This window comes from Molothrus ater, chromosome 14 (genome assembly GCF_012460135.2).
Source record: "Molothrus ater isolate BHLD 08-10-18 breed brown headed cowbird chromosome 14, BPBGC_Mater_1.1, whole genome shotgun sequence".
In the NCBI taxonomy this organism is placed as follows: domain Eukaryota; kingdom Metazoa; phylum Chordata; class Aves; order Passeriformes; family Icteridae; genus Molothrus; species Molothrus ater.
Window position 1 is genome coordinate 6,054,157 of NC_050491.2, and position 72,089 is coordinate 6,126,245.

The following is a 72,089-nucleotide window of genomic DNA, read 5'->3' on the forward strand; positions in this document are numbered from 1 at the left end:
TGGTAGTGAAAGGAAGCTCTGCTACCAGAGCTGCCCAGTATTTCTGTGGTAGGGTTTCAAATTTGCATGACATCCTCTGTCAATCTGTCAGCATTAATAGTGATGTGTGTTTGTTTTCCCAAATATGCATGTATATATTATAACCCACAAAACTGTATTGCAAAACCAGATAATTTTATATTCTAATCTGGTCTTTAAAATCTGTGAGTAGCTCACTGCACAGATCTGGTGCTTCATTTAGCCCCAAAGTATCTTTAAGTGGGAAAAGTTTTATGGAGCATTGGCAAATGCCTTAGTTCAGACATTGGACTCTGGTAGCTCTTAAAATATAATGCTGTTAGATACCATTTATATGTTTTGTAACACATATTACTAATGTTCCTCCTGGACTCACAAAATTATCTCTACCTTCTAAATCTGTCAATAACAGAACTGTAAATGGTAAATCATATTTGGTAATATAATTAGTAAGTTTTAAGGGTTTGACATTTTCCATCTTCTGCTATTTAAATTGATTTTTATATAAAGCAATTAAGGACATCCTTTTTCCATTAAGGAAATTATATTTAACTTCTGTTGTGGTAATGTATGTTATATATAGAAGAGAGAAGGTAGTTGATTTCACTTTTTTCCCTGCAAGGTCATTTTCATTGCTGCTGGTGGTGTAATTTTTCAGAATAAATATATTAATAGGTGGTGCTCTTAGCACAAAATCAATCAAGAGTTCAAATATAAATATTTCTTCTGACATAATTACTGTCATGAATGAGAAATCGTTTTAATTCACTAAACAACTTTAGGCTTTTGACAGATTAATAAGCAGTATGGAAAGTGTCACCTGAATACTATAACATGAGCACTTTACTTTCTTGTCTGAGATTATTGCTTATTGCTGGAGTTTTCCATGACACTTCATTAGGATGGTGGCAGACATAAATAAATATACACAGTTATGATGAAGAGCTTTTGAATGTGCTTTACACATTGAGCTGTTTGGAGCAGAGTTATTACGCTGGGCAAAAAGATGAAAATAACCCTGCTTGAGATTATTTTGTTTCCTGAAAAAGTTCTTCAGGAACAAGAATTTCTTATTTAGTTGTTGCTAATCTCATTATTCCTTTTTACAAACCAGTGTTTAGTTTGTTTGTGTGTGCACATCACTCTAAGGCAAAGCACTGACTGATTCCATAATGATTGCAGTTAATTGCATAAATTGCTCAGTGTAACCTCCAACTAGGTTTTGTGCAAAAGTCCAAAGGAGATATTTTTGTCCTACAGCTTCATCAGAAATGTAAGTGAGAACATAATTTCTTAAGATTTCTGCTCTGTGATTTGCTTCAGGAGAAAAATGGTGAGGAACAGATTAAAATTATACTTTTATGAGTTTGCTAAATTTTAGATAACTCCATAGGCACTAACAGTGTCTAGCTGACTCTGACTGACACATACACAGAAATGTTTTTCCCTGTCTCATTCTGGATTAAAACATTCCAGACAATTCCTTAACACACATGGGAGAAAGTCCTAAACTGTATCATCTGAACTGGGCATAGAGCAGGAGGGGCTGGCTAGGTGATCTCCAGAGATACATTTAAACTTGAATTGTTCCAGAATTCTGCAATACATTATGATTTTTGAAAGAAAAATATCTATATTTCTAACAGAGATTGCCCAATTCTTTCCCAGCATGTTCTTATGGAGTAGTCAGCAAAGATACAGTGAACATAACTATTGCAGAGCTGAGGCCAATGTGAATATCCCTAGACCTGATCTGTGCACTGCAGTTGTGAGCACCCAAGAGCATTAGAAGCTCTGTTCAGGGACTGGAAGTGTGTTTTAGGTTTTTTTTTTTCCCCTGTCTTATAGGTTTTTAATTTTCTTACCTCTTTGATTTTCTATTTTGCTCTTGCTATCTCAGAATTCACAAAATAACAGTTTCAATCAGACTGGAGTAGCTGTAGAGACTTGCTCTCAATTCAGTGGTGTCTTTTCTACAGTAAAAATTATTTTCAAGGGAGTTTCTTCTTGATTTTATTGTAATACTTAACGTTCTGATACAGGGAGAGGTTTCATATCCTTGGAAGTAGCTTACAAAGCTTGTGACATGCCATATCCTGCCTCTCCAATTGTTACAATGCACATTTAGTAAGAATTTCCATAGGAACACAACTTCATCAGTAGATGAAGCTGCATGCAAAGGTACAGTTCTTTTGCTGGTAATATGTAAGAAATGTTTCAGTGGTGTTCAGCTCATCAGACCCTGTACTGGGCATGCCAGTCTTCACTCCATTAAGGTACACTGCATAACTTTCCCAAGGAAAAAATATTATGAGCATAACTTAAAATGCTCTGCCACTGCCATAGAATCCCAAATGGCTTATTCAGCATTCTTTAAATGGTTTTGCGGTTTCATAGTGCACTTAGTTATTTTAAAATATCTGTGGACAAGAGCATCCTCTTTGAAGACAGTCAGGAGGTAATATTTGATTATCTTCTTGATAATAGTGCCACTTCTCCAATAATGCTGCTAGATGTTTTCTTTATTCCTCTTAATTGATCCATTTTTTCATCTTTCTACTCAACCACAGAGACAGATGGAAGGCTGTTTTCTTTTTATGTGATTATTCCTTTCTTGAGCCTCAGATTTTTGGAGAGGGCTGGAACACCATTAACAGTCTTTAGTTTTAACAATGTTAATAAGAGTGTGCCAATATCTATGCTTGTATTTTATTTGAAGTAAAAATAATATTTTATTTAGGTCCCAGACCTCATCTCATGTACTAATGGTACTGTGGTCTCAATTAGAATGTAAGAATTAACTTGTTTCCATTTTGATTTTATTTTTTTAATAACAGAAATCAATTTAATATATGGAATTCCTTTTCTCCTTTAAAAATAGTTTAGATGTTGCTTATTTATAGTTGACCTCAATGTTAGATTTTAAACTTCAAAGCATTTCATAGAAACCTGCATTTCATTTTGGTGAATTCAGTGAAGTGAAACTGGGCTTTCCAGTGCATTATATATGTGAATACCTATATGGATAATTAATTATGAAAATATCTTTGTGAACTAGACAACTCATTCTGATTCAGTATTGTAAATGTTGTTTTTTACATGCCTGTGCTTCTATTTGCACACTTGCCCACTCTAGGTTGAGAAGACATGAAAAAATTAAATTTCCAACTGAGGAAAAAGGAGATAAAACTGGAAAAAGGAAAGCAGATTTCTCTTAAACCACACAGTGTGCAATTAGTGTAGAACTCTGGAACTTGAAGCTGTTAAGAGCAAAAAAATAAATGAGAAATGTGTGTGAACTGAGCACTAAGAAAAATATAGAAATATTGTTAAAAGTCGAGCCATCAACCTTTAGAGACTTGAAAATTGATAAATGAAGGCCCATGATTGTTTCAGGTCTGGTTCTTCCTTTTTTTTCTCTTGTGGTGGGTGCTGATGGCGAGGATGAGGCAGGAAGGCCTCGTCTCAGTCAAGTGTGACAGTATTTCTGTTCCCAGCCAAAATCTTGGGCAGATAAATAGGTGGCCTAGTTTCAGAGGAATGAAATAACCACAGTGAAGATTGAGGAGAAGCACAGACAAGGATGAAATGTTCTTAGGACAGAACCTGAACTTGCATCTGCCCTGGAACAGCTAAGTAGGGCTCTCTGCCTCTTCATATCCTTCCAGGCTGGCAAATGATCAGGTGCTTTGCAGAACTGCTCTGAAAATACCTCAGCAGGATTGTTATTGGACATGTGAAATCAGGTAGATAATTTAGCCAGGTAGGCCTGTTTATTTTTTTACTGCTGCGGTTATATCAGAGTTAAAACCTGTCTTCCTTCTATTTTCCATACTAAATCAATAGATTGCATCCTTGCCTTGTGTATCCTCTGCACAATGTTTGGAAACTGCATTAATGAACAAACATAATATAGGAGCAGAACATATTGGGAAGAAGTAAAAACAAGATCTTGCATCTTGAAAGATGCAAAATATTTCAACTTAATATCTCATCATTCTCCATGAATTTGTTTTCTATTTGGAATTAACAGAGCTCCTGTTCTGACTCTACAGATGAAGAATGATAATTATAGATGGGTTTAATTTCACTGAGAGAGAAAGAGGTGCTGGCTTCTTGCATTTTATTAGCATGTGAAACACTGGGGAAAAGGTGTTTGTTAATGAACTTCAGCAGGAGAAACTGGAAAAATGTCATGTACTTTAGGCTTTCCCACTCCTACTATTGCCATTTTTCACAAGAAGCTACTACAGACTTTTCCAGACTTGTCTGTAGAAAAATAACGAAAACCAGAATTTACTTTCAGTCCAATGGAATTTCAAAATATGTAATCCAAACATCTTTGCAGTTGTATCATTTAGCTTTAATATTTTCAGATCTTCAGAAAACTGTTCCTATTTTTTCCCCATTCTTGAAAGAGAAAGTCCTCTGAGAATTAAAGTCAATTTTATTGTTAGTTTTTGTCTCCAAAATAACTAGATGAAGTCTTGTTTCTTATCACTAGATGAAGATGAATACCATTGTTTTTCCATTTAGTCTCCCTTTAAAAGTTTAATAATTCATTGATCTTTTAAATAAATTTGGTTTAATGCCATCAACTTGCAATATAATAAGGTAAAATAAACTATTTGTGACTATTGGACTATCCAAACAAACAATTTTAAAGTCTATGCAAGATATAGAATAAAGATTTTCAGCCTATTGCAAAATCAAAGTAGGAATTAGGATGACCTAACTGGAAGAGGGGGGTTTTTGCTGTGTAAAGTTGCAGAGGTTTTTATTCATCTTAGTTCATTGTCATGAAAATAGGAAAATAATTAACATTCTGTTTCTTGAACAAGACAAGTGAAGGAAATATCCCCTACATGGAGATCAGCTGAGATACCTCCCTTTCAACAGGACAGAGTGGAACAGGAGATTCACTAAGGGAGTAAAATGCTCCCCTGTTTTCCTTGCTGTTTACTTTAGAAAATTCCTCTTTTCTGTGGAACAGGACTTCTCCATGGCATTCTCAGTTACCATAAAGAGCCTCAGGTACTTTAGGCAAAGGAAAAAAACCCAATTACAAAAAAAAAAAAAGCCCCCACATCCCAAGGTCAGATGTAACTTTTGATTCTGGAGACAGAGGTAGGTATAGGCCTTTTGTTTTCTGAGTTCTCATTCTAAATATGAAATAAATCAACTCTTCAGTGACCCAGATGGCCTGCAACTAATCATCATTTTCATTAGTCAGTATTAGTAAATTAACAGGTTCATTAGGCACTGCTGGTGTCAGCTGCTATAAGAACAGAAAGGTTTGGGGATTTTTTTTTTTTTTAATTGCAGGATGAAATTAACTTCTCTGTAGTCCAGGATGTTGTCCTATAATATTTATTAAAATGTCAATCCTTACTAAATGATCTCAAGATCTAAATACAGTTGGGATCTGCACAGCCTGTAGTGTCAGTGGGTATGGAAATTACTGACTGAAATTGAAATCTGCATAGATGTCAGCACTTGTTGTAAATTCCTCTGTTGAGTGCAGTGCTAGGAGCCATTGGGTTTTTCCTCCTAGATTTTAATTAGTATTGAACTAATTAAAGCAGCATTTTTCTTCACTTCTATTTCTGGTGAACATGAAGAAGTAATCCCAGTTAAGACAAGGGAATCCTACTTTTGACAAGATCTAAGCTAAGCTCTACCCTGGAAAAGCACTTCATCACTTTTTTGTTGTTTTCTTCCTTTACTCACCTCTCACAGTTTCAAAAGAAATTATTTAGTGGACACTGATAAGGTAGCCTAGTATGTCACTGATAAGGGAAGAAAGAAGATAACAGTTTCCAAGATGTATTATCAGAAATCCAGGAGGCTATTAACATATTGAATAAAGATAAGCAGATAAATAACTTGTGGCAGCCTCACAGACTGCTGGAATGATCTTCAAGTATCGATTTTGATAAAAGAGTCATTAATCCTTGCAAAATGCATCTTAAATGGTCTCATCTTTTAAGGAAGCAAAATCCTGGCCTTGTGATCAATACTATTCCTCCTGTTGATTTCTCTGGCCCAGAATGTCACACCAAATTCCTATGAAATCCACAGTCTGAGAAGTCAAAATATCCAGGCTTGCAGGAGAGATTGATAGTAAAGAAGGACTTTGCAAGTTGCACCCATGGCTAATTTATTGTGGTAGTCAAAATTAAACTGTGAAGTGTTTTCATAATGTATTAAATAGTATCATAGTTTAAGTAAGAATTTAATAATTTAATTAACCTTCACATAATCCTAACTAAATTTATTTATGTAATGCTGGATGTTTGATGCTGTGATTTAATATTTCTCCCACAATAAAGAAAACACTTCAGTAATTAATACTGATGCCTCAGGGTTTAGCTTTTATATTTTTTCAGATTCTGTGCTGCGTCAGTGTGTCAGTGTAGGCTTCATATTAGGGGATGGTGAGCTCTCTGCACAGAGCAGGGAGACAAAACAATTCCTTCTCCTGCTGGGGACCAAGGACAAACAACAATCTCAGGCCCAAGAGCACAAACAACAGTGGAATGAAGAGGGAAAAACAAGGATGGGACTTCATGGGCTGGGGCTGGAATTGGACAATTAACTCCAATATGCAAATGGACCAGAACCTATAAAAGTGAGAGACCCTGTGAGCAGTTGGGCATTTTGTGACCATTTTGGGTTGTGCTGCCCAAGGTGGATCTATTTGAGGCCTCTTAATAAATCCCTACTTTATTCTTTGGCTCTGTCTGGTCCCTGTTCTAGATCAGCCTTCACAAGGCATCAATACCTTGTCTCATTAATCAAGACCTAACTCATTTGCATAGGATCTCTCTCATGTAATTCGAGAAATGTAATCTGAGAAATTCAAACGTGCTCCCTCTTTTTAAAAGCATGCAGCTGTGGAGCTGGAGAGCCGTGGGTTTGGCAGATGGGCAGCTGGGTGGATGAGGAGGTGGCTGGGTGGTCACACCCAAAGCTGCTGCTCATGGCTTGGTGGAGAGCAGAGAGGTTCCTCAGGGCTCCTTATGGGGCACCAGGGCTGTGTCACAGCTGCCAGGGGCACCCAGGGCAGCCCAGAGGGTTTGCTGGTGGTGCCAAGCTGTGGTGGCAGCCACAGGCTGCAGGGAAGGAATGCCATCCACAGGGACCTGGACAGGCTGCAGGGCTGGCTCTGTGTGAGCTCATGGGGGGCAGCAGGGTCAGCCTCGAGCACAAGGACAGGCTGGGAGCTGGGAGTGAATTGAGAGCAGCTCTGGGGAGAAGGACCTGGAGGTGTTTGTGGATGAGAAGTTCAGCCTGACCTGGAAATGTGCACTTGCAGCCCAGAAAGCCAAATGTGCCTTTATCTCATCTTGAAAAGTCATGTTTTGCACAGCTTTTTAAGGCATAATCCTTAAATAAGAGCAAGAATTCTGTTTCTTGTTTAAAATGTATAATTAATGCTATCATACAGAAATGAATCTTTAAATTCTGTCCCTAATTATATTAAAGTATTCCCAACTGTTTTCTGTGTGTAGAAGCAGCTGTTATCTAGCAACAGTAAGCCTCAAATTAATTTAAGAATTTATTTATATGTTTGCTGGTGTACACATGTACCTGTGTGAAACTTGCACTGATTTGCTTAGCCAGGATAACCTGATTTTACTTTCTTTTACTTTGTGTTTCTGTTTTATTTTTCTGAATAGTTAGATGCAATTTCAGATTTTGTCAAAATCTATTATTGAAATTTTCCCTAATGTCTATTTTTTTTCCTCTCTTACTGGAAGAACAATGACAGAGAGTGGTGGTTTAGGTTATTCACAGCTGTCTTTTTTGCTCATGGCTTATTAATTTACCTTACATCAAAATATAGAAAAATGTAACTGTCAGTAAGCAGTAATAGGGAAAAGGCAGTTAATTAAATTTTGGAAAGCTTCCTAGTTCCATACTCCAGATAACACTTAGGGTTAACACAAAAGGTTGGGGCTAAAATCCTTTGGTTTTTTAAGGATTCTTTGCAGATACTGTTATCCAAGCTAGACATACATGTGTTAGAAAAATCAAACAGTCCATTATGAAGTTTTAACTTTTCGACTGTTCTTTCCTGAAATAAATGTATTCCTGAGAATTCATCATCTTCAATTTGCAAATTACAAAACTAATATGATTTGATTTTTTTAAATCAAGTATTCTGTTTAGGACAGCTCTCTCTCTCCCAAAGAGAGAGCCTGTTGGACATTTGAATTCTCCATTCTTTGCTAGATGACTAATCACCTTCATCACCTGCTGGTTTGGACTGAAAAAATATGCAAGGCATTTTTTAGGAACAAGTTAACCCTAATTTTATAAGCAGTTACCACAGCAGTCTCAAGACATTCAGATATGATCATTTTTGCAAGACTGGAGCCATGGGCAGGGAGAGCAGACTTTGTATCAAACCTTAAGTAACCTTTCTATCTGAAGGCAGTACATTTCTAGAGTCTTTTACAAAAAGGATGTGTGTGGTGGGACAGGCAGTGTGTTATGTATTTCCAGTTTATTAAAGACACAAATTCACAACACTGGTGACTCAGTACCATGTTCAAGTTATAGTGAGTGCATGTGATATCCACATTCTTGGCTGCCATGCAAAGAACTGAAACACGCTGTGACTTTTTACTGCCAAATTTCTCAAAGTTGTCTGCTGGGGTTTCAGGAGTAAAGCAGTTGCCAACCTTAGGAATTTTTTTGAGTGAATTTCTGGCTGATTTATGCTCTGATTCACAGTGTAGCAGTTCACTCCTGTGGAGAACAGGTGATGTTTGATTTGATTTAATGCAAAGGAATTTGTCTGTTTTGATTATAAGGGAGCAGCATCTTCAGTGGGTCATGGGGACAAGCCATGCTCATGAGAAAAGGTGCTCCTATGTGAGACTCAGTCTCAGCAGCTTGTGAGCTCTCACCAAGGGCATCCTAGAGCAAGCCAAAGATCCAGAGACCCTCTAAAGAGAAGAGTGCCCAGGAAAATGAACTCCATGGATCAGCTTGTCAGGATGTGTGTTTCTCCCTCCCTTCTGACTGTGTGTGCACACTCACCCGTTTGTAGAAAGGCTTGGGGTGGGAGCCAGGGCTGTAATTACCATTCTGTTCAGTGCTCTGCTGCTTGCTTTCCCAGTGAACAGCAGTGGATGTGAGCCTGGTGATGTAATAAATGGGTGCAAAAGGTTAAATCTTGTTCAGCATATGGGGGGAAATTTCAGATAAAAGGAGAGTGCGGCCCATTTGCCAAAAATCTGATTCATGCAAGAAAATCAGGGAGGAGGGATAGAGAAGAGAAAGGCTGCTGTTATTTTTTAACAAAAGACACTGGAAGCACAATCAGTAGATTCTGTCTTGACTGAAATTACATCGTTTTGAGCATATAATTGTTGGGAAAAAAACTGAGTGGAAGCAGCTAAAGCTTGCTTTTGCTTTCCCAGAGCATCTGTAGAAATGTTGTATTTCATGCTAGCAATCTTAACAATTTAAAAATCAGATAAATTCTCCCTATGATTATAAAATAGAATGATTTAAAAAAGGAGTCAGAATACATGAGAATTTGCCTCTTCCAACCAATTAACTTTTGGTGTAATTTTTTTGATCAGACTGAGGCTTTGACAGGTTTTATTATGTGGCTTCCCCTGGGGTTTTAGCAAGTTCAGTGATATTTGAGTTTAGCTCATAATTATACCCCAGAACTTTTTATAGTCTTTACTGACTGATTTAGTTCCTTCAATACCAGGGATGGAAAGGTATGAGATCCCTGACACACATCATATCAGACATATTGCTCAAATTGACAGAATGAAAGACACAGAGTAAGACAAGTTTCAGGAAAATTTCCATTAAGGTTCTGAAATGGGTCTTTGGAAATGGTTCTTTGTCTTACTGGATTCTTCTTTTCACATGAAGATACAATATGGTAAGTAGGAAATCAATATATTTACACCTGCTTACATGGATTCAGATATTAAACCAGAAAGGGGAGCCAGGCTGCCCTCCCAGTAAAGAAGCAAGAGCAGAACTGCACTGAGAGACAGAAAAGAAAGCGGCTGCTCCACAGCATTGCTCAACAAGCACCCTCTGACAAAAAAAAAAAAAAAAAAAAAAAAAAAAAAAAAAACTGAGGAGTGAAATTTGACAATAAAATAATAAATCTGGCAAATAGCATGAAGGTCAGAGATAAATATAGCCATCAGTGAAAGGAGAAGGAAAGTGTGGAAGAAGCAAGAGGCAACTTGAGCAGAAGTGCAGCTGCAGATTGGAGTGAGGAAGGAGCAGGAAAGAGGAGCTGGGGTAATTGGATGTCTCAGTGGTAGGTGTCTTGGCAATGGCATGAGTGGAAACAGCCAGCTCTGTAGGACACAGCATTTGGTTGTCATTCAGGGGGAACTGCTATTAAATTCAAAGTGAGGAGAGCAACAGAAAGAGACAGTTCAGGAAAGTTACTGTGGGAAGATTAAAACAGGAATTTCAGTCCAAGTGACTGTGGTGCTGTGTTAGCTGCCTAACAGGGCTCTTTCCATTGTCATCTGTTTTTTAGGTTTGACAGGAAGAAAATTATTTTCACTGAAGATATAAAGGGCAGTACTTTCCAAAGTGCCTAAGTGCTTTTTCAGAAATCGCTTAGACTTAATTTTATAGAATCACAGAATGGTTTGGGTTGGTAAGGATGCTAAGGATTATTTAGATTTATTCCCCTGACATGGAGAGGGACAGCTTCCATTAGACCAGGCTGCTCAAAGCTACACCCAACTTCACTTTCAACACTTCCAGAGATGGTGCATCCACAAGCTCTCTGCACAACCTATGCCAGGGCCTCACCAAGCTCATTGTAAAGAATTTCTTCCATGTATCTAATTTATTAGCTATATCTATTATATATCTTCCATATATCTAATTATCTGCTTCCTTTCAGTTTAAAGCCATTTCCCTTTGTCCTGTCACCCCATGCCCTTGTAAAATGTCCCTCAGCAGCTCTCTTGTAGGAACTAGAATTTTGCCCTAAGGTCTCCCCAGAGCCTTTTCTTCTCTTTCCCAGGTTGAACAATCCCAGTTCTCTCAGCTTGTCCTTACAGAGGACATACTCCAGCCTTCTGCTCTTCTTTGTGCCCCTCCTCAGGAATCTCTTGAGGAGCTCTTTTAATTGTTGGGGGCCCCAGAGCTGGATGCAGCACTCTGGGTGAAGGGACAGAATCACCACCCTTAATCCACTGGTCACATTCCCAGTGCTTTAGATGCAGCTCAGTTTGTGCCAAGAAATATCAATTGTTTTGTAGAGGGGTCCCAGAGATGCTCTCTTATGGTGGGAAAGGAGAGAAGAAAAATAAAAGAATCATCCAGGAGGATGATACAGCCGCTTCTCCTTTCATTAACCACAGAGGGACTCCAGACAGTTCCACAGACCAGGTACTTTAATGCTGGCAGCTTCAGGTGGAAAATGGTTCATAAAATTATCCTCTGAGTACTTTGACAGGGCCAAAAAGGGATGTAGGATTATTCATATCAGCAGAGCTAGCACAACAAAATGGATTTGATATTGTTTGATCTGACCAAAGTGAGGTGTTTTGAGGTAGTTAGGTATTCAAAACATCTGAGTCAAGTAGACTCCCAGTAAAATACTACACTTTTATTAATTTCAGCAGACACTTAGCATCTTCTCAGGCAATTTTTTTTTCCTTCAGAAATGGAATTTTGTGTCAGAAGATCATTAGGATTTTTCTCCCAACTCATGGTACTTAGGTGCTGGTATGTTCTGCCAGCTGTTTCTAGAACTGCTCCATAATTCTCTTCAAATTTATGTCTTCTGTTCTTCTTTGGGAAACAGAACATCTTGAATGCTTCTCCTATTCTGGTAAGGACAGCATGGCCAAAAGAAAAGTGTATTATCCAGCCTATTACCAGCAAAAGATTTAATTAACTTCATGTTTATTTCCACCTTTTAGTCATCTGTCAGTTGTTCTGTGAAAATAATTCATTTTGGTTGGCTTAATACAAGTTTAAATTTGCACAAAGTGAATTTGGCTGAGCTTCAGCTGTGTATGCCAGATGACAGGTAAATGTATTTCACTGTGGGGTGGATTCCATGGAATCTCTTTGCTGGAAATTCAGAAATTCAGACACTCTTAATACTGAACAAGAGGGTGCTGGCTGAAATGCTGGGCATTACAGAAAACAGATCTTCAGAAAATGTGTCAATCAGAAACAGCAGGAGAATACAGGTGATTGTCTCAGAATAATAGCAGATAAATTGTTTCAGAAGAGGACAAAATGCTTTGGAAGCCTAAAGAACATTTTTAAAGAAGCTGTTATCATAATCTTTGATACTAATTGGTGTCCAAATATCAAAGGTTTATGAGTCAGCTGTCATGGAGCATGCCTATTACATGGAGTAGACAAATCAGTGATAAGAAAGAGTTGCCATGCAAAGCTGGGAACCCAAAAGCTCTTCCTGTTTGGATGGTGATAATTTATTTTCTCTGCCATTGCTTATTTTGATTTGTATGGGGTGTGAGACTAGGGTAAGACAGGGGAGTTAAAAATTTCAGGTTGTTTACATGTGATGTGATAATTTGAGGGATTACAATTGGGGAACTTGTTAGAAAATATCTGTTATTTTCTTCTGGATCTCTCATACTCTGTGTTGGTGTCTTTGGGAGCAATCAGGACTGTGGTGCTTTGTGGGAGAATTGTTCTGCTGAAGTTCTTCACTCACAGAGAAGGATAGGATGCCAAAAAGAGCACACTACAGCTTCTGTGAGGACCTAGAAATCCTTTTCACTTTTCCCACTTCTGGTAAACACTCATATTTTCAATCTATCATTTCACCAAAGCAATATATTGGGATTTATTTTTTTCAACAACAGGTTTTATTTTCAAAACCATTTAATTAAAATTAAACTGCCCTTTTTTCTAAATCACAATATGTGTTCCTCCAAGCATGCTGTGTTTCATGTACACTCTGCTTTTCACAACTGAAAATCACACCTGAAAGACCTTTTCTGTTTTTGCAATGAAAGCAAACAATTGCTTTATTGGATATTAATGAGGTTATGAAGAGACATTTAAATTTTATTTATATCTCTCATAAAATATCATAAAAATCCACTCAAAGTTGTTCTCTTAGTTCTGAGTTTATGCTGAAGAATTTAGAAATAATTTTCAGTGCTTCTTGGTCCGCTGAAGTGCTGCCTGGACTTTCAGCTATAAGGGAATAAACCTAGAAATAATCTTTTTAACAACAGACCATATTTTTGGTGTTCAGTAATTCTATCTTCCCTTCCTTTCTCCCTGCTAGCCCAGCCAATATTCACATTAGCTGAGATGTATTTGCTTTGTAATTGAATTTCAGTTTAATGTATTACTGGAAATTACTTTTGAAAAAAATCTAAGGGAAGAGGCCTCTACCACTTTCCCAAACTGGAAAATAACTTCCCCTGCATGCACACCACCCAGATTTATCAGATGTGTCTTCCTAACACAGAACACAGGCTGCTGGCTAAAAGAGAATAACTGAGAGTTAACTTCTTGGGCTGGAGAGAAGATTCTGCTTCTACTGTCTTTTGAGTTTTTTCTTTTCTGCTGCTGGCAAAGCAGCTGAAAATGAGAAAATGTAAGGGCTGTGCTTTCCCCCCACACAGGTGCCAGCAGCTGGTGGGGTGGGGCAGGGTGGGCACTAATGAAGGAATAAAAGGAGGCTGGGCCATGGCCCTGTCCAGTGCTCCCCATCCCTGCTGCCCTGGGCACAGGAGGGCGCAGAGCTCTCTTGCTCCTGGTGCTCTCACCTGGCTCTGAAATACAGCCTGATTTTCATCCTGCAGCACCATTTGTGAGAGGGGCTTTAAAATCTGCAGGCTCAGGATTGCTAGCAGTACCTGTTAAGCACTGTCATGCTTTTGCTCCTCATTTAATGGTACATATATGCATTTAATATTGGTCTGAAAAGCTGGTTCTATGTAGGCAAATTTGCCTTTTTTCTCTTCTTTTTAATTGAAGCAAATCATATTCCTCTGATATCTTTGTTTCCATGCCAAGTTTTCTCCAATTAAGAAAAAGAAAAAACAAGAATCCCCAGGCAACCCTGTTACTCTTATTCATAATTAAACCATCACACCTGAAACATCCAGCAGGCTGTTGTGAGATTTCTGAAGTACAGGGAGAAGCCACATTAATATCTTTGGGCCTTGTGCCAGCACACAGAGATGTCTAAGCTAGGAAATGAACCAATACTTTATAGGAAAGAGAAAGGTATTTCCTGATTAAGCAATAATTGACTATGAAGCTTAGAGAAAAAGTGAATATTAGGACATAAAGTTGCTTTTGTCCCTCTGTAAAATGATTCTGTCATTTAGACATGAGTTCTATTTTGTAAAAAATATAAAAATATGCCTTTTTTTTTTTAAATATGCAGCTTCTGCATGATCCATTACTGTGCTGCATTTCAATGGGAAGGTCTGAGGGGAGCCATTGGAGCTTTCATATTCTTGTTTTTTGCCTTAGGGATAGTTCCAAGACACACCTGAGCACAGGCAAATAAACTCCAACCTGTGGCACATTGTAGCTTCATAAATGTATTTCTCCAAAAAGTTCCTTTTCTTTTCTAGAGCTGTTACAGGGAGCTGTAGAATCTGGAAGAGTCAATCAACTGCCCAGGGGAAGCATTGAAGCTGCCCCAACAATACTTGACAGGAAGAGAATTGACTGACGTGAGGTTTATTTTTTTTTCCTCATAGTATTCCTTTAAATAAAAATCTATTTCCAAGTAGAATATCTCACTGGAGGAGAATATGATTTTAAACTCCTTTTCCTTCTTCCATGTGCTGCTAAGAACCCAGAGGCTTTATAATTACCTTGTAGCTGAAAAATCAATGGGTCAGTGGATGTAACTGGCCTCTGCTGGTTGGAAAATATGTGATTTTCTCAGTACCACTGTTCTTTCAGCAAAGAAGAGAACACTTCTTTTTTTTTTTTTTTTAATGTTCTTAGAAAAAGTTTTGAGATGGAAATAGTCAACTAATATAAAAAAGAAAGTAAAGAGGTGGGGGGTGGAGGGGGAACCTCAACGCTTGAAACTGGGAAAAATATTTCAAAGATATTTTTAATTGCTTTTCTGAAGGCATAATTTTATTTTCTCCTTTTCTGTCTTCAGAAGAGGATTTCTAAATAGTGAAGTCATCCTCCTCCTTGCAACAAATGCCTCTTAGAGGGGTTCCATCAATGGTTTGTTTTTGTTTTTCCTGGTGCCCTGTATTTTTACACTTTTTGTATTTCCCCTCACTTGTTTCCTAAAGATAATTATAAAAGGTGGAAATCTTTCTGTGACCCTGCTCAATTCCTATGAACTAGATTATCCTTGTAGCCTGAAGTAATTGGTTTTTGCAGGAAAACACCCTTCACTTGGCATGACATGCCATGGCCTCTTACAGCCCATACTCAGGATCCCTAAATTGTGTTCTTGTTAACAGTGGAAATTCTAACCTCTGCTGCATGTGTCCCAGCACAGCAGCTCCAAGCCCTCAAAACAAATCTTACATTGAATGAAGAAATGGAGTAAAAGCATGCCTGTTTATGAATGCTTCACAGATCAGTGTAAATGTAAATCAGTGTGAATGTCAGTGCTTTGAAAGGTGCACCTGCAGTATGGGTGAGACTGGGGTGTAAACCCAGCTTTACACTGGAGTTTTCATGGAGTGTTACACAGAAATCTGGGGATGCTTGTAGGATATTGTTAGTGCAAGAGCTTACATTTGTGCTGTTATAAATGAAGCCTGAGTTTTGGAGATTAAAAGTTGGATTCCAATTACATTGCGGTAAGTACCATAATTTTTTTGATTTTTCACCTGAATTCTTCCTTAAGAAGAATTTTAAACTGTTGTTTCCAGCTGCAGCACCTGGAGTGCTCACCTCAGGCTGTGTGTGGAGAGGAGGCAGCTGCAGAGGGTGGTTTGCACCAGGCAGGATCTGGAATTCACTCTGGAGCATCACTCACCCTCAAAAAGCTGCAGAGGGAGCAGAGGATGATGAGGTCTCTGATTTAGGCAGGTCAGTGAGATGCCCAAAGCAGGAGGAAGTGCAAGTAGACTGAAGTTCTTTCCTGGATTTTAACATTAATTACCTTAGTCAGAACAATTCAGAAAAATGCTTGATCTCTTCTTTATGATTAATGTTCTTCATGATTAATGATGCCTCCCCTAGCCCAGCTCTGTGCAAATGGCTGTTACTGCCTGCAAAGCAGGCATGTGTGCAGCATTGAAATTCTCACAACCACTGCAGCTAAGCAAATGTTGCTGTCCTATTTTAGATGTGGGGAAATTGCAATGCAGAAAAAAATTAACCGGCTTGCCTACAAGGTAGCCTATGGCTCAAGAGATTAAACATTAATGCTGGATTTCATTGAGAATAATTCTGCTTTGGGATTTCTGTTTGTTCATTTGCTTTGTTTGGCAGAGGTTTGAAGTTTTGATGCTCTTTTTCCTCAGTTTTGCTAAGAGCAGTTTTTATGTTACCTTTGATTCAGAATGCTTGAGGGTGGCTTTAAAATTCTGGTTGAATTGGAATAGGAAAATCTCCTGTACATTGGATCAGTTCATTTCAAAGCCAGAAAAGCTGCTTTAGTCAGTGAAGGAGTGCTCACAGCACCTTTTCCATCATCCCCAGCAGCCTGTCTGATTTAACTCCTTCAGGCTCCTGATTTATTGGGAAAGCCCAGAGGAAGATGCACCTCACTTGAGGTGTCACAGCTCCACTGCCTCTGGCATGCTGGCCACAAGCATTGAAACACTTCATTCTTCTTAATCCAGTCTATAATTTTAATGCAGCTATAAAAATTCATGGTGTGGTTGACACATTTTTCTTTCAATTATTTTACTGTGCCTACATTAGGGTAATGTAATCAAGCCAAATAATGTGCTAATTTTGCCAGTTTCTGAACCTCTGATACATTTTTTGCAAGAAATTTGGTTGGCATAATAGGATTGAACCACTGAATTTCTGAGCCAAAGTCATTAATTGTTAATGATAACATGCTCCAGGTGGATTTATTAGAGGAATTTTGTTAGTTAGAGGATTTTTTCAGTTGGATAGGCATTCTTATTCTTATTTTGGGTATGCTTACTGGAGTAGTTGTATGTTTTTCTCATTAAAGTAATTTTCTTCTTAATTTTTGTGGAATGAAGGTTTCCAGCCCTGAGCCATTGTTATTTAATGGTTTTTAATTTTTTAATATTTCATAACTCTGAAAAGCTGCAATGATTTTTTCTGGATTTCCTCTATTATTCTGCATAATTTATTCTGAACTGAAAGAGCACAACATTAAATTGTACTAGTTCTCTCCAGTAATGAATAGCTCTTGAGACAGGTTTTTTCTGAAACTCTCATTATTGACTTTGTCTGCTTCTATCAATATCAAGGAAGATTTTAGAGGTGTTTAAAACATACAAGCCCCAGTAAAAGTTTTGTGGTATTTGAATTAGCAAGGATAGGACACAATTCAATAAAAATAACCAAAATAATGAAAAGTAATGAATCTGAAATGGGAAACTATAGCAATTTTGATACAAATATAGACAGGGACCCTATTTATTCTTTCTCATTTATATTACTTGCCTACATACAGAAAAAAAAAAAGACTTTTTTTACCTGCCCTCTGGGCAAAACCAGTGAGCTATACAAGGCATTTTCTCCCCCTATTTTCAGACTACTTTAATTGGGTAGTTTGATAAAAATCTCTGTTTGGAGAAACTGAAGATATTGCATCTGTATGAGTGAATAGGCACAAGGGGAAATATCCTAAGGATATTGCAGCTGTTTACAGGGATAAAGAATATATAGATTTTTCCTCCCAAAGTTGTGGGGTTTTTCTTATCATTATCTTATTGCCTATTGTAATTTTATTTCTTTCATCTGTTTTCGTGAGAGTCTTGACTGAGGTCTTCCTCTTCACCTTGAGAAAAAAGAACAATGTAGCAATGGATGAAATATGCTCAGAGAGGGCAAATTAAATCTGAACAATTGGAGTGGAAGAGAAACACATGTGTAAAGAGAAAATGCAATAGAAATGCTCCCAGAGAACACATTAAACTGAGGTTCTGAAAACATTTCTGTGTTGATTCATCCTTGTAGGCCAAGCCATGGTCCTTGAACGGGACAGAGGATCACGGGCAAGTGGGACTCGCCTGAAGTCTGTGGTGTTTGCTTTTTATTCTATTTCATCTGCATTTTCATGCCCAGCAAATAATAAATCTGGCAAGGGCAACACTTTTTAGGAAAAGACGTTTCTGTAGAAGGAAGTTTTACAGTTCTGTAAATGGTGCTAGAAAGTTTGTAGGAGTAGGAAATTTGATTTGTATTTTTGGGACTTGAGGAAGTTAATGGTGCTGTTAGGTATCTAATGGTTCTGAAATGCACTTTCAGCTGTCTGCATGTCTTCCTGCTGGCTGCTGTCAATGTGAAAACCCAGAGGAAGTCCTGTCTTATCAGAAACACCCGATCAAAGGGGAGATTTAACAAAGAAAACTTCATTGAAAAGGTAATAGAAAAGGCAGTGGCTAAAGACAGGTAATTTTCCAGTTCATCTTAGAATTATAGAAACAGTTGAAAAATAAAATACCATTCCTCTATTTTATCCAGTGAAAAATTATGCCCTGAAGGATGCTTAAAATTAGTTTTCCCACTCAATTATAAAATGTCACCTCATAATGCTGCTTTCATGAGTGTACGTGCCCTTGTTGTTTAACAGGACAAATAATTAAAAAAATTCAGTATTCAGAATTAATTTTCCTTTTCATAGCTTTAATTCAGAACTAATGTTAACCTTTTGGTCTTCCAGTTACCTATTAAATTATTCTCCTTTGTTTTAGACTTCATAGATCAATAAATCTTATACATAGGCACAGATTGACTTGCAGAAGTTGAGAATGGTCAGCCTTTCTTCACGTGAAGATGAATACAAATATTGTCATTGAAATTTTCTTTTCCAGGTCTGGAATGTTATATTTATTTCACTATTATGTGAAATAAACAGAAATAGAATAACTAGACAGAAAATGCCAGCTGATGTATGGGAGCTGACTGGTTCTCCTCTGCCTGAGAATCTCACCTGGAGGAAGTATGGAAATCTAATTTTTCTTATGTGTAGTGATTTATTTTCTTAAAGGCTTTATCTTCTTTAGTAACTGCAGTAAAATGTGATTCTAACCCCATGTCTGATCAACATTAGAATATTTTTGTCTGGTATTTGTATTCATCACCTGCTTCAGTAAGACAAATGGATTTATTTTGTTCTGCAATGTACGGTGCTTTAGATAGTTGATGATCCTTAGTTCATGTTCATGTGACAACTAAAATTTTGCTGAAAGATATCAATAGACTCACTAAACACTCATGATATTTTTAGATAGAAAGAAAAGGTGTGTGAGAAGCAGCAGCTGAAGTTTCAATTAGCTGGTGAGACGTTGTCCATTTTAAGTAACAAAAACCTGTCTTAAAAATCTGGTTTTATCTATATGGGACTAATGCTCTTCAAATCCAACTTCTTTGGGGTCTGCATGCAATGTTCTCTGACCACTCAGCTAAGGAGCTATGATTCATTATCTTTTAGTGCTCACCTGCTTCAGGAATTCTTCATGATGTAAACAGCTTCAAGAAACACGGAGAAGCTTAAAAACAACCAAGGTGGGGTTTTTTACACTGTGATATTTCATATCTAGCATTGCAAAAAGGGCATTGTTTTATTTGTTTTCCCAGAAGGAATATTTATATATCATTAGGAGTTCACAGCAGTTCTCTGGCGGATCTGTGTCTGATTTCCAAAACAAGCTGAGTGCATTAGGGCTTTTTTTGTTTGTTGGTTGTTTATTTAGAGCAGCAGGTGAAAACACAGGCTGGTGATCTCATGAATAGAAACTCTTGATCTTTTACAGCTCAGAAAGTTGTCAGAAGTTCCATGTTTTCACTTTGATCCCCCTGCCCAGGGGGAGAGCAGCAGGGATGGGGTGGATGCGGCCAAGGATGCCCTTGGGCTGTGCCAGCCAAGGAGCCCAGAGATGGGAGCTGCTCCCTGCGGAAGGGACAGGCCCTGCTGGTGTCACTGGGAGCCCAGCAAGGTGTGGGAGGCAGGGTGGGGAGCTGAGGCAGAGCCAAAATCACTGAGAGGGAGGAGGAGGAAGGAAAAGCAAAGTGGAGGTGGGGACAAGCGGAACAGCAGGAGCTGCAGAAAAGATCAGATTTCCATCTGATCATGGAAACAGCAGCAGAGGTCTGGAATTAAGAAATGGGGACACAGATATGGAGAAGTGAATGAGTTGGCTCAGGAATGGGAGAGGGGGAGCAGCAGCAAATGTCCCAGGGCTGAGGAGCCCTGGGGGAAGCCCAGAGGGGCTGGAGAAGGCAGCAAATCAAGGAGGAGGTGGATGCCAGGAAAGGAAACCCAGCATTGGAAAATTTGGGAATCATAAACCTCAGTGACAGCATGGATGTATGTATGATATAGGTACACCTCAAAAGGATAGATTGGTCAAAGTCTAATATTTTTCAGTCTTTGAAAACTGAAATGTGAATATAATGATTTCTATCAAATGCTCCAATTTCTTTTTTTATTGTTTGAAAAACCTGGCAAAATTATTTCTTCACCTGTTCCTCTGACTTCGCCCTATGTTGAGATGAATGAGTGTTTTAATGAACTCATTTCTCTTTTAAATCATTAAATATATTCATGCTTGATAATATGCATCAGTTCTTTCTGTGGGGGAGATTATTACTAGAAATAATGTGCTGCATTAGAATTGCATTAGAATGTAGATTTAGGCCATATTTAACTTCCTCCTGAGCTCCGTGTTGTGCAAGCAGTGAACAAAATAGATGGAGTCCGAGGTAGAAGCTGACAGGAGGAGCTCATGCCTGCAGGGGTCAGCAAAGAAGCTGCTCAAGTTCTGCCCCTCCCAATCTGCTGTGATTTCCTCTGCTCTGTGGAGCACAGGATGCTCAGCACACACTGAATTCATCAGTCAGCTCAGCTTTAATAATTCAGTGCAAATTACAATGAGCTGATCTGCAAATGTACTTCTGAAAGTCAACGGCAGAGCTCTCTTTCACTTTCAAGCTGTAAAAATCGAAATCTCACAGGAAAAATATTGGAAATCCCAAAAACCTGTGGTGTGGTGTTGTACTGGGAGTCACTCTCCAAGTGTGACCTTGTGTGTTTTAGTGAGTCAGCAGCTGATGGAGAGAGGATGTGCAGCAGGATCTTTCTCCACAAAGGGGTGCTGAGCAGTTTGGGGTTATCTGAGTGTCCTGAGGGATGCTCTGCATGCACAAGGATTTAAAGACAGACCTCTAGCTCTGGGAGATAAGTAACTTTAGTCATGATGCAAGAATAATATTTCTTCTCTCAAAGGTAAAAATTTGAGGATCTTTGGTTGCATTCCGAATCCATTCTCACTACTAAATGGGTTTTCCTTTAACTCCAGCCTTTCTGCAAAGGAAAAGTCTATGTCAGTAAAACTCTGTCAGAAAATCATTTGCTTCTAACCAATCCAAGTTCTTGTGTGCTTGAGCCAGCAGCAAGGAAGGGGAACTGAAACCTGGCCAAGGAGGGACATGGTTTTGCTGTTCCCACTGGGCAGCAAAGGGACTGAGATTGGCCAACTCAACTAATTGCCAGCTGAAGTTAAACATTTCACTTCAGGTCAGAAAAAAAAATCAGAATTTTGACATGCATTTTTTATGATTTTTTTTATGCATAGATTGGGTACCACAATACCAGTTGTTTATGTGTTATTAAAAACAAAAATTTCTGGTTGATGTGAAGGATTTTTTTTTTATCACCTCTGTATTAAATGTGAAACAATAGCTCAGAAGGTGAATTATTTCTTGTAGTCTCAAATACAGGCAGCAATGGTATTTTGTAGAAAAATGTGCTCATTCTGGACTTTTTTTTAAAGACAATATCTCTGCTGAGAAATCAGAAAATTACACTGGGGACCATTATTCTCATCTGCCTTGAAGTGCAGCTCTCAAGATGAAGCACAGCTGACGCTCTGGTCTGTGAGTGGAAGAGGCCATTGTCCTGTATCCAATAGAGAATGTGCCCACTTAGGAATCCTCCTTTAACCTTTTCCTGTTTTTTTGTGGGTACCTTGGGGTTGGAGAGCTATTCCAGTTCCTAGTTTCCTTTTAACATCACTGTTGCCAAGTGAATTGTTCCCTATCCAGTACTTTTGCAATTTATTCTTCCTGCCCAAGTGTTAAACTTTACAGATGTCCTTATTGAATGACATCTTATTTTTTGTCAGGGATATTTTCTCAGTCTGTCAAAATAATTTTGAATTGTAGCCCTGTCCTCCAACATTCTTGAGACCCTTCTGTGCTCAGAGTCACTTGTGATTTTAGGAGCTGTATTTTCTATGCCACCATGCACTTTGGTAATGTTTTTCATAGTTAAGGTATATGTCAAAGTAATTTATTGTAGTCATTAAAAAGGGAAAAATTCCAAAAAGATAGGGGAAATAGTTATTCTTTTGGCAATAACACATTCAAACAGTCAGCAACACCCATTCTAAACTGAGAAATATTCTTTCATTCAGGACCCTCAAATCCCCCTAAGATTTTCACCTGCAATGTAGCCTGGAGCAATGGAGAACAGAGAGCTCCCAGGTTAATTTGCTGTGTTCTGCAGCATGTGCTGCATATGCAAAGGCCCAGTCTTCTTGTCCCATAGGAATATCTGATAATATACTCAATTTGTGACTCTAATAGCAAATAAACTGTCCAAAAGAAAATGAAATTTGATTGCCTTCAATTCCAGGAATATAGAGAGGTTTGTTTACCCAAGTCACACGATTTCTGGTCCCAAAGAATGAATGTAATCATTTAAAGCCTTTGGACCTGGACTGAATTTTAGCAAAGGCTCTGTGCCTGGTGTGACTTACATTCAGCATCTTGGCCAAGGGGAATGAGAGTGACTTAATCTCTCCAAACCCAATATGCAATCAATGCCAGAGGGCATTTCTTGTTCTCAGAGGAGAGACTCACTGCCTAAAGAAGGAGATAGGAGAGCTGCTAAGAAAGTGTGTTGTCACAGCTGGCTGGAATAAACCTCACCCCACATCCCTTTCACAGCCACCTGTCTTAATGCATTTCGATATCCATGGATACTTAGATGGTTTTAAAGCCTCAGTTCTTTTGGTAATAATGGGGAAGTGGATTGAGAGCATAGCAAATAAATTAAATTACTTATGTAGGAGGCAGTGAAATATGACTAAATGCATTGGGATCTTGTTGTTCCTGATGATGCATCTGAATCATTCACCTCTTGTGAACCATTCAGTTTCCTGGTGGACACACTCCTAGGAGAGAGTTTTAGCTGAAAACTACCTACAAGGAAGTGTATGCCTGAGTAAATCTAATTTAGAAAACATTAGCCATCATTATGGAAGCCTTGTTTATATTTAGGCTGCTATCATTCACTGAACTTATAATGTCTCTGGATAGGGACTGGATTTGTTTTGTGGGGATTCTGGTACTGCAAATAATGTAATCAGAGTTTATTACCTTTGGTTTTGTAGCACGTGTATGCAACAGCAATGAAAGGAAAATCTTTAGTGGGAAAAGAGTAAAAGGAAGTTTCCCATCCTCAAAGTAGGTCTTTAAAAATAAAAAATAAACAAAATCCAAACCAAAAAAAAAAAAAAAAAAAAAAGAAACCCAAACAAACAACAAAAAAAAGCCAGCCAGAAAACAAAAAAAAAAAGTACAGGGGAAAAGGATGTATGAATTTTAAGAACTGATCACTAAATACCACACATTAAAATTTAAATGTCTCACAAAGTTTAAAAAAAAGGCCTGTTCAGTGGCTGCTGCTAAATTCATCACTTTCTGCGATACCTGAAGGGTCTCTCACGCTGGGTTAGGCCTGCAGGAGCAGTAAAATCTGAGTTCAGGAGGAGCTCTTCTCCCTCCTGCACGAGAGCCCTGAGGAGGACACAAACACCTGGCCCCAGTGTCCCCTCCAGATTCCCTGTGAGCAGTGAGGTTCCCCTGCTCCTTTCCAGCAAGGAAAACCTGATGGGAACCAAGGCCACTCTGCTCTCTTCCCCCAGAAACACCTGGGTTTAGTGTTGGCATGCTCAGACTGTGCCCTCATCTCTCATATTGCAATAAAATGTAGAATGGAAGCTGCACACTTAGGAATGTGCAGGGTTTAGGGCCCAGACTACTCAACTTTATTAATTTCAGATTTTTTCCTGTGTGAGACTATTCCATTTCTCACAGCTCCTCCTTCACACTTTTGGCATAGAATTCTGACCTGGTACAGGTTCACTGGGGGACTTGCAGTCCCACAGACCCCATACTTCCATGGGTGCTCACAATCAGTCTCTTACCATATAGAAAATGCAATAACAGACACGAGGATAAAATGAAACAAAAAAAAAAGAAAACAGAAAGAAAATGGACTGCTCTTTGAATTAATTAGGTAAAGAGAAATAGGGAAATGGATGAAACACTTTAAACAGGCTTGCATACAATTTTCAGAATGAGTTTTCTCATCATTAAAATGCACTTTGGACAGAATATTCCTGTCCTGGGTGTGACTGTTCTGGGTTGGGGACATCCAGCTACATCTGTAGCCACATCTGCTCTTTTCTGAAACCATTTTCATTTTCTGTTATCATTCTCTGAGATCATATCAATCTTTCACCCCATGTCTGCTTTAAAAGACTAGGTTCTACAGACTTTTTTATACTTCATTCCCAACCCCTCTTTTTTTTTTTTTTCTTTTTCTTTTTTTTTTTTTTCTTGTGGTTTCAGACAATCTGACATCTTCAAATTCCATCCATCTTATCATAATAATGCGTTTTCAGTCAGATGGCACTTAAAGGTTTTTTTCCTCCTCTATTGCTCCTACTCTGGTAAATAACCAACTTGACCCTGCTGACAGAGCTTTTACATGTCCACATTGATGTATTCAAAACACAGCCAATAATTCTTGAAGTCTGCACAGATATTTTCTGCACTCACTTACTGCAAAGGCCCAGGAAGCAGACGAAGGAACTGTGAACCTATGACAGACTGGCAAAAAATAATTTAGTAATCTGTTTCTGCAAAACTGCTTTCAGGTAAGTTTTTCCAGAAAGAATTTTCTCAGCTGGTAGGGTTACTTTTTGGCTGTCAGAGCATTGTTGGAAGACTCAGGTACCATAAAGCTTCTAAACATTTCTCTGGTTTCTAAAAGCCATCATAATTACTCATAATGTGACAAATTATTACTTTCTTTAATATTTAAATGGATGCTATTTTAAGCAGTATCTGAACAACAAAGCAATTTCAGTTCTCTGTTGTTATTTCTCACCCACTGGAGTGCTTGCTCTAAATCCAAAGCAATTTATGGATCTCAGATAATTTTTCTGTAATGCTTTCAATTCATTGTTCAATTTTTGAACCTATAGTATTTTCTGCTAGCCATGCACATTCATAGTCCCTCCTTTGCTGATGTCCCTCTAACTCTGAAGTGCAATTATACTGTATTTCCTGTTTGCAAGTATAAAACTCTATATTGACCCTGGTGGGATAGAAAGCTATTGCTGGTACAGTAGCCAATAAATCTTGGAGTTGGAATATGTCTGCTTTAATCTTCCCTGTAATCAATTAAGTTTTGAGGTTAGAGCTCAAAGGTTTAATTCAGCTGGCTATTAGCAGAAGTCTATGAGCTGTCTTTTCTGAGGGATTTGTTGTGATATTAGGATGCAGTAGCAGAAGCATAAATCTATACCAAGATCTAAATTTGGGCACAAGCTATAAAATGATGGTTGAATTACATAGATGGGTAATTTATTGTCTGCTTTTTGATCACAAGTTAGTTTATAAGGCTTCAGAATTAGAGGATTTTTAGTTTGTGCAGAAAACTTGTATACATGTATTATACTAAAGTTCCACGTGACTTGTTTGTTTTGTTTTGGGTTTTTTTAAGCAATTATTTTAGTTATGAATAATGACTCATGCATTAGTCAGACTGTTGATTTGAAGATTCACTTCCAAATGCCATGTGATAACACAGTTCCTGCTACTATTTCCACTTATGTTATTCTTTTTTTTTTCCCCTCCAAGTCTCAGAAATTCAACTGTGTGCTCCCTCCCTGTCTGACACTCCTTCAGAAATGGCAGTCAGCCTGCAGATACTGTTTGGATATCAAGGTCCTCAATCTCAGATGCTCAGGAAAGCATGAAGCACTTTCCCAGAATGGTAAATGTGATATCTCTGTTGCTTTACCCATTCAGGAAAAGCGCCCCTAAGCTTTTGGCTTGCACCACAGAGTTACAAGAAGCCCAGGGCCCAGGGAAGTTCTCCTTCCCAAGGGCTTTGGGAGCTCTGCTGGAGGAGGCAGTAGCCAAAGGGGCACCCAGCATCACGGCAAAGGTCAGCAGTGCCCCAGGCTGACTGTGACCGTGGGAGCCCCTGTCTGCAGGGACACCCCAAGTGTCACCCACCTGCCCCACACTGAGCAGCTCCTCTCCAGTGCCTCCCTGCCTTCCCCAGCACCATCCCTGTGCCGTTTTCCATCACACAGACTCTGCTGACCTGTGTGCAGCAGTGTGGGTGGAAATCTTTCTTTCTGATGAGCTGGTCCCTCACAAGTTTCCTGGATCTGTGACAGAACCAGAATAATAAGAGTTCTTTCTTGTCTCTCTGCACCGTTTGGCTTTTTTCCCCCCCCTTAACTGCAGCCTAAATGGAGTAGAAGATGCTGCTGCTGTGGGGAATAAACTTCTCTTTCCCTGTGAAATATGGAAACAGTAAAATGCTCCAGGTGTTCATTTTTCCAGCCTGCATATAAGTCAGGCATTGTAAAGCCTGAGCAATAGACAGCATCTCCTGTTTTGTTAGAACAACAAGGTTTTTTTGGTTTTTTTGTTGTTTTTTTTTTTACCCTGTGTGGCTTTTCATCTAAAAGCAAAGATCCATTTAAACTGTGAAGCTCTTGTGGCAGTATATTAGTTTTATCAGGAGCTGCACAGTGAGGAGCAGTGAAAAGGACAGCAGAGTCCATCCTCCTCCCAGGCAGCCAGGACGTGGGGTCAGGGCTCTGACCTGACAGGGGAAGCACAGCACAGCTTCCCCTTTCCCTAATTTAGAGGAAGGTCTGGAACTGAAGCCTTCCAGGATGCTGGATGCATGACCTCAGTGTCAGACAGCTCAGAACATTCCTTGGTGCAGGATTCTTTCAAGGTCTTTACATGGCCCCACTTCTAGCTTCAGCACTTTTCTGCAAGAAGCAAAAATGGCTTTGCTACAAGCTCTAGTGTTGTGTCTCATCAGGAAGAGCTTCAAAAAGGTAATACTCTAAACCCTGCTTTTTCCATTTGTGCCTTTTTTCCCCCTGAAAAAAAAAACATCACAGAAGACCAAGTTTGAACCTTTACATAGAACCTGGATTATTATTCTGATTTTAAGAGGCAATGAATCAGACCACAGGTTGGCATTGCACATTAGCCATCATCTCTGGTACTCAAGGGTGTGTCTCCAGATCCCATTTTCCTTCAGCCACCGGTAGTTGGCTCATCTTATTTCAATGCATGATTATAAAAGCACAAAACTAGCACATTTCTTAGCTGGATTGACATATTGCTATTTATGGCTTTTTAAGTCATGTATATTTATGAGTTTCTAAAATGGTGTGTCCAATTTCAGAACGTCTTCAATGTCCAAATCTCATGAATTATAAAGTATATGTTTTAACATACATGATTATTAATGTACACAAGAAAAATGCAAGTAATAGTATGACTAATTTCTTGTGGGAACTGATAAATTGCCTGCATATATATTTCTTCTGGAAAACTCTGACTTCTTGGTTTCATAGTTCCCAGGCAGAATATTTATACCCTTGACAAATAAGGCAAAACACATTTGACACTTTGAAAACCCATTTACTTGCCATTTTGAGAGCATGGTCTTCATTATCAGAAAAATACCTTTTTTTTTTTTTTTTTAGCAAACAAGGTAACTGACCTGGCACTTAAAAAGGAAAAAAAAATCTTCTTGCTATTATTAAATCTATTTTTTATATATGGATCAAGACTGATTTTTATGCCTCACTTTCATGCATCTTTGCTCAAATACATTTTGAACTCAAGCTTTCAATGGTGTTATTTAATTAGGAGAAATAGACAAATATTTCCCAATGCCTTACTGTTCTCTTTGTTTAAACTTTACTGGACCTATTCATCATGCACTTGAAAATATTTGTAATATATGAGCATTTTAAATGCTGTATATTAATTAAGGAATTGCAGTGTGTGCTGGCTGTATTTTATTCTGAAAGAGCAAAACTATGTCCTTTCTATTTATCTAAATATCAGGTGGAATTTCTCTCTGGGTAGAGTTTCTAGTGTCTCATAAGGGGTCCACTCACACTTCAACCGTAGTAAATTCAGTTTAAAATTCATTCAGCCATGAGAGACAAACCCCTTGGGAATCACGTGTGGTTAGTTCCAGGACTACTTGTTGGAAAATTGTTTGAAAATTTGCTGGGGATGGACTGAGAGAGGACCCACAGCACAGGAGAGGAGCTGTGGGAAGTGGGGCAGGAGGCAGAGCCACCATGGGGAAAAGGGGTCTGGGAGGACAGGATGTGGAGCTGTGCTTAGGGAATTTATCCAGCTGGGAACAAGAGGATGGAAAATGGATGGAAACTTTCAGTGTCTGAAGAAAATAGAATATAATCAGGGTGAGAATTGTTAGAGAGCATTAAAGTGGTAAGAGCCTCGTGTGACTGGCAGGTGAAGAAGCTTTGGGTTTTTTTCTTCAAAAGATGTAGCTGGATAGTTTAAAGACAAAGCCTTAAAAGTCACTGCTGCTTGTTTTGGGGACTGGGGCTTAAAAGTGTTTTAAGCAAGAACATTCTCAAGTACTCGTGGTAATGGCCATGGTGCAGAGACTGCTCTGTGAGCCTCCAGCCCCACCTGTAGATTGTCAGCCAAAATACCTGAGGAACATTAATAATCCTAATTCTTTAAAGATATTGGGGCAAGAAGAGAGTTCTGGTAAATGCCAACTTTGATAAACTGCTAAGATCAATTCTCATTCCAATTCCAATAGGAAATAAATATATACCTATTTTTCTGCTTAAATGGAGCTGTTAGGGCATTTTTACATGCTATGATATATACACATATAGTTTCAGGCAATTTGCCTTAAAAACTTCCAGGGAAGAGGAATCTGTAAAACATTTCCTTGTCAAAACTTTGGCTGGTTGTGGTATGGAAAATAACCCAGGTAAACACAGATTAGCCATCATTAAACTGGGCAACAAAGAGTGGTTGAGTTTATGTTTGCCATTCACTGCTGCACTGGCTCATAAACTGGTCTCTTCTAATTAATAGCAGTGTAATGGTTAGGGATCCACATAGTAATAAAGCTGCTTATAGGATGGCTACTATAAAAAAAATAAAAATAAACAACCCTGGCGTGAGTTGTAAAGTTATTTAATTGTCTCTAAATTAGATGTGGGGGAAAAAAACATTTAAAGCAGGCATTTTTTGTAGTATTGTAGATTGCCTGTCTGAAAAAGGTTTTAACAGCCTAGGTTTAAAAGGAAGTAAATTATGGTAAAAGCAGTGACACCTGTAAATGTGAATACTTAGGACACCTTTAATGAAGAGCAATAGTTTAAAGGCATCTGGCTACAAACCTGAGTTGCAGCAAGCAACAGCTCTTATTGAACTACTCTACAGTAAAACATATGTTGAATTAATTGTAGAAAAATAAACATAATCATGACAGTAGAAGGCAAAGTTTTCTAAGGTGAAAAACTTGGCTACACAATCAAATAAAGTGTTTTTTTTTAATTTAGTTATATATTAAATAACCAATATATACCAGATAATTTCTGGTTCAGTCTAGCAGTTTCTATTATGAATTTGGCTGTTTACATACACAGAATCAGGAAAATAACATAAAATATGAATTCAAATCAGCCACATTTCTTTGGTTCTGGTAGCATTTGCTGAGTACCAGCCCTGTTATATCACCTGGTTGAATAGTAGAACTCTCCTGTCCTCCTTAGAGATGTTTCTCTGTGTAGATTGCAAATTTCTACTTTTTTACTTTTATTTTCCTCTTTAAGTACAGTCACTTTTCAGTGTCAGCTGGAACAAAATAACTGGTTATTAAGGCATTCATGATTGAGTCTGACACAGGGGCAAAAAAGCACAAGTAAAAGCCTTTAATTAGGCATATCCTTGACTTTGTGTGACTGATTCTCTACAAGTTTATGATATAATTGGGTTGATTTTCAATCTTGTTTTGGGAGTGGTTGTGATGTGGAAAAATCCCTTTCCTAAATCTAGTGCACAAGTCAAAATGTGCAGAATCTCTTTCTCCACGATCCCTTGTCACAGATGCATCTAAATACTGTAAATATCAGGGAAATTTCTGACCTTGGCAAGTGTGAAGGACCTCAACACTCTCTAAAATTCCCTGAAAGGGGGGAACCAGTGTGGGGCAGTCTCCTTTCCTGAGTAGCAAATGACAGGACCAGAGGAAACAGCCTCAAGGTGCACCAGGGAGGGTTGGCACTGGATATTAAGGAAAATTCCTTCACTGGGAGTGTGGTCAGGTGTTGGAACAGGCAGCCCAGGGTGGTGGTGGGATCACCATCCTGGAAAAGTCCAAAAGCAGTGCAGATGTGGCATTTGAAGGTGGATGAACAAAGTGATGCTGAGTTAATGGCTGGACTCAATGACATTACAGATCTTTTTCCCCCTAATGATTCTGTGAGAGTGAAATGGTATTTTGGGATGGCTGCAGGCAAAGGGTGAACCCACAGCCTGTCCAGAAATGGCTTCTGCTGCTCTGTGTGAGCACAAGGTTGAGTCTCACAGTGTGATTTGGTCACTGTCAGGTTTGAGCAGGAGCAAGAGTTTAATGCAGCCACTGCATTTGGATTTTGGTGGAAAGGATATTTCTAAGTGTTGGATCTGGCTATGAAGAACTGCAGAACCTAAAGCTGCCATACCAGAATAGTAGTAGGTTTATGATAGTGAAATTACTGGAGAGTGAAAGGCTTCTCTTGTCAACAGTGCCCATAAAAAATAACAAGGCAGCCTGTTATGGCATCATTTCGTTTGGCTAGGGGAAAGCAGAAACATTTTATTAAAAAATACTTGAAACAAGCTGCTGGCTCACACCCTGCAGTACCTGTCCTGGCAGAAGACACAAAACCAGCTGTGGTAGATGCTGAAAAGTTTTGGGAGGCAGCAGAGGTGATTACCTACCATGAGGTGCAAGGAAAGGTCAGAGCTGCATTCCTCAAGAGGAGAGACCCAGTCTGGCCTGGGGAGGAGCTGTGGACTGAGTTACTTCAGCTCTTGCTTCATCCCATAGGTGAGAGACAGAAGCTTGGGGTGAGGGATGGGTTTAGGTGATCTGAAAAATCCAACTCCTCTACTGGAGGAGTACATACTCTGCTGGAGGAGCATGGTACCACTACCAGAGGCATAAAACTGCTCCTGCTCTGATTCTTCTGGCCAAGCTGAAATCTGGGATGCCTCACTCCTTAGTAAATCTTTTTATTTGACCTTTTGCTTTTTGCCTTTAGGGGCTTAAATCTGAAAAACATATTGCAGGGTTACTACAGGTACCAAGTAAGCAGAAATTTGGAAAACTAATGGCAAAGCCATATTTTGAGGAAAACCTTCCACCCAGTCTGCAACCAGAGGGAGTTTGGTTGTCACACAGAGCTGCTCCCATGGATGTGGCTGGTAATCTTTGGTATTTTACTGCAGAGCTCTCCAGATCCTGCCCCATCAATAGATGAGCTATTGTTCCATATTCACTGGAAGCTGGGCGAGGATCAAGCACAGCCACTCTTCACGGGAGAGCAGAAAACACTCTGGATCTTACAAGTGATGTGCTACATTCATTTTTTTGCAAATACATATTTGTCCTACCTCTGGCTTTTACAACAAATCTCTTCAAAGGAGGAAACTCTTTTGCCTGATGTGCCTCAAAGAAAACAGAAACTATTTCTACTTTTTTCTCCCAGTTAGATACAAGTTATAATTTGCAAAACAGTCACATGGCATACTGCCATGTCAATCAATGTTTTTAAAAGGAGATTTGATTTAAAAACTGCTTCCTTAAATCATGTGTCTACACAGGCCTACACATCCATGCTTTCAATGAAATTAATAGTTGTCAAAAGAACAAAACACGTATTATCTGTTCCTTACACTGACTTAGGCAGTAATGAATGCTGTTACAAAGAAAGACTCCAGAAGATATGACAGACATGAAATCTTTTGGTTTGTTTTGTTTTTTGGTTTGTTTTTTTTTAATCACATCAGGAGCACTGAATATTAATTAAAACTTGTTATTGTGGATGGAGAGAATGAAAAGTCTTGCAGAAATAAAATCACTTATTTTAATTTATATTTGTTTCCATAATTTAGGGAGAACAGAAGGGTATAGGGGAGAATTTTCTTGTCATGAAATGAAGTTTTGTATAAAAACAAAATATATTTGAAATTGTCAGAAAGATGATTTTAAATATGTGGCTAAAGAATTTTGTTATTTTCAATACAATTTCTCCACTATCTATTGCAGAAAATCAGGATATCAAGGGATAGTGTTCCACCACCTTTGCTGACTCCTCCCTGATCCACAGAGCCATGAACTCAGCTGGAGCTTTCCTTTGTGAGGTTCTCACTGATATTTCCAATTCCTGCCTGACTTCTGTCTGCACTTATTGCTGAAGTTTCCTGAGTTATGGGAAAACTAAGCCAGACTGTGTTGCAGATTAGATATTTTCTCTTGGCTTTGAGTTCAGCTTCAATAGTGCCATCTTCTTTCTATTCTAATTTTCTTAACTCCTCACAGTTTTAATTCAGCTGCTACAGGTGTTTCCCTTTTTTTCTCTTATCAGATCAGTTTCAAATATAAATGCTGCTGCCATATCTGATGCTATCACAAATTTCTTTAAGGATTTCTTTTTAGTGATTTATCTTTTTTTTTTTTTTTTCTGAAATCTTTGGAGAGTTTGAAGCCAGTACAAAGATAAATTATTTGGGGCACCCAGGCTTGAGTTCCATTGAGCAGATATAAAAGTCTGTTCCATTTTGGGGGAAAAATAACATTTACAGCTAACCAGGATATACTTGTTCATAATTCTGAAACCAGACAAGAGCAAAATTAAGCCACTTATATCTCATAATCTGTCTCTCATTGCTGTGTGCCATGGTTTATTTTTAAAGTGGTAATTCACTTTAACTGAGAGCACCAATGCCTGAATGCCTAATGCTCTGTACAGAGGTAGAGCCATGACAATATTTTTGCCCAAAAGCTTATGCTCTGTACTAAACCAAGGACACAAGCTCAGTCCAGCCCCTTTTCTTCTTCTCTTTACAATGACTTTTGAGCTAAATATTGTGCAGCTTCTGGATGGTGTCTTGAGACTGGCCCAAGGACTCCACATGTGCCCAGTGGATGTTCTGGAGTCCCTTAGAGCAGCTCTGGTCCCTGCCTGACTTAATCCACTCCAGCAGGTGAAATTCATATTTCCCTGTAAAATTGCTCCTGTAAACATGCTGACTGCACTGCCAGCTGGGAGTCAATTCCTAATGAAGGGGATCCAGGTAAACTTCTGTAATTTTCACACTGCACAAGAGCAAGTTTTAGAAATGTGATTCTTTTTAACCTCTCCAACAGGCTCCAGACTACTGCAGTTTGTGCCATTTGGAGCCAGTGAGAGATGGCATTGGGCTCAGAGGGGCTGCCAGTGACATTTGTGATCAGAAGGTGCCAGGTGCTGGCTTTACACACATCTCAAGTTTGTTGGAGCCAATGTGTTTTGCACGGACTTCAGAGAGTTATACATAAAACCAAAAACGAAAGAGAAATCTTAACACTTATTCTGTAAACAATTGCAGATGAGTCTGTTCACACAGTGATGTCCTCCTTTTACCCACATCTGAATATTCAACACTAATCTTCTTACTGCTTATACCTGCCTCAAAACTATGTTGGGATATGTGAATTTTGAATTATGAATGCATGAATATTATGCTAAAAATTAACTTTGGATAAGTTGTCTGTGAAGATGTGTCATGAATAAGAGCTGATGACAAGATTAATTAGTGTCACTGCAAGTTGTGAAAGACGCAAAAAAATAGGTCAGGAAAGAAAGTTAAATTAAAAAATATAAATAAATAGAAAAATCCCATTGTACCATTTCACAGAAAGTTACCTTAGCTGAACCACTGAATCTGTTAATCTTGAGTAGGTGAAAATTGCTGGTACCAGCTGAAAACTAAGCAGGGGTCCAGCTGGATTCTTGTCCTTCTTGGACATTCACAATGCAATCTCTGCATCCAGTCTCTTGCATCTTGAGCATGTACCATAAACTTTTTTTTCCTCCTTTTTCTCCTCAGAGGCAAACATAGACATCCTTTATTGCACTGCCCTTCAAGTTCAGCTCAGAATTTGGCTGAGGTTGCTTTTGGCTTGGCCAGACAGAAGAGGATTTTTCTTTGGTCAGGCCATTCAGTTTTGTGTAACTTTTCTCTCTATGGTGATCACCAATGAAAAGAGGTCACACAGTACCTGGATGTTTTCCTTTCTAAAGGAAATCCTTCCTAATCCCTTCTGTAGGGAAATGGCAGATCTTTCTTTCTGAAGTTAGAATCTAAGTTCTTTAGATTTTTTTTGCCATATTCTGTCCTTACAATATTCCTTATCAGCTTACATGGTCATTTCTTTTGCATGTTATCCTCTAAATCAATTTTAATAGCACACCTTTGATTCATCCTTACTCTAATCCTTGTAGTGATCTGAGATTCCATATTTATAAAGAGTCTCTGGAGTATAAATTCAGAGAGGAAGACCTATTTTCTGTGATTTTGCTATTATTACAGCATTGTTAGTGCTGAACATGCTCTCCATACCTTGTACTCTATACAAAATACCCTCAGTGTTCCATGCCCTGTCAGTACAAAATGCAGTATAATAGAGTAAACACAATAATAATAAATAAATAGTAGGCCTGCAAATCTGGTTCAGCTGTAATTTGCCAATTTAGAAAACCCTCAGTCTTACTACAGAGATCTGCATTCTGGAATATTATAATAAATCTAAATCTGTCAAGAAAAAACCTCTCCCTGCTTACTGCAGAAAGTTGCTTTGATGCTAATTCCTCTTTTACTTTTCATGAGAGGATTAGCTCAGGGTCTTGAAAGTGAAAAGGAATCCAATCTGTCGACTTAGGGCTTTTTCAATGTGTAAATTAAAAGAATTTTTCAATGTATAAATAAATAGATGGACTTCCTTATAAATTTCTTTACAGATTTCCAGTGTGAATGGTGGGTGTCTTTTCTGACATTTTGTTTTACAGCCAAAAATCAGCTATTGGGTATTTTTTTAGTTAGTTTTGTTGTTTTGGGTTGTTTTGGGTTTTTTTGTTGTGGTTTTTTTTTGGGGGGGGGTGGTTTTTTTTGTTTTTTGGGATTTTTTGATGAAGAAGGCTATTATAAACTCTATACTTGAGTAATCAGGACCTGTGCATTTTTTTTTTTTTTTTACATTCTGTAATGAATTCTGGAGGATTAACTGGGATAAAGCCATACACTTTAACAGCTGAAAACAATGTCCCACATATGGCAGTACTGCTGAAAATTATGCATGTGAGCTTCTTCAGACCTGTTGCTTCAAGGGCAGCTCTCCTTCCACCTCCATCATGTTAAAGTGACTTCATTCCATGGAGTTGAATTAGAATATTGTATTTTCTTTCCAAATTTCTTCATGTGTCGCAATCTTTTTGTCTCTCCATTGATTACTGATAAATAAGATGAAGATACAAAAAAAACATGATGGGAAAGAACAGTTCCATCTTTATAAAATATCTATTTTCAGGCTGGTAAAAGTTTTATTTATCCATCATTTATCTCTGGGTATTAATTATTCCCTAAAAATTATTTCCATCCTTAATGCTGGGTGTAGACATGATGTTAATGCCTCCTCTACTTTTTTTGTGATTTGGGAACACTTACCATCATTTAATATGAATTTCTAGAGGGAATGTGTGAAAATAAGTTAAGACCATTAAATTTGCCAATTAAATAAATAAAAAATTTCCAAAAATCTTGAAAACATAGTTTGCCATTAACTTTTGTTGTTTTCTACTTTGAGACCTTTTTCCTTGAGCATAATCTACCCTCGAAGCTGCATGGCAGATGATTCCTGCCACTGAAAAAATCCCCAGAGCCAACATTTGTTTCAGCCAATATCTGGAATTGTCTCGTGTTTCCATCAAGCTGGTGAGGGGAGTACAAATCACTGGGATGCAGAGAGCAGCATCAAAAAAACATCAACAAGAGGGGCTGGGGAAGGACACACCTGCCTTCCACTGAAAATTCTCTTCGATTGATTTGCAGATACCGGAGAAATATTTTAAACATGTCTAAGTCCTGGAAGGACCTTGCCAGTTCTGTAATCTGTCAGTGTCCTCAGGACAGTGGTGAAGATCATCATGTGCACAACTCCTGTATTTACATGCAAGAAGCTGCCTAAAAGATGACAGATATGACTTCATTGCAGTAAGACGTTTTCCTTATGTGATGAATTGAGTTCTCTTTTTCTCCCAATTCTCATTTTTTGTCCTCTCCAAACATCAATAACCCAAGCTGTCAGTGGTTTCCCAGAACATATTTCTCATATTTCTGTTTAAATCTTTTTTGAGATGAGCTGATATAACTGGATGTTGTGAACTTGCATTTCTAGTGTGTTGTTTCTGATGATAATAGCATTGTCTAGGGCTGGGCAGGCACAGTAAAACACAAGAGAGATGCATGGAGGGGAGTTCATACCTGATGGACACCCTGAGACAAACCACTGAATATCTCTGAGTGTGGTAAATTTGGCTTTATTTTTCTGCTAAATCTCAAATCACTGACTAAATGTCTGTGAGAAAGATACTTGTACAGCTAATTGTCTGCTCCTGGAAATGTAACTTTTTAAAACAAGATGAGGTAATCTGTTCTGTTCTGATTTTCTCAGCCTAATATTTTTGTTTGTGATGCAAATCTGTTTTTCTGTTTTTTTTTTTAATTTTCTTCCATTGATAGGTTTTTTCTCGAAATGAAGAAAAACTGTACCATCACTTCATTGTCACTTTTTTGGTAACCTCTGTAGTATGTAACTTCAGTTTAATGAAGAAAACTTATTTTCTTATTTTCTCCTTATTTGTTTTGTTATTTGCCTAGGTATATTGTCAAGTCAGTTCAGTATTCAGCAGCTAATGTAAATGAATGTGACAAGTTTGATTTATGACCATTTGAGCAAAGTTTTGAAGTCATTGAATGCAATATTTCTTTTTTTTTTTTTTATTTTTTTTAGCACAGCAGGGTTGAAAGATTCTCCAGAGTGCCTTGCAGTTGTTTATTGCTTGCTTGTTTTTTGAACAAAACCAAGGAAGCAACTACAACGAAAAAAATGAACAACTTGCCTCAGTTCAAAGTTTGTGCATCTTGAACTGATGCTGTGTGCTGGAGACCCTTTATTTAATTTCTAATGCCACACTCAGGGAAAAGCCAGCACGTACTTTTAGATGCTCCCAGGGCATCCAAATTCACAGGAGGGTGAGTTTTCCCCTTGGCTGCTGCTTCACATCACTGTGGTTAGTGCAGATGTGAGCTGTGCATCAGCATCAGGAGAGTTCCCCAGCAGCAGCTGCTGAGGGCAGGGAGTGTGGGGTGAGGAGGGGGTGAGCAGAGCCTGTCCTGGGGGAGAGGGGAGGCTGCTGAGGAATGTGTCTGGAGAAACACTGCTCTGCACTGCGCTGCTGTGCTCTGAACCTCAGCACAGGCCCTGAGCCCAGCAGCACACAGCATCAGAGCCCTCTTGAAGGGCCATTGCTGCCCTTCCCTGCTCTAAGGCACATGTACATGGATTTTTGTTTTGTAGGTAGAAGAATTCTGCAGACTTTAAAATGCAAAGCGAGTATGCACTGTAGAAAAGGGAGTAAAAGAACTGCAGCAGACACTGAAGTTGAGGAGAAACAAGAGAAACTGCTTTGGTCAGAGAGGTGAGCAAATGGGAGTTGAAAATGTACTGCAGAAATATTAGGAAGCATGTGTTTTTACTAGCTGTCAGGAAGAATTACTTGAAACTCTTACTCTTTTTTCTCCATTTGTTTTTTGGTTTGTTTTTTTTTTTTTTCCTGGACTCTTTCGAACTTTCTGGAAACACGAAATGGTTGTGCAAACTTTTCATGAGTGACTGCAATAACTTCTTTCTGCAATAATCTAAACCAGCCCTCTTTTTATTTAAACCTATTATCCCTTGTCCTATTCCTTCTCAGCAGGGCTGTTCCCAGCTTGTGTCCACCCATGGCTTGTCACAGCCAAGGACTGGACTTTATCCACCTGCCACCTGAAGGCTGAGATGACCACTGAACACAGCATTTTCTGCTGCTCATCTTCTTCCAGTGTCACAAATTCTGGCACAGTGGCCAGGAATTGGGATTGATAAGGCAGGAGAAGTTTGAATCTAGAAGGATTTTGCCAGGCTTTAGGCTGTAGCTGTGGGAGCCCCTGGAGGCACACAGAGACACAGAGGTGTCCCTGCACCCAGCTCTTCCCTGGAGGGAGCTTTGGGAAACCCTACAAGAAAGAAAAAAGTCATAATTCAAGGCATAGATTTTAATCTGAGTAGTGAGCAGTACAATCAGACCCTTCCTAAAACAGACAACTGGCATAAACCTTTCATCATTATTAGCAGGTTCTTAACATCCAATTCTGAGGTGATGTTTTGATTATTGTTCTTTTTACCATTAAACTGTATTTTACACATCTCAATCCCTTTAAAGAAAAGAGGGCAGAAATCAACATTGTCATTTTCAAATGGGAAAGCCGTGGCACAAAAAAGTGAAATAGCTTGTCCTAGTTTGTACAGAAATCTGAGTGCTCCCTAGTGATCATTAAGAAGGATCCAGCCTATTCTTGGCTAATGAGGACAAAATATGTTGTTCTGGATGTGGCTGAGAAAAGATCAGACACACTTTGTAAAAAGGAAAAGCTCACTAGGTATCATGCCATGTTCCTGAATCAGTGCTGTGACAGAACAAAGTAAGAAATCCCTGATTGGAGGATATTAGTTAAATTAGGAGCATGCATTGCTTTCAATAAGTAGCAATTGGGATCTATTGGGAAAAAAAATGCAGTCAGTTTATAATTGTCCTAATCTAACCTTTCAAACTTAAGGTTATGCACCAGTCTAGACAGATTTATAGTAAGTTTGTTTAATTAATGTGGAGGGCTTTTTTTAAGTATTTCAGTGTTCTCCATATCTTAACTTGGTGGAATTAGTGGAGGATTCTATTAAGCCATGACTTTGCTAATGTAATTTGATGGTTCAACATCTCAGTGTGCCTAGTTTTCACTATTTGTTCTGCTTCAAAATTTGACATGATCAGTCAGACTGTAGAATTCTAATTATGCAATGAAGAAAAAGACTTCAATATTTCAAGTCCCCACAGTGAAAGCCAGTGGGTATGTAATTAAGAATGAGAAAAAGGTCGACCTACTTTTTCCGTTTAGTCTAAACTTCTAATTGATCCATCTTTATTTCTTTCTATTGATCTATTTATCTGCTTATCCACTCTGTCACTAATAATCTTGACCTTATTTTGTGTTGATTGATCATTTAAACTAATTTCTAGCCTGAATGATGGTAATTTAATAATGTGAGCCAATTAGAAGTTAAATAGAATCAAAAAACCATTCTGTGACATCAGCGGGAGAAACACTGAAGTACCACTGTCTCATTAGACCTGTCAGCATTTTATATGAATATTTTCAGGGTTGAAGTAAAATGAAGGTACTACTGAAACTGGAGAATACTTTATGACATGTTGTTATTTTCTAGCTATCAACTTTTTCCAGCTTCAGAAAATAAAAGCCAGGAATGGCTGTGATTTGTTCAACCTCAGCAGGCACTCTCCATCTAATCAACATCTAGCATGGGCAAAGACGTGTTTGAATCCTCACTCCTGCTTTCATCATATCTCTAATGTTTGTTTTCCAGCTGTTTTGCCTTTCACATTTATTTTAAGTAGTAAAAGAAGGAGCCTGATCTCTTCTGAGCTAACAAGGTCATAACTCAGATCCATGTAATCCATGGGGAAACCACCATTTGCTGAGTGACTGAAATATTGTTCCCAGGACAAAAGAAATTGTGAAAAATCAGTGTTTCTGATGCTGAAAATATCAGAGGAAGAGTTTTGGAAGAGAGTGAGAAGGCTGATGATCACTGCACATAAACAAGTGTTTCCTCAGCTGGAGGTAGCATCGTGATTTCATCTCACAGATCCACACAAATATTGGATCCACAAAACCAAATGGAGCTGATCCCATGCCTTCAGCTTGCTCTCTTGCCTTCATAAGACTTTGGCTTTCAAATAGCTTGATAGTTCTCTTGTATAACATCCTTCGCCAATCTCTGGTTCCTCTGGTGAATCTAAAAGCAAATTTAATACTCAGAAAGCAGTTTTGTATCCTGAAAGATGCAAGATTTTGAGGCTTGTTTGCAGATATTTTTAAGAATATTCTCCTAAGCATGGTGTCATGGGGAAAGAGGTGCTGCCAGGTACTTGCCAAGAGATCCATCCCTCCTCCTTACTGAACACCTTTGTGGAAAAGTTATTTTCTTGTCAACTCCATGTACATTCCTGGCAGAATCTGATTTCTCTTAGGTTATCTCTTACAATTTTACAGCCTTTTAGTCCTAGATTAAAAGTTCCTTTGGTCAAACCATTGCTTGTGTTGGATGAATTCTAACTGTGGTTTCCCACAGGCTTAAGTACAATTTTTTATTGCTGCCTCTGGATGGTGACAGACAATTCCTGCTAGAGCTGGCCCTAATCTAAGTGTTAATAATGGGTGTTAGCAGTGTTCTAAGCTTCTTGTTTGCTTCCCTGTCAGATGCTGCTCTTTTGTTTTGGAGTTTATATTGATTCATTTAGTTTCCTTCCTGATAAATCAGTCCTAGGAACACAACACACATCATTATGGCTTTAGAAAATAAGCTTCAGTGAAGGTGCTAGATACTGGCCATGTGGCATTGGGCAGACAAAATAATCCTTTTCCCAAAATCTTTGTAATTCTTTGTAATCCTCTTCCTAGACTCTACTTTTCCAGCTGGATGGACAGGGCTGTGGTGCTGGCCTGCTCCTTACCAGGCTCTGATTTGGGGTTGTTGGCTCTGTTCTTCACAGGCCCTTTCTCTGTGCCAGTGCAGATTAGCTCTGCTGGCTCCTATGCAAATCCAGATGTTTACCACATGAATAATTCTTAGTCTGAGACCTCTGACACAGAAGGGGATGGATACAGCGTGTCAAACCCAGCCTGCTGGAATTCTGCTTGCAATGGCTTCGTTTTTGGGGAGCAGGGAATGTGCAGCACCAGGAGCACAGACATTGCTCAGCAGGGCTCACATCAGTGTCTGCACAACACAGACACCTCCTGACTTCAGTTCTTTTATGCTGGATCTTTTCTGAGTTGAAGCTGTCTGAATGGCTTTTTCCTGTGTTGTTTTCTTTGGGTTTGTTTTTTTTTTTTGAGAAGGGGGTTGTTTGGGTTTTTGGTTTTATTCACAACCTATTCCACAAATTGAAAGTGAATGCAGCTCAAAATGAAACCTCCATTTGCAGGTCTATAATCCAAATATTTTCAATCTTTTTGCCAAGCTCAAAAAGCTAGATCAATGGGATGGATTTCCTTTAAGAGCAAATGAGAGTTGTCCATTTCCCTTCCTCCAAAATCTGTTACTATTTGGATTTTATTTTCATGTAGGCTTCTTTTTGCATTATTTCTAAACCTGCTTGTGAGTAGATTTGCAAAAAGTGAAATAAAATGTCTGGAGATTCATTTAATGAAGTCCATTCATGAATGATAAAAGGCATTGGATGCAAGTCTCCTAATCAGTAGAGTTTATTAATATGATTCAAGATTTCTCCAAACATTCCTTTTAAAAAAGTTTTTTCTGACCAGAATTTGTGTTTATATTAAAAAAAGCTTTGATTTAATTTCATGTTGTTACTGCTCTATAATTCTCTTTTTGTCTTTCATGTTGAATTTTCATTTTCTCTACCTTGTGCTTAAAAGAAAACTGTACTTATTTAACTGGCAGCTCTTCAGAGCTTAGAGACTAAATTGCCTTGGAAACTAGAATTTTATGTAAGGATAATGGATTTCAGTTATTTGACAACTCAGCAATCTAATGAAATAATGACGGATATAGTTTCTGATTATATCTAAATTTACGATTTGTTAAAATTTCATTTCACAAGACTAGATTGATGATTAAATATCAAATTATCTGTAGATTTCAGTATTTTGATTTGTTCATCATTCCATAGATACAGATAATAAAATAAAAAATCATTGCAAGAACTTGTTTAAAAATTAAAAGAAAATTGCATATTGAAATCCAATCCTGAATTTTGCATGGGACATGTTTAAAGTGGGTTATAAAATATTGCATATTTAATCTCTCAGAGCAGAAGCTCCCAGTGATTACATCCAGGTTGTTTGAGCTCAGCATTCACAGATGATATAAAAGCCCCTGGAGTCCCCCTGACAGCTACAAGGGTGGTGTAAAACCTCCACACAGCCTTGGCACCATCTCTGGTCCTGGGCTTGTGTGGAAATTCAGCTGCTGCTCTCCCTCCTGGAATCAGAGCTCTGTGCAGGCTCTGCAGGGCTCCCTCAGCCCGTCCTGCTGGGCTGCAGCACTGAGGGCTGGCAGAGAGGCTTCAAAGAAATTCATTTTCTCTGCTGGGAAGTCCAAGAACTCCTCCTGGCATGTGCTGTGAGGGGGAACACACCGGGCTGCTTTCATGCTGCAAGGTGCAATTCCTTCATGGCAACCAGAGAAAGGAGCAAGAGGGCTGGGAATTTAGCAGAAGAAAATGGGAATCTTGGGAGGGGGATCAAAAAAACCAAAAATAGTTCTTTATAATCATTCTTTCTAAACAAACAGGCAGTTCCTAGACCAGTCAGGGGATTCTTGTATTATCAGTGTGCCATTTGATCTCATTTCATTTGGCCAAGCCAGGAGTTTCTTGGAAAGGAATACCTGTGATGGAAGGTATAGTTTGTGCCCAGGTCTCATGGCAGCTTTGCATTTTAAAATTTTCCACCACACTTACACAATTTTAAAATTTATTGGCCCTGCCATGGTTCACTTCCTCCAAGATGGAATTATTACCAAAAATATTTGTGCAGTGATAAGACTTCTAGACTTATGCTTTTAACATGCACTTCATCGCTTGAGGATTATGCAGGGATTAAAACAAATTTCAGGTGAAATTATAATGCAAAAACTACATTTTCTGACTTGGATATGCTTTCCTTGTTGCTGTCTATTCCTTGACACTCTTCCCTACTACAGAGGTAAGCCTATGTGGTATTTTATTTTGTTCTCTATAGTACAATATGTTACTAATAATGTTGTAAGTTTTGATAAAGCTTAGTTTGAGTAGTTTGGCCACTATAAAATGTCTTGAAAAGTACCACATTAATTCACACAGCATACACACAACTGGACTGCTCTCCAATATCAGTTCTATGTAGTTTTTCTCATGTACAATCACAGACATCTCTCCTTCTTAGCTCTAAAACCTGACCCCAGGATCTGTCAGCCTTTATATCTCACTAATGCCATTGGGCAGAGGCTTTTTATCATTGTAATCATAAAGAGCACTGTTGTGGTGATGCTGATTGCTAAAAAATAAGAGACTCTCACTTATTGAAATGGAGACCAGAATATATGTTTTTTATATTCTGCTATAAATCAAAGACCTGGGGGTGCTTTGTTAAAACTTTGCCAAAAATGTTTTTCCACAGAAACATACATTTTTTTATTTAAAAAAAAAAGGAGTTGATGTTTTGAAAGTCTTGAGCAGGGGTTTGCAAGCTTTGTTCACAAAAGTCTGCTTAAACATGAGAAATCAGGTTAGGAATGCTGTATAACAAAACTCATCTTCAGTGCAATGCCTGAATGAAATGCAACCTCTCAAACAAGGACTTTCTTTGCAAACCTTTTGCAGGCTGTGTGGGACCTTTGGGAACATCTGGGAAACCCAGGCTCAAAGCACATGGAAATAAAGGTAAATGATACTATTCAGGTTTGCTATGCTGCCTATCATTTTCAATGAAGTTGAAGATGTGGCAATAGCACAGGATAAAGGAAAGTTCTTAACTAAGTCCCTTGTCAATACACTTCTCTTGGTTAAAATTCAGAATGGCAAATTATGTGGAGGAACATAGCTCAGATGCCCTGTCAGCTAAACCCCACCTGGGCTGTCTGCACACCAGCTGGAATGAAAATTAAACTTTTATTTATCACTGTCTGCAAAGGAAACCTCTGGTTTTCCATTACATAGATTATGTCTTGTTTGGGTTATTCCATACACTTATCACTTGGAGGTTACAAACAGAGCAGTAATGAAAAAATACACCAGACCTCAAGGTAATATGCCAAAACTCGGATCAGCCTTCTGTCCTGTCTGTCCTGTTTGCTGGAGCCCTAAAGCATGAAACTCTCTGGGAGGTGGGGTTAAGTAGAAAAGGAGCAATGATAAAATCAACTGGGTACAGACTCTCTGTTTTAGAGAGTGGATACCTACTGTACACCTCTGTTCAAGATTCATACCTGACTCTGTGGCTGATGAATTCTTCAAGGCCAGGACTGCCAAATGAACCTTGATTTCCATGTGGAAAAATGGAGTATAATGAAGATTATTACTCTATTATTACAACCCAGTAAGCTTCCTCCCTTCCATTCAGGTCAGACTGATTCCAAGGAGAGAGCTCCTCCTGTGTGTTGTTCCATTGCTGCTGTAGAGACCACAACCATTCAGAGGGAGATGTATTAAAGAACAAACAGCATCATTAGGTAAGATTAAAGACTATTAAAAACTAGCAAGGCAAGCTGGACTTCCTCCTTGCAGTTGACCTAGGCAGTTGTGTTAGGCTTCATGTTTGCTGCTGAAAATGGCCTCATCTCTGTGCTTCAGCACAGAAGCTTGGCTGGGTGGATGCACTGAATGCAAATGTCTCTGGGCTTTTGGGTTTAAATCAGCCATTAGCACTGCCTTTTATTTTATCCAATTAACATTTATACTCTCAGGAAGGGAATATTTTCTTAGCCTAGCAATAGGGGTTTGTATTTTCCTTTTTACATCCTCAAGTACAGACAATAACCCCTTAATGAGAGTTGAGGGATTTTTTTCATTTGACACATTCTGAGGGAAGAGATTTCAGTGGGAAAAATGATTGGTGATGGGTGATTATTGGTTTTTTTCCTGAAATTTTGCTGCAAGACTGGAAAGGCAAATAACTGCTAAAGGCTGCCACATTCCTTAAACAGTTATCTACTGTACCAAGGGGACAACTGCTGCCCCACACAAACGAAGAACACAATGCTATTTAAAATATAAATTTATGCAAGTTATGTCCTTTAGCTTCAACTGTGTGCTGGAATGAGTCAGCTAGTGCAGAATAAGGTTTAAAGGAAGTTAAAGCACCAGAGCATGTGGCAGGACCTAATCCAGCTCAATGAACTGGGGGGCTGTGTTCAATGTGAAATATGGACTATGCTGGGAGCACAGCTGGATCCCTCATGGACCACAGGCTTGAACCAGAGCCTGGGAGATGGAAATAGCCTTGCTAATAGCAGCCCTCTTCTTGTAGAAATCGTCCCTGGAGGTGCTTTGTATTGTCCCAGGTGTCTGCCTGGATATGGTTCTACCCCCATGTGAATTTTAGAAGGAAGCAGAACAGGCAAACCCCACTCTTTGCCACAGATTGCCCTTTCAGCTCTCAACACATCAAGCCCCTGGGCAGTTGCTATGAAACACAGGCAATTTCCCACAGTGTCTCAATGGCCCTTTTGCCAGAGAGGGTTAAAACCATCTCTTTCACAGGAACATAGTCAGAGATGTTGTGAGGAACATATTGCAGATCAGACAAACAAGGAAGAAATATCAGATGAGCAAAGATTTAAAAAACCCTGAAGCCCTACACTCCTCTATATCACTGATAAAAAAGCATAAGATTGCAGTTTCATAAACTTTCTAATTCTCTTAGGAAGATTACTGGAAGTTTCTCCTCTGGAGTTGTCTTTCTGGTGACATCTGTAACAAAACAAAAATAAAGCTTCAGTTCTCCCTGAAGTACTTGTAGGTTAAAGCTATAGCTCTCCCTCCCCATATCTGATGAATAGAGAATGCAGCAGTATTCTCAAATTTCTTAGGGTTTATAGACACAATGATTCACCCTTAGAGCTGCTGGTAGTTGTGTGATAATTGAAGATAAATCTGAGATTCTGTGGAACAATGAAAAAGCAAATACTCTTGAGCATCTTTTGAAAGAGATTTTTTTTCCCCCAGAGTATTTTGTTCTCATCAACTGCAGATTTAGATGTTTGTGTCAGAGATCACAATCTGCATGCTGTTTATTTTTGGGAGAAATCTTACAGCAGTCTCTTCTTTGTAAAGACAGAAGCAGTAGATGAGAGAGTGCACGATTTTTATCCATGTTCGTACCTACCCACATTTTGCAAAGTGAGACTTGTCATTTTGCTACAGGTCCTACAACTCTCCCCCTGTGTTTTTCATCCCCATAAAGTGGTGACACCTCCAGCAATTCACCTCATGTCTCACAGCACAGACAGATGCAGCCTCAGTGAAAGGTGGGGAGCTCGGTCATTCCGTGAGTGTGAAAACGAATGTGTGTTACAGGAATGTGGCTTCTGTGGTGACAGCCCTTAGCTCATCCCTCCCCTCTCCCTGTCCCACTCCCATCATCCCTCCACACTCCCAATTTTGTCTTCTGGAGTACTTAGCACTGTGCTAATTATCTTGAGCCAAACCCATATAAGTTTTAAGGTACCTAAAAATTAGAATACTTGTATTTACAGAAGTGGAAGTATTTAGGCAAATCCTCTAAAGATTTTTACTCAAATTTTCTAATTATTTCTGCTGATGTCTCTTTTATTAAGTTTTCTTGGGGGCTTTTGTGGATATTGCTCTTCTAAATAACTAGCTGTGGCCATCCTGCCTGTTAGGGAGAGGGGTGTGCTCCTCTTATGGATGTGCAATGTGATAATGTGGTACATCTGTTGACAAGCAACATGGTCTGCCATGGATTACCCACTAATAACCATTCAGTACCCAAGCTTGACTAAATCCATTTTCCTATTTGTCTTGTTATGTGGCTGGGTCTCCAGGCATTGTGCAATCTTCATTGACAGCATAGGTCTGACACTTGCAGAATAAAACAGCTTGAACTTTTCACAATTCCAAATCAGTTTTCTCTATCAAAGGTGTGATTTTAAAAGGGAATAGATTCCTTTTTGCCTAATCCTATTGCTCTCTGTGTAATGGATAGAAGCAATTGAAGTATCCTGCTTTATCCTTGCATTGTCAGCTGAGGAGGAAACAAATACCCAAGAATTGTTATGTGAAAATGGTTCCCTGGGGAAATAGAGTCACACACACTTTTTTTCCCTGTTCTGAGAAAAATCCCCAAGCAGTTTGTCCAGGTCATTTTCCACAGCCAGCATAGCTCCTGACACGTGTTCCTTCCCCCCTAGGCAGGGGACACAATAACTCATTACTGCTGCAGGACTCTTCCTCAGTGATTTAGTCAAGCTGCTGTCTGACTCCCTGATTAATTCACACAGCTTTCTCACAAACTCTTCCTTAATAAGGTGGCAGAGTTCTGGCTTGGCAGGTTCCCCCTCTCTAGCAGAATAATCCTGTGGCTTTTTGCAGCAGGCAGGCTGCTGGAAAAGCTCCTGGGTTTGGACAAGCTGCTTGAAAAGTGACTTGGCTGCACGACAAAGCCATGGAGGCTGAGGCTCCGTGCTATCTTTCCAGGAGATTGCCATGGCAGTGCAGATAGCCTATTTCAGACCCTCTCTCTTTGCTTCTCTCTCACTGAGGAGCAAAAACGCTTTTTCAAAGGCAGATATAAAAGCTGTCAAACAGAGAGGGAAAACAGATCACTGAGGTGTGAGAGAGAGAGCACCTCCCAAGTCATGATCAGTGGCCAAGTGCATGTGTGTAAATCAACACGGGTTTAGGAGCAATTTGTACACAAATGGCCACAAATGCCACCTTCTAGGAGTGGCCACTGGTCCTGGTCTGCCCACTCTGCACCTTGGTTTTATCAGGCCAGGAGTTCTCATGCCACTGCAACACTTCATGCATGCCCACGGGCCCAGGCTGCTCTTTGTCCTTCCCTGCATTCCCCTCCTGCCTGTTTTCACCTTTTGCCTGGTTGTCAGTTGGTGTCTCAGCAAATCTCCTTGAATTTTCTCTTCTTTTTCAGCAGCCTTCTCCCTCATGGCCAATTTCTATTCCATGGTAATATGCAGAAAGTGGATATATAGGTAAAAGAGCTAATTAGGAACTTTGAATGGAGTCTCTGAAGACCCAGCTCCAGTGGTTAGGCTTAAAAGGGGTTTTTGTCTCCTGAATATAAATCTGACAAGATGTAAACTTTCATAGCATCTTAAATCAGAGCACAGAAAGAATCTGTTTCCTTTAAAAACAACAGAGTTATTTTTAGCTATTTTAAATAGGGGATTGGGCAAGATGACCCTAATTTCCAACCTCAATCATGCTGTAATATTTATACATCTGGGAAAGAAAATTCCTTCTGAGGATCCCTTATCTTGTTACTGTAATAATCCTGACAAATTCATCTCTTCTCCTTCATGCATGTTGTACTTCTGTCTGAGAGAAGGCAAATTAAAAAGTTCCCATGTTTCACAAAACAAACAAACAAATTGTGAGGTGGGAACTGGGAATGCTGTAACACCAATAAAGTGCAGAGAGTAGGTCTTGCACCAATTAATTACCTAATTTGGAAGGAAAAATTTTGACAGGTTTTAGCAGACATGAACATGCTGTGGTGCAGACTCAGTATGATTTTTTTAGCTCCTCTTTTATATAAAATATGCAAGAGGAAGTGGTTTGTTGTTTGGAAATGGCCATTTGACAGGTAAATATTTCCTCCTACAGTTTAACAGTATGTCTCAGAAACCTTTTCAAAAACCTTTGAACAGCAGTTAGGAACTCAAGACTTGTATTGATTAATTAATTAATTGATTCTGTAATGTAATCATTCAAGGTATGGGCAGGGGTCAGGTATGCAGTCTTCTGAAAACACACAAGTAAAAATCATTTTCTGAAATAAATGCTAGTTACATAAAGCATGAGAAATAGACTTAGTAACAACTTCAATGTTACAACACAGTGATTATAGTTAAAGAACAACATCATGTTATTTATGAATTTTTCAGTTCAGTGTCTGATCCAAAAGACTATGAGAACAATCCTTTGGATGGGTTCCCTCTGTAAATATTTTTTCTCAAAAACAAATTGAAGCTTCCATTTATTGTTTTTGAGGGTTTTTTACTCAGTTTGGAATTGAAATATTTTCATATTCTAATTTAAATTATTCTAAAATTGAAGGTTGAAGCACTCTATAAACATGCTAACAGAAATGATTGCAATTATCCAATGGCACCTCTCCATGGCTATCGTTTCTCTCACCATAATTGTCAACAAATATTTTGTATGCAGCATGGAGCATGATATTTAACACTTTTCTAAATTGTGCCCTCCCTTACATGTATCTATTGCAGGAAAAATATCAGGTTATAGTGACTAATATGAGCCAGCCAAAAGATTGGGGTTTCGCTCCTTCCTACATTTTCACCCTGTTCTGTCACTTCCCACATTTCAACACCTCTGATGATAAATGAGAAAACAAAATCTCTGAGATTTCAGAATAAAAATAGAAGTAAATGTAAAACAATAGAGGCTTTTGTGGAAGATTAACTTGTGTGATTTATGCTTCAATTGTAATAAAAGTAGATTAGAGAGGGTGGGGGTGACATTGGGATTGCTTTCTCTTCAGACTTCTGCTATCTGGAACCTACAGAGAGTCACTATTGAAATACTGTGGGGGAAAAAAAGAAAAATACAGCTGCCTATAAAAGATTATTAATATAGTCTCTTTATAGTTATCCTCAGCATTTTCCTGAGCTCTGATTCTGAAAAGAAGCCCTTGGTGATAAACAATTGCACTGTGCATCACTTGTTGGGTTTAATTTCTCTCCCTTAAAAAAAAAATTCTTTTTAATTGCCATTTTTGTTTTTATCATTAATTCTTATAATATTTTACTTCAATTATTAAAATGTTCCCATTTCAACCCACAAGTTTTCTCACTTTTATTGTTCCAATGTTTCCTTCATCCCACTGGGAGGAGAATCAGGGGGTAGCTTTGTGGTGCTTTTTTGGGGTTAAACCACGTGGTCAGAATTTTCCTGTAGCTGAAGTAGGGCAGCCAGGTTTGTTCCATGGTGGTTCAGTGCAGTGGCTGAGTGCAAGATATTGTTCTGTTTCATTTCTGACCTCGGGTCCCAGTGTTATTCTGCTTTCTTGCAGCGTAATAGCTGCTGTAACTGGGACATTTTCAATTAATCCTTGCACTAATGCAGCAAAAACTAAAGCATTCTCATTTCTTTGCAGCAGTATTTCTTGAACTTCTGTGAGCAGGGCTCCAGTCTCTTATCACAACTCCCTTTTCCTCTCCCTTCTTCCCACTCTCATAACCCCTGCAGCACCTGCAGTGTTTACTCCTGGCAGCAGCTCTGCTCAGCTGGGGCAGAGGGAGAGCTAATGACAATTACTGAGGCCAGTGTTGGAGGACAGAGCTGTTCCCAGCAAGTCTCAGGCAGTGTGGTCTTTGGGACTCATTTATGGACACTAAAGAGCTATAAAAACTCTAGAAACTAAGGTAAGATATACTTGGCTAAATACACTATAAAGAGTCCCAGACTTGGGCCCAATTCTGCAAAATCCTTGTTCAACATATTCTTAAGCTAATATTTTCATAAACATCACTAAAATGCTGGCCTGAAATGTCAGCCTGAAATGTCACCTGGTCTTTCATTATCATCCCCATTTTGTATCAGGTTGTGTTGACTTTCATATCCCAGTAACAATGTGGATGTTATCCTCATTTGTCTGCAAAGCAAGAGAAAAATGAGAGTTGGGAGTAGGACAGACAAAAACATTTGCCCTTGCAAAGAACATGGCAAAGAGACAATCAGAAAATAAGCATTTTTAAAATTAATGTTTATATTTCATTGGAAAAGGCTGACCTTTATTACACTGGCATGTATTTTTCCCTATCTGCAAGAAAGCACAACACTGACTGGTGAGAGAAACATCTAATGTATCAGGCAATTTACACTTAATTTGTACACAGTGTTTTTGCTATTTTTTTATTATTTTTATCACTTCTGTTTTGCAACCTGCAGCTCAATTCACTTCACCTTTTTGTGTTATATCTGATGAGACAGAATTTGAGTCACTGAGTAATTTCTGTGTAATCTACTGCTTTGGCATAACACAGATATTTTCAGGGAAGAACCTCCCTGGGCTTGGCTGCTCACAGTAAAATGTTTTGCTAAAATAGAAGGCAAAAACCATTTATCCAATGCTGCCCAGTCACCAGTACTCTGCTCTCTAATCTATGGAGCATTTCTGGAGTAGCTTTCCCTGTTCAAGTGAAGATCAAAAGGCAGATAAAGAATAATAATACTCCTGAAGGAAAGACCAAAAGTGCACCCAGTTGAATGAACAGATCTCAAAATTTAACATAATGATTTAGAAGGAAAGACATTCTCCCTCAAGCTATCCATATGCAAAAGTATAAGTAAAGAAAGTTCCCAGGAGATTGTGTAATTTTCAGGGTATCAGAACTCCTGCAAGCCCAGGAGAAAGCAATTGAATTTCAATGATAGAATTTAATATAAAGACATTAAAATAGAGAACAGACATGACCATCTCATCAAAGTATTTATTCTGAAAGAAGTCTACAGGCCCATATGGGCATTAAATCTCAAGAGTCTTATTAATGAATTCTTTTTCTTCAATACTTTTTACCTAATTGATTGCATAGTTTTCAGTCCACCATTATGCTCAATGGGATTCATGTTCTTAGACTGTCAACTTAGAAAAGACAACATCTTCATGTGATCAAACATACCATGAGCAATCACTCTAAGACAGCAGCTCAGTCACATTTAATATCCCCAAAATATTACAAAGGTGCAGTCTAAATTTGATTGATGTTAAAGGGAGGGAATCATCCTCCCTCCATCATTTTTTAGGCAGTGACAATAGGGACAGCCTTTATTTACTCTTGGAATAACTGAACTTTAAAAACCTGATAAACATGATGGAGAAAATGGATTGACTTTAAGTTAACAGTGGATATCATAGAGTATAAAAGAGTCTTTAAGGCAATTAAGGGATTGGAGCAGCTGTCATAGAAGAAGAGGCTGGGAGAGTTGAGGCTGTTCAGCCTGCAGAAGAGGACAGTCACAGAGATACAGAGATCTTCCCCTTGTGTAGGAATAACTGAGGGAGGGGAGAAAAGAAGGTGGCAGCAGACTTTCAGTGTTGTACAGTGAGAGAAGAGGCACAAGTGGGCACAAACTGAAATACAGGAAATTCCATCTAACCATAAGAAAACACTTCCTTGCTGTGAGGATACACACTGGCACCCAGTGAGGCTGTGGAGCCTCCATTCTCGGAGAGCCTAAAAATTTACACTGCTCATGTTCCCAAGAGGGCTGTTCCTGCTGCTCCTGCCTCTGAGCTGGGGTTGGGCTGGCTCTCAGCAGGCCTCTCTGTGATTCTCTGAACTGACTCATTTGTTTAAAATCAATTACTTTCACAGCAATGTTTTATCAATGATCTAAGTTGTTCAATTTTACCACAGCTGTATTTGCATGAGTCGGGAAATTACTCCTAAAACCTTATTGGTCCCACACAAGGTTTTTCTGATCCACCTCCTAGAAATATTACTATGGCAAAGTTATCAAAAGATTGACAAAAGGATGGTAGATTTTGTTTGCTTTCAGATAATGCTTCTGGGAAGCTGGAGCTAAGCATGCTTCTGACCTCTTTTATTTTAGGGCAATTTCAAATGCAATTGTTTTCTAATGAAAATGGACTATTCGTTTTAAAAAACCCCTGTTTTTCAAACACTTAAATTTCCTCTGAGAATATTTCTGGCTGATAATTTTTAGCCTGCCCTTGGCATGGATTTTTGCTTTTTGCACTGTATTTATTTATTTTTCCTCACCTTACAGGATAAAGTCTGAATCTAACTTTCTTTGGTATATGCTTATCCAGTGTCTATTGGGAAGAAGCCAATACCCTTACCTGCCTTCAGAGACAAAATTAACAGTGGTAACAGTGAGAAAGTTGATGCTGAACAAGTAAATTTTCCAAAATACTGACATTTATTTGCCAGAGTTTTTGCAGGTAAATTGTTTTACCTTTCCCATCTGCTGTCATGTTGTATATTCTTGTGTTTAATGCAGATTCCAATGCATATCAACCTAAGTAATTACTTCTAAACTCTTATTAGCTAAGCTTATTTCTGAAGGACCTTAGAAATAGGAGCAAGTGCTCATTTTTCTAATTCATGGGAGAGAGGAAACAACTCCTCTTGTTTCTGCAGAACAGTTTTCAGTTTTCCTTTGCTCTTTTCTTTGCTAGCCTGACCTCCACATCCTTCCTTGTTTTTTTCTGCAACATTTCTTTGCCTGCCTGTGTATTACATGAATATAATCTGTCCTCAGGACAATGGGAGGTCACCTTACCCCTTCTCTCTCAGAAAAATCCATACAAACTGGCTGAAGACAAAAATAGTCCTTCCAAGTGTGTGTCATTCATTCTTGCTCAGACATGCAGACTCAGGGGAAAACGGGACATTTTGAAGCAGACTGTGAGCTTGGATTGCTCTGACATTGCAGTATGATCAGCAAATGTGCACAACTGCCACATGTAATCTAGGGCAAAAAGTGTAGCTTCTCTTTTTTGCTACCTGATGGGATGGGTGAGTAGGGAAAAAGAAAAGAGGAAAGGGTAAGAAAAGTTCAGTTATAATAGAGTTAATATAAGAAGCAGGTTATATAGAAGGGGTGGAGACATAAAAATATATATATTTAACAGTGCCAGTACATAAGTTTTGCTTAATAAGCTATCCTCATTTTAATAGCAGGGTTTTTTTTTGCTGGACTCAGCATCATTTACCTTCAATAATCTATTCAGACATCCACAGCACATGTTAAAGTACATACTAAAAACTGGCCATTGGACACTTGTACGGCTTGTTTGACTTCTACAGAGGTACATGAAATCTCTGCAGCCTGGGGTGAAATCCAGCCTTATTGATCAGTCCTCTTTAAGTCCTTTTTTAACTTGACTGGCTGACATTTCTTTTAGGCTCCCTGGAGATGGATTAATTTTGGTCACAGTGATTAAAAATCAGGTAGGCTATGAAATTTCTGTGTGTACTTTGCCAATGCCAGGCAAGCATTACACTGAAATTATCTTTGGGATTTTAAATCCTGTTGGCAGAATTTAATAGGGATACTTGATCAATTGTGGTCTACTACATACCAATGAAAGCAGCAACATTCTCATCAATTTGATAGAGAACTAAATTATGCCACCTACTATCTGACACATTATGGGTACCACCAAAAATTAAATACTATCTGTGTGTGGGAGTTGATACTTAAATCACTGTCATTGGCATTAAGTGCTGGCTAATGTGAGTTAGAAAACTGATGGCACAGGGTAGCTGAGCACTTGAGGCAGGGGCACGTGTGCAGTTCAGACCAAGAAATGTTCAGCAGACTCAAATCAGACCCAGCTCCCCTGAGGGACAGCAGCACTGAGCTCATGAGCACAAGCTGCCCCTTTCCAGGGGCTCTGGGCAGCAGGCAGCCAGTGCCAGCTCCAGCCAAATGTGCCTGCACAGGCAATGCCCAGGATGTGCCAGGCTGAGCCCTGCACAGGGCAATGCCCAGGATGTGCCAGGGTGAGCCCTGCAGGGGCAATGCCCAGGGAGGTGCCAGGGGGAGCCCTGCACAGGCAATGCCCAGAGAGGTGCCAGGGGGAGCCCTGCACAGGCAATGCCCAGGGAGGTGCCAGGGGGAGCCCTGCAGGGGCAATGCCCAGGGAGGTGCCAGGGGGAGCCCTGCACAGGCAATGCCCAGGGAGGTGCCAGGCTGAGCCCTGCAGGGGCAATGCCCAGGGAGGTGCCAGGGGGAGCCCTGCACAGGCAATGCCCAGGGAGGTGCCAGGCTGAGCCCTGCACAGGCAATGCCCAGGGAGGTGCCAGGGGGAGCCCTGCAGGGACAATGCCCAGGGAGGTGCCAGGGGGAGCCCTGCACAGGCAATGCCCAGGATGTGCCAGGCTGAGCCCTGCACAGGCAATGCCCAGGATGTGCCAGGCTGAGCCCTGCACAGGCAATGCCCAGGATGTGCCAGGCTGAGCCCTGCACAGGCAATGCCCAGGGAGGTGCCAGGGGGAGCCCTGCACAGGCAATGCCCAGGGAGGTGCCAGAATGAGCCCTGCACAGGCAATGCCCAGGATGTGCCAGGCTGAGCCCTGCAGGGGCAATGCCCAGGGAGGTGCCAGGCTGAGCCCTGCAGGGACAATGCCCAGGGAGGTGCCAGGGGGAGCCCTGCACAGGCAATGCCCAGGGAGGTGCCAGGGTGAGCCCTGCAGAGCTCCAGGAACCTCTCCTGATGGCACAGGATGTTGGTGAGAAGGGCACAGATGGAGGAGCAGGAGTCCAGGTGCTTTCTGCCACTTCCATTGTTGTGGTAGAGTCCAGGGGCACTTGTTATTTATATTTGCTGGCAGGAAATTTTTATGTTGGAAAAGAAATATTGTACTTGGAGATTTTAAAATGCCAGGAAGGAAGCAAACTGAGCAACTAGGAGAGGAGAATTAGTGTCTGGGCACTATTATTTCATCCTCTAAAAGGTGCATGCTTGCCTCACATCTACAGGATTTAAACAGTGCAGGTTTCAGTCTTAGGAAAAAAGTTAAAATGGATGGATTTGTGCCCTGGCACAAGCACATGTGTTCTCCCTTTGATCTGGTGTCCTCCACTAAGAGTATGATGGAGATGAATCCTAATGACACACAGGAAATAAGATTAATGCTCCTAAGTGACTGCAAGTTGGTTTTGGGCAGAATGTACTGTTTGCACTTCTAGGTGACAGCAGCCTTGATACTGAAGCTAAGTTAGCACAAACTATGAAAGGTGCTTGAGCCTTGTAGGCATGAGGACCTGATTTTCTTTTTATCTGCAAAATAATGACTAACTTTTGGCTCTCAAAGCATATATGTGTCACAAATAGATGAATTCAGGTCTCTTTCCAACCTCATAGTCTATGATTCTATGAATTGTGGCTCTCAGGCTTTGCCTATGAATTTTCCAGTTTGTTCTTCCTGTTGGTGTGCCATATATACAGTGAGGTTTAGCTGTATCAAGCATGTGGGATAAAGTTGATTTGACATCTTTGCATTTACTAACTACTTTGATCCTTGTAATTTTTTTGTGATACAGTCTGCCAAGTAGTAGCCATGTAACCTAAGTCCAAAGAAATTATAAAATATGTCATTGCCCCTAAGGGTTATATTCAATCACAGCTCTGGCTGATAACGTGTTTTGCATCTGTTTGTGACAGTTTCCAATGGCGTGGAATTTCTAGGTGGTAGGGCCAGTTTACACAAAGATTCCACTTGAATACACTTGAAATGAGAGAAGAGCTTTTTTAGTCCTGCTGAAGCTTTCAGACCAGAATCTCAGACTACCTGTAAATGATGTATCCAATGAAAATGTAATTGAGCTTTGATTGCTGATCTCTCTGTAGGAAATGGAGGCTAATCTCCGGAATCAGAGCAGTAAACAGAGGTGAGCTGGACCCTGAAGCTGATTGTTATGTTTCTTGCTTTAAATAACTTTTGTTTTCCAGTAAAACAGATTTGATAGGAAAGGATTGGACAGGCCCCCCACTGGTTGCTTAGAGTGTCTCATAGTAATAGAAGGTTTTGCATTAAAATGCTCTTTTCTTCAAGAGCCAATCTGCCAGTGGGTCTGTGTGACAGATGATATGTGCACGGGCAAGGATGGTTCAGTATTGAGATTTTGACTGTATTTCCATGTTTATTTCACAGGATTAACAATTTTTTATCAGGGACAGGGGCTGTGGATTATGCCTAGTGCTTGTGTTCATCACGGAGATGTGTCTTGTGCTGCATTCCAATGTGGGCATAGACATGTCCCTCATGATTTCAGAGTCTCTGAAAACCACTCCTTATTTTTTATCAAATATAACCTGGTTGGTTTTTTTTTTCTTGCTATTATTTACTGAAAACTCTGAGCTGAAAAATCTCAATACTTCTATCTAACAGAGCTATATAAAATACTTGCATTTTACATGTATTTTTACTTGCTTCTCCTCTACCTTTCTTGTTAAAAGATTATTTTTTGAAAAAACTGATTTGGAGATTCAGGAAGCAGGGAATAAAGTTTTGCTTTAATTTATGGTTGCCTGCTCCCTGATTACCCCAAGGAATAACCTTGTGAAAGAACTTTGGTTTTTTATCTGATCCAGTTGCCTTTGTGCAACTTCCAGTTTAATGATGAGAATGACATTTTGCTCATTTGGACAAGATGTAAAACCTTGTTGTGGGTGTATTTCAGACTGGGTGAATTTCAGACAGAAAAAGAGGAAGGCTTCTGTTTATTTTTCTACCCTTTACCATGATCTCAGCTCAAGAAAGTACCTCTACAAGACAGGGTAAAAGGGTGTGCTCAACATTAACCTTGTTCTTGAAATCATACTAGCACCAAAGCCTTCCAAGGGAAGGCATTGTTTCATTTTTAGAAGTTACAGAGTGGAAGTGTCTGCACTTGCATTAATTTTTTAATTTATTTTTTTTATTCAAAGTACCATTAGCCCTATGAGTTCAGATACTTGGCTTTCATCCTTTAGCCAAAACATGCCCATTATGCCTAAAAAGCCCTGAAAAGGCTCTTTAGCAACTGTACACCCCAATATGAAGTCAGGGGTTTTATATTGCCTATTATACTAGAGATAGTAACCTCATCATTGATCCAGGACAAATATATTTTTTAAAATAAATAATAAATAAATAAATAAATAAATAAATAAATAAATAAAAAGTAAACTTGTGTTTTATAATGGCTATACCTGGAAGGTCTTATAGAAGGTGGCATGATTCCATTGATCATTACTGCAGCTAAGCTATAATGAAACGCTGAGGAAATTGAATTTGCCAATTTTAGTTACGTGCAACTTAATTATAATTGATTTAGTGCTAATGCTGTATATCTCATGGAGAAGTCTGACTGGGTAAAGAATTTCTTATAATTCACCAAAGCTCTTTTGCTCCTCCAGTTTTATTTTGCATAGAGTATCTTTTTAAAGCAGATACTTTGATTATTATTGCTGTGCCATGAGTACTGTCCAAGTACCTCATGAAATGTTGTCTTATGCCTGCAGATCTCTCTTCATCAGACCTGGCTGTCAAAACTGGCCGAGTAATTGGGACAATTAAGGTGCCCCTGAGATATAATTATCCTTTATAATTTCTCTATATGTTTAAGAAAAATGATGATTGGCTCACAAAAACAGGTTCCCCACGGTACAATGAGAAAGAGGATACTGGAAAAGAACAGATCAGCTTTAATCTCCCCCACTTAAATAGTCCCTAAAATAATTATAGCCCAAACTCTTCCTTCTGTGCCAGTAACTTAGACCACAAAGCAACATTTTAAGTATGTGTAGACAAATAAATGAGGATGATCTCTGTTCAGAGCATCCTTTGGTGTATTAGATCCTGGTAATGACTCTCAGTTGCTAGTGTGAGGAAGATAAACGTGACAGCTGTTTTCCCATGCCCCACTGACTCACTATTCATCTAGTTAAGTACATAGACATTCCTCTGAGATCCTCTGCTGCCTCACAGCTCCTCTGAGGCTGAGCTGCCCTATTCCCACTGCCACAGAGCGAGAACTGATTTAGACAAACAGAACATCTTACCCTCATTATCTGGGCAGTTCATGGGCAGAGGCTGGAGGCTTCCCCCACATCTGGCTGCTGCACCAAGACACTCATGAGGCCACAGGGCAGGAGTGTGGCTGCCATGAAATCACCAGCATTTGCAACAGGGAACAAAAATTGCTCTTGGCCACAAATGTCCAGGGCTCCTCACTCATTTCATCGTCCAGACCAGAAATTTTGTTCTTCCTCCCCTGCATATCCATCTGGTTATGAATTATAAAATGAAATTTAGAAGTTTTACCTTTTTTTTGTTGTTGTTGTTTTAAGTTTATTGTTTAGATTGAATGACAAGCTGCTTGTAAAATGGCTTTTGAATACCAATGTACTAACACAGCACTCCCTTCTCTCCAGATTTCAAAATACAAATAGAATACTAAGGAGTTAATATTTCCCTCAGACAACTGAAGTGTAGCATTTACTGAAGTTTCTAAAGAATGCATACATTTAAAGGACAAATATGACAGGAATAGGTGTATTCATGAGGAAAGTGTTTATACCACATTTATTTCCCCTAGGCAAGAACATTGTTTTTCCCACCTCCACAATTCAGTTGTATGCATCTACCAATCCACATTTATACAATTACATTACTGAGGAAAAAAGGTGCAGTGATTATTTTAAAGCCATGTCCATTCAACCCAAAAACAATTTTTACACTTTTTTTTGTTGTGGCTATCAAATAATGAAATTCCCTGACATGAAATAAATTCTCATTTAAAACACACAGCCCTGCTGAAAAAATCAGGCTTTAAAGTCATAATAAGGTGCTATCCTCTCACAGGGGCTAGATTAGAGTCAGCCACAGAGAAATCAGAACTCGGTGAGAGGGTTAATTTCAGTCTCCATCCAGATCTAATTTGCCTTCTATAGACCCTAAATAGTGTAAGCGTGCAGATTAAAGATTTCAGGAAGAATTTCCCGTAGCTCAGCCCCTTGCATATTCACATAGCTCCAGCAAAGTGTGTAAATACACAGTTTACACTGTCCCAGCTGAACAAGATGGCATTTTACATCTGCTTTGCCTGACTTCAGCACGAATCATGAGGCAGCTGATGGTCCAGCTCCCCAGCACATCTGTTATGTTCTAATGAGCAAGCAGAGCAAGAACAGCTCCTTCTTCCACCCTTTTCTCACCTGGAAAGAGTGCAGGCTTGGGTGTGCTGAGTGAGGTTGAGGGGCAATTTACTCTACCAGCAGCAGAGACAAAAGCTGTCTCTTGACAGCAGAAGAAAACAATGTATTTCAGATACTGGAGGAGAGCTATGTCCCGATTCAGCCAGCCTGAGTTATACCAGGTTTTGCTTCACCTGTTGCTTGGGCCTGGAATCACCATATTAAAACCACGGGGCCAAAAGGGGCTGATCTGAGCCTTTCTCACAACTTCCAGTCATTAAAGAGGTCACCTCCATTTTCCATGGCAATTATGGCCCCAAAACTCCTTGTCACCACCTATCCACCCACCCCAGAAAGCCTCAGAGGTTTTTAAGGTTTGGTTCCGGAAGACAGAAAATATTTTGTGCTTGTTCTTTGTATTTTCCTCTGTGAGTTTTCTTGGTGTCTCATTCACTTGCTTTCCCTGGACTGAATGGATGCAAACACAGAAGGCACAGAAATGCTGTCTACATTGATAGGCATGACCGCAGAGGAAAAGAGGGTTACTTGTGCAGTCAGCCAGGCTCAGATACTGAAAATTTTGCTTCTCCTTGTCCCCACACTAAATGTGTGTCATACAATTCATATCTGACTTCAGCACTTGCTTACCTTGATTACACATAAAAACGTTAAAGGAGGCTCTGGCTGTGTTCAGTTCCTCTGGAGAAGCCATTCCCAAGGTAAATATGTTCAGCATGTTTGCCTTGTTCTGAGCCTGTCCTAGCTCTCCTATCACTTTGTCAACAGAAATACCCTTGGGCAAATTTGACCCATTGTGCTGGTAATGCAATGACATTTAGATTGTAAAAAATATATTAAGCTGCATCAGAGGACTGTGCTCATCTTCATATAAAATATTAACTTTCCATTTGCCTGTGGGAAAGGAAACACCTCAGAGCAATTTCTTGGGTCTTGTAGCAAAATAGCAGCTAAAAGGTGGAATGATATGTCCCCTGAGAAGTGCTCCAAATGGCTGAAAGAAATGTCCCCCAGTGGCCAGCTCCAGAGGCTTTCTACAGCCACATGAACAAAATATACTGGTGGTATGTGCCCTGTTCACCTGAACCCTTTTCAGTTTATTTTGTACCATTTTACTGGAGTTTTGTAAGAATTATTATTCAGAGGGGTTTCTAAAGCCTTTCTTACTAGTTGGCTTTTGTCAGATGTGATGTCAGTTGATACAAGGTGTGAGAATATGTTGACAGAGCAAGGTTTCTGATATGCTAACAGTTCAATTTTCATTATATATATTATATATTTTATATGAGAATGGAAAGGATTTGTTCTATTCCTGTTTCCCCTTGGCAGGGGCTGAAGTTGAGCTGAAACAGAAATTACAGTCAGTTGTCCTGGTTTAAAAAAATTAATTGCAGCCTGAAGATTCATGGAGATGTGGACGGAGAAAAGGGAAAGGCAAGAGCTTGTGCTGCACCCAACAGCAGGACCCATAGAAACCCACAGCAGCCCTTCCTCTGTAATTCCTCAGCTCTTTTTCTCTCCACTTACAACTACAAAAAAACATTAGAACCTGCTATAAGAAATTTTATTCCTTGCTTACATTTTCATATGAACTCAATTTCTTAGCCTTTATAAGTGGTTTGCAAAATATAAACATGTATATTTTGGTGAAGAGAAAATAGAAATTGATGGTTTTTATTTATTTTAAGTTATATCAACTTTCCCCATATATGCCACTTTTTCAGAATTGAGGAGCAAATAGAATGTCCAACAGATGTAAGAAAATAACAATACTAATTCAACAGAAACTGTTAGAAACCACCACTATTGGGTCTTAGCCTGGCTGTGCTGAGGATAATTCCAATGAACCCCCAAGACCAGACTTTTCATGCTTTCCTGCTTGATAGTCCATGTAACATGGCTGGGCCACTCCAGCCCATCTTCTGGGCTATGTAAAGGATAGCAGCATTGCTATAACTGCATGAGCTGGTTTGAAAACTAATAATGAAGGTTGAACTGTGAGGCAGAAATGCCTTTCAGGAGTGTGGGAGCACTTCAGCAGATTACTGGGAAGAATGGGATGCCATCATAGTCACTGAAAAGGCCTACAGGACCCTAAATGTTCTGTATAGAACCCTGATTTCCTTGGAAGGTTACTTTAGATAAACAAAGTCCCCTTCTTCTCTCACTTGTTCCTTAAATGAGCAAACCTTTGAAAAGCCTGTGCATGATAAAAGTATTCCTTGAAATAATCTCAAACAGAATGTAGCCACAAGGTAAAATTCTAACAAGAGCAAAAATTGTTCATGCACGATTACTTTCTGACACACAAAATAGCCAGCTTAGATTTTATGTTATCATTAAATAAATAGGAACTAACAAAAAGTCCCTTTTTCTTTCTCTGTCCTTATTAATGCAGAATATATTTTGACAATGCTTTCTTTGTTGTTTTGGACCCAACTCAACCTTGCTTTTATTCTGTATAATGATTTCCAGTAAGGTAAAGAGGTTATATAGCGCTGCATTTTGGATTTCACAGCTTTTTACTCCCACTTGGGTAGGCAGGGAAAGGGGAGGGGAGGGGAGCTGGGTCTCAGTGGGTGACCAGAGCAGCTCCTCTGCAGTAACATGGCAGGAATGCTGCGCTGAGGCTGGGCTCACCTCACTCCAGCTAAACTGGACACAACCTCTAGACATGTCATTATTATTAATAAGGATAGACTAAGGACAGACACAACCCATTATTATTAATAAGGATAGGCTGCCTTCTGATTTACTCTGGGCAACATTCTGCTAACACTAACACTAACCCTAGAATTACACCTTCCTCTTGAGTAAGGCCAGCAAAGCTCTTGCAGAATGTGATCTGATATGACTGAGGATCTCTGAGTTGTCTCCTACTCAGAAAGCCACTCCTTTGGAAGCAATGCCGCTAAAGAAAGCCTGTAGGGCTACTGCTTTTGCTTTAGTCCTGGCACTTCTGCTCTACTTTACTGGTGTGTGAATAAGAGCAAATGAGGTGCCTGGTAGAAAAGGAAGTGTTGATAAAGTCATTGTTGCATCTTACCCAGGCCATCAGCACAGTACAAAGCGTTTCAGTGAGCATCTGTTCCTCCCTCCTGTTATCAGCAGCCAGTTCATCTCTCCTGCCTACATCAGAGTCCCATGGCCCCACTGTTCTCCCTGTTCCCACAGGAGCTGCATCCTCCTCTTCCTGAACAGTCAGCCACTGCCTTCCAGAGTCATTCCCTTTCCAGTTAATTACCCCGCTCCTGGGGCTTGGGAGGGAGAAAAGAAAGAATATTCTACTGAAAATGAGAAAAAAACTCCACAAAGTTCTAAAACTATAGTCTGTATGATTCAGTGGTCAAAGGGAATGGAGATCAATGCTGATCTGTAAATGTTAAATGACTAGGGTACTAATCAAAAGATGTAAGTTTGTCATTCTCCTCTGAGATTGACCATAGAGTAATAAATGCACAGAACAATGCAACATCTTCCACTCTTAAAATTGCAAATAAATCTGAAATCTGGGTTCTGATTTGACTCTGATCCTTTTAATCTGAGATTAGTAGTTTAACACTTCCCTAAAGTCTCTGAAAATGCCAGATGAGGTCTCAAATGGAAGGAGAGTGCTTTAGGGCTGACACAGTTATCAAACCTGCCCCTCTCTGCATTGAGTATTTGCAAAGTGCATCTTCACCCTCAGATTAGAACAGAGAAAGATTCAGATAATGATTATTTCAGCCACTTGATATTAATTTTGTGCTGTTATCACATATTTGGCTGAACAAACAGGTATTTATGGGAGACAAAATGCCTTTCCCTAGGCCGCTGCTCAGGTGTGGTGTCACTGAGCCCACCATGAGCCCATCAAAGAAGCAAAAATCTGGATAATTCCTCCTTTACACCCCTGACAGGGAGTGAGCTATTTAATGAGCAGGTGTGAATTGCACCTTATTCAAGCAAGGAGAAGGAGAAAACACTGAGCCACGATTTGTCCAGCAGCTGTAAGTGCACGGGCAGGGAAGTGCTGGACTGCATCCCACCCACCTCTCCTTCCAGCTGCAGGAGAACCCTGATCCTAAGAGTAAGGGCAGTTCCCAGGCTCTGGTGCAAAGTAAAGTTGCAAAACCCAGCAACAGATTCCATTCCCAGCGTGACACTAATGGAATATCTCAGTGGTGAGTGGTTGTTTGAGAGCTGGTGTATGAAAGAGCAGAGATATAAATGATACTTAAGTGCTGCAAGCTCCAAGAAAAATGACAAATGCACTGTAGTTCCTGTTATGATGATTAGCTATGAGTGGAACACACAGGTTTGGATGCTTTTTGCTTGCTAGAAACAAGCCCTGAGGGGCTAGGGAGGGGAAAAGGAAGGTGTGTTCAATATTTCCTTCTTTTTGTTTTTATGCAAAGCTGGAAATGGCACGATATGAGATGTCATCTGGGCAAGTAAGCTGTTTGGGACAGAGCCCATGGCTGGCTTGATGGGACAGAGCACTGAGGGGCCTTGGCCCTGGTCCCTGGGACATGAAGGACAGGGGAGTTCTGTCCAGGGGGCTGCAAGGCCAGGCTTGGGGGGTCTCACCCTTGGTCAAAGAACTCTGTTTAAAGCAGCCATCTCTAGTCAGGACAAAGACCCTAGTGGCTCACTAACCTCTTGGAAATGGAAGTCACAGTTGTGCCAAGCCTTTTGTCTGACTCTTGACATGTTTTCAGTCTCCTGTCTGTGATTATATTTTGTACTCTTGCTTTACAGGCACAGGATTCCCTGTGCAGGATGCAGTGTTCTAATGCACTTTTTTTCATAAGGCCATTGGCAGTCTTTGAATGCAGCCTGAGAAAAAATCTACTGGTACATTTTTTCACCAGGTTTCAAGGTGATCTAAGGTATTCCAGGCTATAAAATGAGAGTGTCTGTGCCTCAGTTTTGGTAAGTAAATTGTCAATGAGATAAAGGCAATATTCTTTTTTATAGTGAATTACTATAAATGTGATTTTTCACTTCTTAGAAGATCAGCATAGCAGGTCAAATAATAGATGATCTAGTAAACCTAATTTATCCTGTCTCTCTCTTTCTCTCTTCCTCGCCTCCTTTCATCACTAGGAGTTAAAATTTCACGAGATGATTATATATACAATTGCATTCTGCCATGATTTGCTATATTTTACTTCACCTTTGGGTAAAGATAGATTTTTTTGCCCCCCAAGGAGGAACTCAGTCACTTCATAGCCATAACTTCTATTATCTTCTTGCCTGGAGAGCTTAGATCTATTCAACTGTGAAATAGCTTGTCCCTGTATTATGCAACCCTGGTAATTCTCTGTTTGGCATTACTCATAGATGCCCAGGGTGGAAGCATCGGCTCCAGGAAAGAGGATGGGAAGTTGAATGAAGCACCAGAACTTCACAATCAGAGGCAGAAGGAAAAAACCAAAGATATTAATGTATCTTAGAAAGGTGTGGGATAAAAACCCTGAAAAATTGTCTTTGAAAATGGACTGTGTCTTTCAATAGAGTGTAGAATATTTCTGGAGAGTAAATCCCAGCTCTTTGTGGAATTTTCCATTATGCAACTGAGAATTTCATAACAGAAAATTTTTATCCACTGTCTAAACTCACTAAGAGGCCTAGTTTGTATTTACACTTATGCACACGCTCACACATTATGGAGATGTCAGAAGAGATGCCACAGTTAAAGATGGTTGGTTAAAATATACAGATAGAGCAGTACTAAAATCAATTTGCTTCACACTCCAATGAATTCAGACTGAATTTGGTATCCAACTGACAATGTAACTTTTTAAAAGAAAATTTAATTATGGCTTTTGGTTTTGGCAAATAACTTAGTGGCTTCTATAGGAAAATTCCTCCTCCTGCTCTTGGTTATGTCTACAGGTTGGATTAAAGCTTTCAAAATGTTTGGGTTTAATTTTCATTTAAGGCCCTTTCCACAGCCAAAGACAACTGTAGGTTATCACAACAAATCCAGTATTCTGTGTTTTGGGATTTTTTTGGGGGTACTGCAGTGTTTTGGGGCAGGCTGTGCTTCAATGTGTCTGTGTGGGTGGCAGAGTGAGGCAGCAGCTGTTCTGCACTGCCTGAGCAGCACCTGGGTTTCACCTTGACAGCACATTAAAGAAGTAGGTTTGTGAGTTAATGTGGCAGCTGCATAAAGTTTGGAGCTGTAAACAGAAAAATCAACCCCTCTGGAATCCCTGCTCAAAAGGATGGAATTTTGTACATTTTTAATAAATAAGCAGAAATGCAACAGTTCTACTACTTTTTTTTCCCCCTGCTGAATCAGAATATCCCAAAACCATTAAATATTGATTCTGCTACTTGGGTCAAAAGAGATCCTACAGTCCATATCCTCCCAGGCATTCTCCAGCTAAAATATTACCTTCTTCTCCTGCTCTGCTGTTGATATAATACCCCCAGTTTAATGCTATCTTGAACAGAGTCAAATTTCAACATTTTAAATGTGAACATATTTACATTTTGGTTTTCAGAACAGTTTATAGTGAACCACACAAAGATTAATCAGTAAGTCTCCTCCAATCTCCATCTACTTTTATTTTACCTTATTCCAAAGCAACTTTTTAGGTCAAGACAGAAGATGAACAGACAAGAAAATGTATGTTCGTTTTTGGAATGACTAGATGATGAAAAATGAGCATGGTTTTGTATTAATTGATGAAAATTTTAGAAGAAAATGTAAATAGCAGAGACTTTAGGAGGTGTATGAAACAAAGACAGATGGGTATTTTTGTGGAGCCCGCAGCTAAGTTAAATTCTGCTTTTTTAAGGGGAAATATCTCTGTGATTCCTTACCCACTTCCTTCCCAGGCATCAACTGGGAATTCACAACTTCAAAAATTTTGGTGGACCTATCCAGAACTCCAAGTTCTTCCTGATTTTGATCCAGTTCTTTTTGCAAGAACAATAATGTATTCCTTAAAATTGTTTGAATGTCAGATGGTGTTGTCTCAGGTGGCTCTGTAGAAAACATTATTTACAATATTTTTCCATTCCCAAAATAATTCAGGTACAGATTGTTTTGACTGTCTTTTTGCTAAAACACAGGGAGCATTGGAGCAAGTAAAACATAAATTTGACAGGTAAAAACAGTTTAAAAGCATATGGTTTCCTATGCTGCATCACACAATGTCATTCTCAATTACAGACACCAAATCCAAACACTTTGAAAGATTTTGAAGGTGTTTGACAGTTTAGAAACATTCATCCACATAAAAGTAGCATAATATTTTAAATTTACTGATGAAGAATGACGTGGAAATAGCTGGTGCTGATTATCTTTGTCAGTGAACTTTGGGAATGTGATGGATGAAGTTGACTCCTTCCCCACAGCAGGGCAGTTTGGTAGAGGCTCCAAAGGAGGCAAGTGCCTGGGCTGAAACTGGATAAAGAAATTTGCTCTAGGAAAGAATACACCACAAATGCATGTGCTAAATATCAGTAATGATATCATAATTGGTTGTGTTGGTGAATATTTAAGTGGGAGTGAAAAGAAGTTGTCTCCTTGGAGAAGCTTTCCACTTTACACAACAAATGAATATTTCTACATCAATCTTCCCCATCATCAGAAAGAAGGTTGTGCCACAGCACCTCAACACAAACATCCTCCTTTTAATTATATTTTAGACCTCAAATACTGGGAAACAAAACAACTGGTATGGTAGGAATGGTGGAAGAACTGGGACATCTCCCCTCATTACAAATTAGGTAGTGAGGTGCTTCAACATGGAAAATTGACTTTTTGCCATCTGCAAGGCATAATCTTACCCTTAATGCTTTGGTTGTCTAATTAACATAAATGCACAAGTCTGAATAATTGCTTTGGGGTCATCTTAATTAGAACTTCCATCTTTTAATTGGCAAAGAGATTAATTAAGATATACCCTCCACTGTCCACTAAATCCCATCCCTTATATTTTGTGAAGAATTTTTCCATCTCTACTCTAGTGCAGGTCAAGAATACTAATCCTACCTCTCTCCTCCACTCTGCCAGCTACAAAGGGAAGTATTCCTCTGACATGCATACTAAATCACATGGAAACACTGGCATCTGGCTCCCTGCATTTCCTGTGAGGGGATGAGCTATGGAAGAAACAGCTGTCACCACTAAAAGCTCACCTCTGGAAATCCAGAGGTGCAGAGAGGGCAGAGCAGAGGGAGCAGAGCTGCCAGCTGGGAGGGCTCAAACAGACACCAGCCCGCTGGACATGGCCGAGCCTGGGCAGGGGCTTGGTAGCCTGAGGAAAAGGAGCCATGGCAGGAAATTCCTGGGAAGAAGAGTGGAGAAAGACCTCAAAACCTTGAGAGTGTGAGAGTTTTTTATGCACAACTTTCTTGTATCCAGAATGCAAAATTTCCCCTTAATTTCACAGTCTCAACACTAGAAACGAGTTAAAGTACAACTGCACTGGGTTTTCAGGGGAAATAAGTGAGAACTGGAAAAAATTGGAAAGTGGCATTTCCAGCCAAGCACCTCTGGCAGGTGTAAAGATTTCTGAGCTATTTACAGCCACCCCCTGGTTCTGCTGCTCAGTCTGTTTCATCAGATGGGGTCCAATAGACCTCAGAGCTCAAAGTAAATTTCATCAGCTTTTGAGTTTGCCCAGAACTTTTCCAGGCTGGGAAGAGGCAGACTTCTGCTAAAATCTGAACTACTCACCTATGCCAAATCAATTCCTTCTACACTACCAGTCAGGCAAGGACTGTTCAGGATAGTCTGGGGTCATGATGTTAATCATGAGTGATTAACAGGTAAAGTGCTCGTGAAGTAAAAAGAGTAGTTAGCAGATTTATTGCTAAATCAGGTACTTCTTACTTAAAGACTTGAAGAAAAAGTCAACATTTCCCCTTCAAGTTGGGATTCTGTCTTGTCCATTCAGTGTTAGATGCTGGAGGTGCTGAGTTATACTGTAATGAATGGTGTCTGTCCAAATCCCTGACACACAGGAGGGGGACATGGAGCTGTAACCCCACCAGAACTCCCCTGCCTTAGAGAAAGCTGGGAAAGCAGCTGAGAGTACCACAGGAAGTTAGAGCTTCTTTAAGTATTTTCCTCAGAGGAAAGCATGTTGATACCTGTCCCATAGACTGCTACAACCTGTTAGGAGGGCAGCAGTGATATAAACATATTCATCTTCTTTCTCTTTTATCAAAAAGGACACATTTCTACCACAGCTGCGTATAAAAAATTAGATAAACTAGAATATGGGGTTGAGGGGATTTTTGCAATAGATACAAACTTCAAATAGCTCATAAACTACAAGTGTAAAGAGATTTTTGTTCCTAACAAAACTGTCTGTGCCTTGCAATGAACTGATGCACCTCTTTGTAGTGTTCCCTTCAAACATAAATTTAGAAATAGAAAACATTCTACACCACCACCACCACCATGGAAAGTGTGTTGCTTCAACCTGTGAAGCTGGGCACAGAGTAATAACAGCACTGTATAGCCTAGAAATACTGCACAAACCAGCAGCTGTATATTAATAGAAATATGTTTGCCTCCAAAATTATTTCAGTAATCCAGCAAAGCCTCAAGTTGCCAAGATTATTACTATACCAAAGTCAGATCAGAATGTGCATAGCCTCCGTTTTTCACTTAAAAAAACCCAAACCACACATTTTCTCACAGTCTGAAAATCAAGATATAAGGTAGTTCAATGTGAGGGATATGACCCAGCTGGATTTTCCATTTTTTCTTCATAGTGAAATGTTGCTAAATATCTGGGTGTCAACAAATGAAAACAATTGTGTGAAGAAAGTGAATGTCTTTGAAGAAAATCCTGCCAGTTGAAGGAAATTGTCAGTCTGCAAACAGGCATGGTCAGAATGCTGGACCTCCCCAATTTCACAGTTTGGGGATTTATTTTCAACAGGTTTGTAACTGGTGGTCCAGCACAGTTCTTGTAATAACTCTTACAACAGCTTTGAGTTGAAACTGGAGGGCAAAACCACCATCAGTGATGAAAGGTGGTGGAACAACATTTCAGCACATTTCCTGACCAAACAAAGCCTCATGGGGGCCACACTTGACCTCTGTTAACAGAGACAAAGGATAATGTGATTGTGTAGGCAATGTGCTTGTAAACCTACAGGCAAAGGAGACAGGGAACCCACAGCTCTACCTCTCTGTAATGCTGACTTGAGACAAAAAAACAGAACACAAGAGAGCACTTTGCAGCCTGGCAGGGCAGCATAAAGAGGCAGAATCATAGAGCAAAGACAATACTTCTTATTGTTTGATTCCTTCAGCATTCAGGGGAATAGGTCTGTGTTCTCTGAAAATAACAACAGGTCTGCTTCAAAGAGCTGCTGGTGTTGCACACATATTTCTTTCTAAGCAGAAAACCCTGCAAAGTCCTGAACGTGTGGCTGAATGCTCAGGTCAAAGGACCAATTGTTACTTTCAAGTTGCCTTGAAAGTGCCATCTAAGTGACATCACTGAGACCAGGGCCTCTGAAGGATCCTGGCATCAGGGAGCTCCAACAGGCCCTGGGAAGAAATCAAAGCACTTGTCCAAGGAGGAGTTCAATATTTCCCTTTCTGAAGTGAGGAGCTCCCTCCTGACCTTCTAGCTGCTCACATTAATTCCAGCACTGCTATAACACATGCATTTGCCCTCGGGGGAAAGAAGGTGCCTTCACTGCAACATTTCCACACAGAGACTCTAAATGCAAATGGTTTGGGCTCGGGAGTGAAAGCCATGCATTAGAAACCTGCTCATCTACAGCCCTTCCTCTCCTCTGGGCATAAATACCCCTTCTCTGACAGGGTCCTCCCAGCCCTAAATCCTGTGGGGCTGTGTCAGAGTGTCAGAGCTGTGAGCTACAGCCCAGCATGTGCCACACAGCAGCCAGACCAGCACAGTGCTGAGGAATTGCACTGCTGTGCCCAGCTGTCCTGCAGTGATGTAGCACATCATAAAACCAAGACAGGTACTGAAGAGAAATGGCTCTTAGGAAACATGTCAGGACTTCTTTTGGAACTTCTTCAGTTCCTTACCAAATGGAAAATGTGTCAAAACTAGAAGAGATATGAGCTGCAATTAAAAAAAATTGCCATTTTTCTCTTTAATGAAGGTTATTGACTATTTCTCTATGGATATGCACTTTTATGTAGGCTCTTGTTTGGCTCTTACAGGCCCTGGATAAATAAGTGACAGGTATGTGACAATTTAATATACAATCAACATCTTCATATAGATTACTTATATAATGCATAGACTTTATTGTAGATCAATTATCTCCTACCTAACCTTCATCAAAAATAATCCTGAATATCTTGCCTGCATCAGGAGCAGAGTTAGACTGAAATAATTTGGGACCCAGAGTCCAAGACATGCCTTTAGGATCAGGCAGGACTTAATAGAACTGGCACTTGTGTGCTGCTAGGGATGACCTCTGAGCTATTTGTCAAGGAATGTGGGAGAGCAGAGTGAAATATATCTCAGTCTGTGCCAGGCAGGACAGGAGAGGAGGTGGGGATGGCTGCACCGAGGCCCCACCTGTACAGAACCATGCAGGAGCTCCTCAGCCCCTCCCAGTGGCACAGCTGAGCTCTGGGCATCCTGTTTAGACCCTCTGCTCAGGAAACTGCAAGGAAACAGCCTCAAAAATGCACCATTTGAAGTGCTCTCAATATCTAACTCCATTCATCTCTCTTTTTTTAAAAAGTTTTTTTCTAAGTGTATAATGGTATTTGGAAGCAGAAGTTCAGATTCTCCTTCTGCCAGGACTTCTTTTCTTTATTTTGGTCAGAACTGAAAGCTAATTATTCCCTGCTTCAAGAGCAATAGAGTGTTTATTGGAATGTTCCCTACAAACCTATCAGACATGTTATAGCTCAGTAATAAATGAGCTTCCAATTAATTAAATTTAGCTCTCCATAT